The following is a 64,259-nucleotide window of genomic DNA, read 5'->3' as shown; positions in this document are numbered from 1 at the left end:
CTCTCTCTCTCTCTCTCTCTCTCTCTCTCTCTCTCTCTCTCTCTCTATCCAGGCCCCACACATACTCCTCATCTCTGGGCCCTGTTCACACTGCCGCCCACACACACACACTCCCAGGGCCCTGTCCAAGGCCTTTGGAGGTAGAGTGGCAGCAATGTGGTTAATGAGCATCTTCAATTCAAAAAATATTTAAGACTGGGCACTGCACAGAAAAATGTGAAACACCCTGATCCAGCTGCTCATATATGGAAAACGCTCAACAGAGATTTTCTCAAATCTGACAACACCCAAAACTCACAAGACTTTAGCAATAATAAATTATCAAACCGAAAGCAAGTTTTCTAAACTATCAGTAAAAATTATTTAAGGAGTGGGTCAATCACACACAAAGATTGAGTTATCCTACATTCTTTCTCATAGGAATTATTTTAATTTTACACATTCTGATTTAAATATTCTAAATCATTGTCATATGAAGCAAGGCTATGATTATGTAGTTAATTAACATTACCAGTGTGGAAGTAAAAACGTCCAAACCTATAGAGAATTTTTATAAGTTTCTTTGAGAAAAAACTGACGACATACACCAGGGAGCAAGATCTCAAATGCTCTTGAGAATAACAGTTTGGGGTTTCTTTTATGCATTTGGAATTAAGGAGGGAACTAAGATTACAGACAGGAAGGTGGGAGAAAGCAAGTCAAGGATCAGATTACAGGATAATTAAGATTCTGTACTCAGGAGGGTGGTCACCCTTTAGGAGGAGGAATCTGAAAAGTATTTCAAAGATATGTTAACCCAGATGCAGAAAAGGGGACAGGGCTGGCTTAAAACCTTTCAACAAAGAAGTTATGTGCCTGGGGCATGGTGAGGTCCATGACCTGCCCAGTTAGGAATTTACGATTTATTACAGCACTCTTTTTTTCTTCCTTAGCAGTAAAATTAATATTTTGACAGGAAATTAATTTTAAAAATTTTTTTAATTGTTATATTTATCAGCTTTTTAAAATTTGCGATTCTATGTCATTCTAAATAAATTTTGACACAATCATGTTATATTCATCATTTTGTGTTCTTTTCTTAGAGGGAACTTTCATCTTGGGCCAGCTTCAGCTCCCACTTCCAGGGTGCCTGAGCCCATCTTCTGCTGTGGGTGGTTCTGTGCTCTGAGGGATACATCTGGGGTATCGCTGCTGGGCACCATATTTGCACACTTCAGTTTTCTGAAGCCATGAGATTGTTTTCCAAGGCAGGTGAGCCAATTTAGAAATGGAATCGACACCAATGTACCCCATTACATCTACACCTAGGTAGAAGGTTTTAGTCTCCATTGTTGAAAGGTAGAATACTGCAAACTCTACCCATCCTAGTGGCAAAACTGGTTTTCCAAGTGCTGCGTGGTGGAAGGGATTGTTTCAGACCCTCACTGTGGAAAATCCCAATGTTGATGATAAGAAGTTAATATATTAACATTTTACTAGTAAATTAAGAACTTAAAGGCAAGTAATTGCTCTCAAGACTTTATACATCAAACTATAAGATGTTTTAATTTTACATTACAAGAAAAAGTTAAAACTGCTGTTAGGTAGCTAGTCAGACATGAGTGACAAGAGAACAAAAGAATAGAAGCCCAGCCTAGAGACTGCCCAAAGAACACCCCAATGGTAATAGAATTCTGGGTAAGCACATGCACACTAGGCAAAGAGTTATATAGCAGCCAGCCAAGTGTCAGTTAAATTACCTCACTTGCCAATCACCTAAGAACGCCTTTGGAACCACCTATCATGGCCCAAATATTATTCAGAGATTCCCACTTCTGGGTTATTGTTGTTACAGCTCTATTCGCTAAAACCAGGTGTCTCCTTCGGCATCCTTATCCTCCCCCTCTCCTCTGATGCAATACCAAAGTTCAAATTGCCCCCAAAGATAACACTGCTATTTTTTAATATAGTTTTTTCCCATTATTTACTAAACTTCAACTTCTTCAATAGCTTGCATTGCTTCAAGGTACTTGTTATTCTCTTTTGTAGTCTGATTGGAATAGAATGTAACACCAGCCCCTTTGTCTGTTGTTAAAACTGCCTAACAAATGACTGCAGGGGGTTTTAATTAGCTGCTGCAGTGGAGACAACAAAAACTTTGTGAAGCTCAATTGCACTTGAATCCAGATCTCAGGTGTAGCAAATTTGATGCATTCTTTAACAGACAAGCTTCTAGAAACTATTGACATTCATAGTCACATTTAATGCTAATGAAACACAGAACTAAGACTAGCTTAAATGTAGACCCTTTCCAATCATAGTGTCTTTCATCTCTTTAGCCAATGTTTTAGTCTTTCAACTTCAACATTCAATGCCAGGAAAAACATTCTTTTATTTTATTACTGCCAAATATGTAAGCAATTCTCCTTATCAGATACTTAATCTTATTATAACTTCCATAAAGATGTAGATAAACAAGTTCCATGGAGAGACATTTCTTCGGATGAGAACCACTGGTTCTAGATAAGAAAACCTTTCCATAAATTATGCTCTAATCTAAAATCTGGGTATGTATTTTACTTCATGGCTCAGTTTAACTGGAAAAAAATTGCAAAGAGAAATTTATGGCTGTGGCATACAAATCTCTTAAACCTATTTCTATCGCTGCCCACTCTGACCTCCCAATCTAAGAAAGCTATCTCTCTACCCCAGCACTCTACACCTCAGCCAAAGTTTCAGGTGTCTTCACTACACCGGTCAATCAATACTTGAAATTTTATACTATCTATTTCTTTTTCCTACTTGTCCTCACCATGATGTCAGCTATTCGAGGCAGGAGCTTTGCACTGACCTGTTTAGAACCTCTAGTTCCCGGAAAAGTGCCAGAACTGTAATGAGATTCAAAATATAGAATTAGTAGTAAATCAGTGCTGAATCAGTAAACAGATATAAATACATAAATAAAAATCAGTGCTGAATGAGTAAATAAACATCAAGTAATTATATTAGAATGAAAATACCGTCTATGTCAATGATACCCTGAACAAGCCTGATCTCGTCTGATCTTGAAAGCTAAGCAGGATCAGGCCTGATTAGTACTTGGATGGGAGATCACCTAGAGAAGCCCAGATGCTGTAGGTGTAAAAAATAAAAATAAATAAATAAAATGAAAATACTTTAGAAGTTGTAAAATCAAATTACTACCTATTAAATTTAAAAAGCATGGTACACATAGTACATGTATAGCAATACCAACTTTTCAACAATTGGTATGCTAGTGAAAATAAAATGTACACTTATTGACACAAAATACCTAAATATCATCTGCACAAAAATCACTCATACCAAGTATATATTTTTAAATGTGTATAAATTCTGTGCATATGTTAAAAACATTAATTTGTACAATTTAAATGAGATAATTGTATGGTAGGTGAATTCTATCTCAACGAAGCTGTTTTTAAATCACGTTAAAAATAAAACACGTGCACAGTTTAATGCACAGTGGTAGTTAACAGCCTGTTCTAGGGCCAGGCAGCCACTTCCAGCTGTGTGGCCAAACAGCTGCACTTAACCTCTCTTCACCTCATTTCCTCATCCTGAAATTGAGTGGAGTCCTCCCTTATGGGTTGTGAGGATGACATGAATTAACATGCGGAAGTCCTGGAAAACAGACCGCCAGGTAGCAAGCACTCAATAAGGCTGTTGTTGTAAATGAAGCAGATGTTCCCCAGAGTAAGGGGGCAGGGGAGGGATTATAGCTTGAGGGGAGACACATCAACAAATAATCTCCATGTGGCGTGCCTAGTGGTAGCCTTTAGGACCAGGTGGATAAAGGAGTGACCTGAGATGGGGGAACTCTGAAATAGAGAAAGGTTGGGGTAAGTGGGAAGGCAAAACAACAGAAAGGTTTATTTTAGAAGTTGTTGACTGTTAAGTGCCCATAGAAAAGGAAGAGGTGTGTACTTCCATTCTAAGGTCTAGGGCTAAGAAGTCTGGTTGATGAGAGACATGAGTAGTAAAAGGTGCTAAGGGGCCTGTGGAATAGAGGAAAGCATTACCGAGCTCTGAAAGAAGCAGAACGAAGACGAAGGAGGGTCAATGAAACGTGGCACAGCCTGTATTTCAGATCTCTGAACCCTTCCCGCTTCTCTGCTCTTGCATAGGTCTTCATTCTCACCCCTCGAAAGACGTTCTCAAATGTAGTTCTAATAATGTCTCTCCCCTGCCCGAAGCCCTCCCTGGGTCCCAGTTCCCCCACCAGCTTTCTTGCCTCACTCCACGCAGCCCGCTTCCACTGGCTTGTCTCATCCCCCTCCGCCCGGGCCTGCTCTCTGCTCACCAGCTGTGCTGACCCTTCACTTTAGCGATCCCTCCCAGCCTCTAAGGTGCCAGTTACTTAAGACAACGACCTCCAGAAGACCGTGACCATCATGGCGGAGCGAACGGACGGATGATGGATGGACAAAAACTCCAGCAATGAATTAACCAGAGACTTGACAGTTACAGGAGGATGCAGACGAGGAGCTGAGCATAGCGACGCAGAGAGGATGCTTGACAGGTACACTGATGAACCCGGACAGCCAATCCGCGCGAAGAGGGGCGGTACCGCTCCGCGAAAGGAAAGCCCCACCCACACTGGCTGGGCCCTTGCTTCACTGGCGGCTTCACCCACGGCCTCGCCTCAACGGCCGTCCCTTAAAGCTGATTGGCTAGAAGCCACCACGGTCCCGCTCCGATTGGCTGTCTCTCTACTCCTTGCTTGAGGGAGAAAGGGTGGATCGTGAATGATCTCTTGGAGGAAGCCTAGATGCGGAAGGATCCTCTACTAGAGGCTGCAGTCGAACAAAGGGACCCGGGCTATCACGCCAGACCCCTGAGTGGAATGGCTGTCACAGGGACCCTGTATTCCCCTTCTTGAGGCCCCTACTTCGTTTCTGTAGCCCCTCGTCCAGAAGGCTCTGAGATCCCACAGCGCAAAGGGTCCCTCCCGCCGGCTCCCCAATACGCAGGAGTCAGCCAAGGCCAAGTTCCGGAAAAGTGAGCCTTTCGTTCCACAGTCGCTAGCCTTCAGATAGATGGTCATCTTTCCACCCTATCTTACACCTGCTCACCTCCTGCTCATACAGGCAGGCAGGTGAGCAGAGAGGCTGCCTCCCTCCCCACACGGTTTTCAAAGGGACTGAGCCCCAGATCTGCCGCACCCTGAGTACACATCAGGAATATGCAGAGAGAGCGTCACCAGGCTATCATCTAGAAAACCCTACTGTTCCCGAATGTCTAAACTAGGCCAAGCTATGCTTGCTTACAGAAACTAAGGCGAACTGCTAACGGTTAACCACAGCACCTGCAGACCCAGAAGCTCAGGATAGCTGTTACAGTAGACCGCCCCCCCCACACACACACACACTTCCGGTGAATTTGTCTTCATTAACACAACTAAAAATCTATCCCAGTGGGGAGAAGTGTATGTTGCTAGGCACAATTAGTGCCACGTGCAATGGAGCCGTCAGGACTGCACATACCTTAACTCTTCCCCGGAAATCGCCACCCCTTTTCTAAAAATTCACTACCCCTTGATCCCACTTATCTACCTTAAACCCCTTAAAAGCTCCCGGACCTCCCACTTCAGGAAGAAGGTGCCTTTCAAGCACAAGTTCACTCCTCTCCATTCCTTGATCAGAGAATAAAGTTTCTACTCTGCTTTACTGAATTCAGTTTCGTTCTATTCACTCTGGGCAGAAAGACCTTGGTTTGGGTACCTGACCTCAAAAGGGTCAGTAATAAGACGGCAAGAAAAGCGATGAGACTCCTGATGGAGACGGATCCCAGGAAGTAGGACCAGGTGGGAGAGGCCTCAGAGAAGAGCTTTCCTCTGCTCTTCCTCTGGTTCTCTCAGGAATGGTGTATTTTTCCTGCATCAGAACTCTCAAAATAGACAATTTCGGTCTTCTGCCGATGCCTGTGACAGTCAGTCTACCACAGAAGGCAGGGGAAAAAAACTCATGTTATGTTCCCACTAGAAACTCATGTTATCTACCACACAGGATATGAGCCACTTCCTTTTTATTTTACCTCTGGTCAATCTTAGTTAAGTCCTGTTTCATTATTTTTCCTCAGGGAAATCAATTGGTTTTTAGGATGCATCTATGTTTTTCACAGAGCAATAGGTAGTGCTTGGAGAAGGAGAAACCACAGTATGGAAGTGTGGGAGCTGTGGCAGTGATTGACATGAACAGAGGAAGGAGTCCTCCGGCGTGAATGCTGATTTTCAGGTGGCTACTCTCCTTCCACACAAGATACTTTGAATCCTTTGCAGTGCTGAGTCCAGAAAGGGAAGAAAGAGTTCAAAGCTGGATCTAGCAGTTTTCTCTCACAACTTTTGATATCTCCAGACTCTCATCTGTACCCAGCCAACAGGCTGGCTCTCCATCACCCACTCCTCCCAGGCTTTCATCACCTGAGGTTTGATTTCCCTGTAGGTCTCAGTGCCTCTTACCCAGCTCTCCCATGCAGTAGATAAGAAATCAAAACCTAATGGATGGCTCCAGGGATGTGGATAAGGAATGCATGTCTAAGAAGCAGGGCCAGTGACCAGCCCTCTTTGAGTGTGACTTCCTGAAAACAGCCTTCACTGCCAGTCCAGCTCCTCGGGAATCACATCTTGACAGAGCAAGTGTTCATCCTAAATACTCCTAATGAATAAAATAACATTTTAGTATATTTTTCTTAATAATCAAAGCTTCTATAGCTTTCCATACCTCATTTCATGACCATTTATAAGTACTGGGTTTAATATCTAAGAAGATGAATTCATTAACCTGGGAACTGAATTTGTACCACTTCAGTGTGGTACATTGCTGCCTGCCACTGAGTGTGTGGAGAGAATTCGAGGCCTCTGAAAAGGGACAACGCAGCACTCAGCCATGGTGCTCCTACACGGCCAACTTTGGCAAAAGGAGGAGACGAGGTGGTAACCTACCATTGTGCTTGCAGAAGTTACTCACAGGTAGCTGGGCTCCCTCCCCTGGCTCTGCCCCAGGCTCAACCAGTCCCCTACCCTGGACCAGTGTCAATACCACCAGGCTCAGGCGAAGTTTTCTTTCTACCTTTTAAAAGTGACAAGACCTCCTGGTAATAGGAATGAGAGTGGTGGTCCCAGAAGAGGGCAGAAGCCGCAAGGCGGAGCAAAAGCTCTAGTCCTTCTGGAGAAGTGGATCTGAAGTCCCTTTCATATATAGTTCATGAAGACCTATAAAGCAAAGATGGCATTGGTGACTTAAAGGGTGCCCTTACTACAAATGCCTGCTTTCTTGCTGCTTATTTCCCACTGTAGCCTGACAGGGCAGAAGAATTCAGCTGAGGAGTCTAGAAAGTTTGGCTGAGTACCCACGGTGTGACCTTATTAAGCAAGACCTTTCTCTGCTCTGAAATGCAGTTTCCCCACGGAGATTTCTCTAATGATGACCCCTTTTCTCTCATGCTGCAGATCTCACCATGTATACACAGGGCCATTCCCAACTACAATAACAGCTCCTGGGAACTGAGCAGCATAATCAAATGTCCTACCACAAACATTCAAAGTAGTCTCGGTCATGGTTCCCACTTTATAGATAAGTAAACGGTAAGTCAGTTACTGAAATACACATAGCTAATAACTAACAGAGCCTGAATTTGACTATTAATGTGCTAATAATGTTTCTTCTGAATTGAGGTTAACGAACTTTCCCCACCCCAGGCATGGGAGGTGTTCATTCTATAAATACATACTAAGGGCTGACCATGGGGCAGACCTAAGCCCCTGCAGCACCTCCACCCCAAAACTTGAAGGTAAATCCTGTCATTATTGCATTTTACGGGAGAGGAAACTGAAGTTTTGAATGATGAAAGAGCTACTTGAGATCACCCAGTAAGTAAGTGGAGAAATAGGCTTCAAATTCTGATTTTTCTGGCCCCAGAGCCTCTGGTCAAACTGTGCAAACTGAAACTTGAAAACAGGGAGCACTATGGAAGATTTTCATAAGGATATGCACACATTCTCACTAGGAATGCCCTCCCCCTGCCTACTCACTGGAATCCTCCCCGCCCTGCATTTCATGGCCTTGGCCTGTCCCCTGCCACCCAGCACTGGGAGCCTCTGATGGCTTCTTGTCCTCACTGACTCAACAATTTTTGCTTTGCAAACTGATCCCCTACATGGAGGGTAAGGAGAAAGTGAAGAAAGAGGCAGAACATTCCAGATTGGTAGGTAGCAGGTTTAATAAGCATGGGAACTTACTTACGAAGTTTGACTTGGACAACCACAAGATGAGTAAATCTCTGCGCCTGGCTGTCAGAATCTTTAAAGCTTATATAGAGGCCTCATCTGGGTTCAGTCATGTACATAATCCAGGTGTTCTCAACACCACCTTATACTCTCAAAGCTTACTGTTATGTTAGCCCAGAGAGTTGTTTTATTTTTCGTAATGCAAGTGCCTGACTTAAGCTTTTGATTGAAGTATGAGGTATCCATTTCAAAGATAACTATCTCAAACATATTGCTAACCACTGTAGATAAAGAGCTAAACAAAGACTAGATAAAAAACAAGGCTACCTTCCCTCACTGAGAAGTTGAATTCAATAACTGACCATTTGAGCTACTTGTATTTTGTTTTTCTCTTCCCAGGATTTAAATTCCCACTCTTATGCTTTAAATTCACCCATAAATTGTGAGCCCATGAAACTCTAGGCCCTTACCCTCAACCCCAATAAATGCTGAGCCCCAAGCCCATTCCATTCTTCCTCTTCCTCTCCCCCTCTCCTACTATCTTATTGTTTGGCTCAGGTGTTCTGGTAATTTCTAGGTCCTGTGAGTTAATAAATCTTTATTTTTTTCAAAGTTTCTTGATGGTTATTGCTGAAGGGCATCTTGCAATCATAATAACCACAAGGGCTTATCCAGCCACAACATTGGTTTTTGATAGTCTGAGACTAGTAAAAAATACACAAAGCTATGTCCTTGGAACAGTTCCCACTGTTAGATCAACAGGCAGAGCATAAATTTCAAGAACAGGGGATGAGGTGAGGAGCCTTTTATTGCCTGGGTCCAGCTCAAGGGTCAACTGGTGATCACATCCTCTTGATTACCTCCTCCTACAACAATTCAATCAAAATCTATTTTTCGGTGCCCATGGCTGGCCATTGGGAATAAGGGAGGCAACATTCCTGCCTTCAGTCACCGTGCAGTGGGAAAAGCAGTGAACAGAGAAATTGGGAGAGGGGACTGCAGAATAGAGAGGCCTGGGGTCATCCAGGGCCAAGGGCACAGGTAAAAGGTATGTGGTGGGGTGAGGGACAAGAGAAGAGTAGGCCAGCAGTGTACAAGGCAGGTATGGGGGTCTGTAGAAGGAGGCAGCCCACTCCTTATCTTGGAGCTGGTGGTCCTCCTCTGCTTCCTCCGAGCCCCGCCCCAGAGGTAGGGGAGAAACCAGGGCCTGGACCTGGGTGCTTTCTGAATTCCAGTTGTCAGTTTCTTTGGGTAAAGTGGGTATCAGGGCCTGGTCAGAGAGTGGATGATCCTGAGGGGTGCCCGTCAGCCCCAGCAGTGCCCTCTCCCATGAACACCCAGTCCAGGGAAAAGCAATGGGACCGCTGAGGAAATGGAGCCTCAAGAACAGTTCCTGACTCCAGGTCAACTCCAGTGTTTCCAGGACACTGCCACACAGAAGTCCTGGAATCCTCACTGCTGGCACAAGAACCCAGAAACACCTCATCCCCCTCCAGCACACCTTAGGGCTCCTCTTTTATGATCTAGGTGAGCTGAAGAAGCTGAAAGTTGCTTTCTCCTCAAAAGAAGGGTCTAAGGCGCTGCCCATCCCTCTCTTTCAGCACCAGCTCAGAACTGAGATGGTCCTGGGGCTCCCAGGGGCTCTGTTTCGCATTAGGTGTGGCAGGGCGAGCTGTCTCCTTAAGAGCACAGGGTGGAGAGGGAGCTGCAGGAGTTTTAGAGTCTGACCAGTTCCCTCCTGTCTGAAGGTATTGTTGCCCTGGGCGAGGCTGCTGGGTTTAAAGAGCTGGAACCCACTGGGCTGAACACAGCGCCAGCAGCCTCCTCAGACCTGCTCTGTGCACACCTCTCTCAAGTGAGCTCAACAGAACTGGCTCTCAGGTGAGGAGGTGACTGCTAGGACTTCGGGTTGCAGGTGGAGGGGCAACCCAGAGTACCAGCCTGAGGAAGGGGTGGCAGCGCTTGGGCGTTCTCGGTAACTGGGTGTGTGTTTGGGGGTTTTGAGGATTGGAGACTGTCTGCTCTGTGACCACTGTCACATGGGTGGTGGGTTGGGGGCTAGAAGAACCAGGAGCCAGTCTTTGGCTAAAGAATATGTAAAATGGAGTTGCGACCCTCATGATCCAGGAATTCCAGGGTGGTAAAATGAGTAGAGGCAGAGCAGTCTAAAGGAGGGCCAGCTTTAGAGACTGCTCAAAATCTACACATCCTCACATATAGAAGCAGCATGTTAATAGACCATTCCTTCTACAGCAATAGGACCTAGTTATTTATGTATTTATTATTGTTACACATTTTTAGTACTTACTATGTGCTAGGCACTGTTCTTAGGCTTGACATATTAACTTATTTAATTCAGTCATAGTCTTATGAGTTGCTATTATTATAATTATCCTCATTTTATGGGACACAAGCACAGAGAGGTTAAGTAACCTGCTGAGTTACACAGCTGTTAAATGGCTAAGAGTAGATTAGAGTTCTGTCCTGCTTAGCCCAGCAAATAACAACGGCTTCTGTATGGAACACTGCCAATCCCTGTGCCTTCCTGCAGCTAACAATATGCAGAAAGTTGGGAAGGGCCTTATCTCCTGGGCTTAGCCACACCAGGAACTAGTTACCACCCTGAAGAGAAAGGAGAAAGGAGAAAGGAGCAATGTCCCACCCACCAAGCAGTTTCCTGCCAATAGCAGTCTGTACTCTGAGAGTGGAATTTGGGGCTGCCTGGAGCAGGGCCCCTGCCAGGGCTGGGGTAAGAGTCTGTCTGCCACTGGCAATCCTCCCACTCCCCACTTCCCCTGCTCTGCTGCTTGTTCCTCTGCCCAGCTCAGGCCTAGGTGCACCCTTTGTGGAAGTTATCTTGGAATTCAGCCTGATAGTGCCTCAGGCCCAGACCTTTGGGAACAATAGCCCAGAGACTTGGCGAGGGGGTGGGGGGGCAGGGGGCAGCGGTGTTAGGAAAGGAGACATCTGTGCCTGAGTTAGAACAGCAGCCCTGCTCACCATACCTTGGGTTAGGCATCTGACTGCAGATTTTAACAAAGCCATATAGGGCGCTTAACTACGTAAAGGGGCTGTTCTAAGCGCTTAACTAGTATTAATTCAATTCATATAACCCCACAAGACACTACTATTATCATCTCTAAATGGGGAAACAGAAGTTAGTAACTTTCCCAAGACAGCCCTATAAGCAATTGCACCCTTGCGATTGGTGCCCTTGCTCTCCCACTGGGCAGGTGGGAGCCACCTGACCCTAACCCGATCCCCTCCCTTACAGCCCTGCCCTGCAGCTGTGACATGGAGGGAGTGACCTGGGGCCTTCTCCTCATCCTGGCAGGTGAGTCCTTCAAGAGGTGACCCTGCTGCCACTCACATGCCCACTAAGGCAGTGAAGACCAGGGCAGCATCTCTCAAAGGGGGCCTAGTGTCAGATAAATGTGTTTTCATTTACACTGTCGAAATAACAAGAAATGATAGTACAGGAAGTAACAGTACAAGTAAAAAATAGATGTTTCAAAAGTTATCCTGGGTATTTAAACTCTGCTGGCATGAAAAGAAAGCATTCCCCATTTCTTCAGGAAGCAGAGGGTTAGGCAGGGTCTGTGTGGGAAGCTTCTCAGGAGAGGGTAAAAAGATACCAACACATCATCCCTTTTCCAGTACAGAAAGAACAGCAGGAAGCCTGAGAAACAGAAGGAAAGGCTGTGAATGGGAGGCCAAAGGCTGTGGGATGGGAGACAAAATACCAGTGCTGTTTGGGGCTTGGGAAGGTGTGAGGAAGGGAATGGATTCTAGGGTGCCTTCCAAGGACACTGGCTGTCTGTCCTTGACCTTTGGGCTGAGGTCCTGTCTGCTGATTCATGTTGAGACTAGTGTCATGAATTATCACCCAGTCTCTGCTTCTCCCACCCAGGCCTGCCTGCCTTGGAAGCCAATGACCTGGTTGGTGAGTGAGGGCCCAAAGAAACTGCCCTGCTCCTGCTCCCACATTTTCCCTCAAAGATTCCACATCCTGCCTTCTAGTTCTGGTTACTATTATTATTTTCTTTCCTGCAGATAAAGACAGTCCCTTCTACTATGGTAAGAGCTGATATCCCTCACCCTCCACCCCTACCCTTGCCTATCCTGGACCTCTTTGCTAGAGGTTGGTGAAGGGTGATGTGGAGGCCAATGAGATGGGGCTAGGACTGGGGATTAGAGTCAACGTGGTCAAACCAAAGAATAAAAAAAAAGGCCAACGTGCAACCCGGTCTTTGAAAGAACCTTATTCCAGTAAGGAGGGAAGACACCCCCGCAAATTTGGGAAGTTCTCTCTGGAGAGGGGGCTGGAGACACTGGGCTGCTGGGTCCCGAGGTATCTCACATCACCCTCCTTCCTTCCCCTCACTCTCTTGCCTTCCTTCGCACCCAGCTCCTTGCTGCCCTATAGTCCCCCAAACAGGTTTCCTCTTCCTGTGCCTGGCACTGTCCTCCAATGTCCCCACATGCCCCTTGAGCTCTTCCCCTGCTGCCTCACCCCTCTCCGCCTCAGCTCAAATGCCACCTTTCAGAAAAGCCCTCCTTGATCAACCTTTAAACTCCCTTCTTCTGTGCTCTTCTGCTTTTTACTTTCTAGCACTTGGTCCACCAGATATTATACTATGTATCTATTTACTGGCTTGTTTTCCTCCTTGCCTGGAATGTAAGGGCCACTGCACAAGCAGGTGCTCATAAATATTTTTTGAATGAGGGCGTGGGGTGGAGCCAGGGTGGAGCCAAGCTGGCGCCAGTTCACTCTCTGCTTTCCTAGACTGGGAAGGTCTGCAGCTGGGTGGGACTATCTGTGCAGGGCTGCTGTGCATCGTTGGACTCTTGTTTGCCCTGAGTGAGCAGAGGGGCTGGTGGGGTGGGGAATGGGGGACAGCATGTGGGAATAGGGGTGGCCCAGGGACCTCAGGCCCAAGGATCTGATGTCTCTTCTTCTCACAGGTGGCAAATGCAAATGCAAGCACAATCAGAAGCAGAGGTGAGACACAGCCTTCCTACTATGTGCACCTCAAGCTGAGATTTATTTTGGGGTAAAGTCCTACAACTTGGAGAAAGAGGACAGTTTCTTGGCTGCTCCCTGGGTTTGCAGTGGAATTATTCACAGATAATTAACTCTGAAGGGCCCCAAATCAGGGAAAGCTCTGATCCCTGGTATTGTTTAAAATGACACTGTTAGAATAGCAAGGAGGCAGTTGGGGGTCCCCTAGGGAGAGGGCACCAGGAGACATGGTAAGGGAGAAGAACAGAAACTCCAAGGATGCTAATCTGATGTGTTCTTTCTTAGCCCCTTACCTGAGAAAGCTGTTCCACTCATCACTCCAGGTGAGATGGGCTTCTTTGAGAGGCTTCCAGGCACTCAGGCAAGGTGGCCATATAATTTGAAAGTGAAAGAATGACATGCTGTATATGAGACGGGACCTCAGCCCAGCCTTGGGGTTGCTCAAGGCTGAGGGGGATGGGATGTCTATGTATTGACTGACTGTGAGGACCTGGACCCCATTCTCTCCACAGGCTCTGCCAGTACCTGTTGAGCACAGGACCAGCTTCATGGCACTCCCAGCACCAGCTCCCATACTGTTCCCTCCCCACTTGGGGGCCTTTCTCTCCAATGGTGAACCCTTAGGCTCCCTTCTGATCAGGAGGCTGTCCAAAGTTTATTTCCAAATTAAACTGGTCTCACTCCTCCTGTGGTTTTGTGACCTTCTGTGGGGCTGGGTGGACTGGGCAGGGACTCTGACTTCTTGCTCAGGAAAGCCCAGGCCCCTCAGCAGCTGGGGTAGTCGGGGTGGGGCATGCACTGCTGATGCTTCCTGTGGCCACACATCTGTCCTGAGGCCCACTCCCAGAAAGCCCTCACTTTGAGAACCTCCTAATAATTGATCTCCTGCTCCCCTGCCTCATCCATGCACTGTTCAAGACACCTCAATGTTATATCAAAGGACCTTAAAATTTCCACAGCTTGCCTAGGGACCCTAGAAGTCCCAGTGAGCCAGGTACCCATGATATTCTGCAACCTGGAATGATCTACAGTGGCTCTCCCTCCACTAAGACCCAGTGAATGCTCTCTATTGCTCACACAGCCCAGGAAATGCAGCAATTCCTTCAATGATCCACTTCAGTAAAACCCTATGTAATGCTCAAACCAATCCACGTAATATCCTGTGAGACACCACTACATCCCAAGAAGCCCACATAGTGCATTTTAGAACCAAAAACCATCCATGCAAATGTAGGTCTGTGTGTCCAAAGTCCACTTCTGGAACACTTCACTTGAAAGGTTCTTGCATGCGTCCTGCAGCCTCATCGCTGTTGTCAACCTCTTCAGCCCAGGGCGTATATAGCTGGAATACATTCGTCCCAGTCCCTGCTCCTGGCACAGACCCTGGGGCAGGAGCAGTAGAGGTTGGCCCTGTCTCTGCCAGGCAGCGGCTAACAGTTTGGGTCTAGGTCTGGGTTGATGATGCAGCTCTCTAATGGTGGACTGCTCCAGACTCCACTTTCTCAGAGTGGTGCCAGATTCTCTGGAAAATATGATGTATCTTGGACTTTAGGTCCCCTGACTTGTAGGCCGGGGTCAGGAGGCCAGTGCAAGGGTATCTGAAGGCTGGGTACCCTGCTTCTTGTTCTGCAGCCCATCCTGGGCCTTGAGGTCTAAAAATGAAGTTCTTAGATGTGCTGAAGGCCCTTGAAGCAGGACATATGAGGGAGGTGAGGGGAGGGTGTTCTAAGGCTGGCCCAGAACTGCAGCAGGAACTTCGAAGAACCCAAGTGGGACTCAGGACACCTGGCTGAAAGTACAGCCACTGTTCAAGTTGGTTATGCAGTGCGGCAGGGAGCCATGGGGCAGGTGTGCCAAGACCATTATTCACCAGATGATCCTTTAAGGCCCCAGCTTTGAGCCTGATGTCCTGTGAGGAGTGTGCTACAGTGGCGGGTGCATGGGCAACAGAGGGTAATGTGATCAGGCCAATAAGTGACATCTGAGCTAAATCCTCAACCATGAGGTAGGAGGTGGGAGTGGGAATGAAAGGAGGGTAGGGGCACAGTTGCAGAGCCCCAGGGGAGGGCGTAGCCAGGACTTGAGGTCCTGGAGCTGCCCCCATGGAGTGGGTGCATGTCCCTTACCCCCTTGGAAACAATGGTGTGAATAGATTGCATATGAGAAAGTAAAAATGAACTCCGCCTAGGAAAGTAAACTCTGCGGCTGTTCCGAGTGGCAGCACAAATCGATCTTGGCACAATGCTCCTTTTGAGTGCTGGACAGCCGGTTCTTTGAGAGAAACTTGGGTCCCCATCGTCACACATGGTGACAAGCTCTGCTGTTTGAAATCCTCAGTAACAAGGACACCCTATCCTGGCCTGGGGACCTAAATCACTTTGACATGAGCTGCAGCCACGCTTCCGGCCGGAACAGCCAGATGTGGGAATGCATTGCACATCCATCATGTGTCCGTCCCCTCTCCACTTAGCAGGGAGACAGGAACACAAGGTCTTGCTTTGCTTTCAACCTGCCGAGAATAGCGTCATTCGTTTCTCCTGAACAAATGCCACAGTCCCCTCAAGTCCTTATAAGCAACCACTCTGGGATGAGGACCTCACGACTCCCAACCCCCAGCGTGTGCAGCCCACTCATTGCCCAGCTTCAGTGAGCCTTTGTCCAAATAACAGGCTGGTACCTGGTGTTTTAAGCTGCTTCTACCTGTCCCAGGCCTGGGCGAAGGGCTCATGGAGGGCACCTAACCAATCCTGGGTGGGAGAAGTCAGGGACTGATGGGGGGCAGAAGGACAATGAAGGATGGAGTGTTAGCCTGTGAAGTTGGCTGAGCTCTGGAGTTGAGTTGCTGATTCCTACGGGAATCAAGCTCTTTTTCCCTCCCTGGAGGAGGGATCTGGAAAGGTCACCATAGGATGAGAGTCTCTGCCCAGGCTTCTTACGTACTAATTACTCACTGTGCCTCAGAGACCCCTTCCCTGGGCCTATTTCTCCTGGTGGCTTTAGTCACAATTCCCTCTTGTTACCTTTTCCCACATGAGGGGTTGCCCAGGAGAGAACCAGAGAAAGCAAAGGGTAATTTCCACTTAATTTGACATTTCATATGTGAAGGGCACTATTATAAACATTTCACATGTTAACTCAATTTTCCCAACATCTGAGATGGGGACTTGGCATTATCCTGATCTCTGTATGAAACCAATCCTCTCAGAGGATCTCACAGGCCATCTTGCTCTTGAGCCATGTTTCTGAAGGACAGGGCTCCACTGACTTTCTTGTACTTATTATCATTATCTGAGATCCCCGTGACTGTGCCTGCTTGAGGACTATATATCCCTCCCCCACTTTTTATTTAAGCAATCTTATTTTTTTCTGATTGCAAACATATTTCATGTTTATTATAGAAACTAGAACATTACAGACATCTCATTTGGAAGGTAAATCAATCTCTAACCCAGCACATAATTTATATATAACTTTTTTTTCTATAATTCTCTGGAGATTCAGCCAGATTGTTACATGAATTAATAGTTCATTATTTTGTATTGCTTAGTAGTAGTCCCAGAAAGTGCTTTTAAAATAAAGGCCTACTAACCTATGAAAAAGTAGTAAGGTTTATTCTAAGACTAATGGCTTGAAAACACTGTATTATTTGTTTCCCAGAAGGTACCAGTATCTTACCCTCAATTTTTGTCAAATACTTTAAAACCCAAGTCCTATGCCATCAGAGGAATACTCTTAAGTCAAGGTCAGATCAACTCTGCTCAAAATACACCAAAGATTCCTACTTACCTTAGAGAAAAATGGCCCACCATCTGACTCCAGGCCTTGTCTGACCATCAAGCGTACTAACTTCACCCCTGTGCTCTCACACACTCACCTTGCCTCCCTGGTGTTGTTCAAACACACCACAGGCTACATTGTTTTCAGGGCACTGCATTTCCCTCCCTGTTAGACATTGTCCCAATTCTCCAGCACCCCTGCATCACCAATTCTCTTCCTCTTTAGGCCCTTTCAGGCCTCCAGGGCCACTCAACAACTGCACCACGAACACCAATACTCAAACTTCTCATGTTTGCTACTTCTACTTTTTGTACTCTGCCCTAATTTGTGCAGTATTTATATTTTACAGATTTGTTATGGCCTCCCACCCCTACCAGAATATAATTCAAATTGGTGCCTGCAGAATTTTCTGAGTTTTGGCTCAAAGATTTGGCTGTTCTCAGATTACCATTTTATAATTTCCTTTGAGTATATATTGGCCATTTTGAGCTTCTCTTGTTCTAAAAGTAATTTTAAAAAATCTGGTTGCATGCTTTCTACCAATCCTGACAGATGATAAAATAGCACATGGGTCCTGTAATTTTTCTATACCTACAATTTATGTACACAGTATCTGGTACTCTTATCAAAAATATCCAGGCATAAAAGAAACTTATACCAGACAACATAAAGAAGATGCAGATATTAGAGTTAGGCCTAGAATTCAGCTGTGATTAATATGTTCAAGGAATGAGATGACATGTGGAGATTTTTGGAAGAAAATTGAACCTATGTGTGGTGGGTTAAATTGTGTCCTCCAGAAAGGTATGTTCAAGTCCTAACTCCCAGGACCTGAGACTGTGAGCTTATTTGGAAATAGGGTCTTTGCAGATATAATCAATTTAAGAGGTGATACTGGATTAGGGTGGGCCCTAATCCAATGACTGGTGTCCTTATAAAATTTGGACACAAGGAGGCTATGTGACAACAGCGATAGAGATTGGAATGATGCAGCTGCAGCCAAGAAATACCAAGAGCTGTCAATAACCATGGAAAGGCAAGGAAAAATTCTTCAAGACTTCGGAAAGAGAATGTCCTTGCCAACACCTTAATTTTGACTTCTTGGCTCCAGAACTGAGATTTTACATTACATAGAAAAATGGGAATTTTAGAACTAAAAGTTATTAACTGAAGTTAAGAACATAACTGATGTTTAACAAAATTAGACTTAGCTTAAGAGAATGAGTGAACTGGGAGATAGATAATAAGGAATATCAAAACACTATTAGAAGGAAAATGCATTAAGTAAAATTCAAAATTAATGATTTAAAAAACCTTATACTAAACCAAAAATTGACTCTCTCCTAATTTAATTAAGGGTATGCAACCAAAAAACAATCAGTGTTTTAATGGAGAAATATTGAAAGCTCTCTCTCAGAGATTGGAATAAGATACCCTCTGACCCCAATTTTGTTCAGCACGTTTTTTTCTTTAGCATCACATTTTCTAATAAAAAAATAAAAAGCAGCAACAAGAAAAGAATGAAGTACCTAAGGATTAGATATAAATGTCACTATTTGCAAATGGCATGATTTTGTAGGTAAAAAACCCAAAGAATTCACATTTAAATTAGTTATAGATAAGTGAATTCAGCAGGGCCACAAAGTTCAATATGAAAATCCATACTATATATTTTTTAATCCTGGTATTTCTAATCCCAGCAACAAACTCTCAGCAAATAAAAGACACCATTTAAAATATAACAAAATACTTAGAAATAAATCTGATGAAATACGTGCATGAATTTTTACATGAAACCTGAAGTGAGATGCCTTAAAAGAAATTTTGACTTGATGCATCTGCTAACATATAGAGCATGAGTATGGTCTCAGTGCAGAGGGGGCTCAGGAACTACTTTTTGAACAATAAATAGTTCTCTGCTTCAGAAAACATGCACTGATTCATAACATTCGAGGTCTGTGACTGTTAACTGAGACTTGTCAGAGACACCACACAAAACCTTGAGGGTGCTGCTGTTCTTTGGAGCAGATGGCAGGGCAGCTTGCAGAACCTCTGGTCACCTGATAATTTGAGTAGGAGCAGTATTTTTAAGTGTAAAATAAGCTTTCTCCAAAATTCAAAATGTCTTACCAAAAATTATGCCTTTCTTGGTGATGCATTATCTTGACCCTGACAGTGAGGGAAATGTCCCAATTGTGTCCAAGGCCAGAAGCTGGCAAACATTTCCTGTAAAGGTTCAGATAGTAAATGTCAGGATAATTTAGGTTTTGTGTGCCACGTGGTCTGATGAAATTATTCATCTGCTAACAGATTGGCCATAGACAAGACATAAATGAATGGGCATGGTTGTATGCCAACAAAACTTTACAAAAACAGGCAGATTTGACCCATGAATCCTAGTTTGCCGATCCCTGCCCAACTATTAGACCTTAAAAATTTCTCTGATGTGGCAGAGCCTTGAATTTTTCCACTCTCTATCACACACATCTTCCTGGGGCATCCAGAATACTTGCTGCTTTCTCATTTTCCAAGTCCCATGCACATGTCATTAATATAGTGGATTATGATGAGGTGATCAGTGAATGCCTCTTCAGACACTATAACAGAAAGCAGGAGTTACTACAGCCCTGGAGAAAGACAGGAAATGTGTCCTGATGGCCACGTTATGAGATGGTAAAATGTTTAATTTCCTGCTTGATGCTGACTGAAGAGAATATAGTCAATAGGTCAGGGGCTTCCCAAGTGCCAGGGGCTTGTGGATCTATACTGGAGAAGACACCACATTAAACACTAGGCTGTGATTGTGGCAACTACTTAATTAAATTCTTGGTCATCAGTCGTCATCTGCCAGAATCTGTTTCCTAGGACCAGACAGACTAAAAGGGCCTATGCTTGCCTTTTTCAAGTCTTCGAGCATGGCCCTAACCTTAGACATTGCACACACTTTACAGCACCTCTTATTCAGTTTTGGATGGGGAAAGCCATTTATGAGGTTCCTTTTGGCCTTTCCTACTGTATGGCTATCCATGATGCAGAGACCCAGTGTGGGGGCTTTTCAACTGCCTCGGGTAAGCCTTCCCACTGTTAGGGAGATAATCTGAGGGGTCTGCAAACTGGTTTGATCCATGGTGAGGTGAGCGTACCCAGGAATCCATTTGTCATCTGGCCCATGTTCCTACTCTTAACAGAAGAGCCGTGATGGCATTTTGGATCCCTTGATATCATTATCAACTCAGAACCCGTATCTAACAGCAGTCAAGAGACTTGGGTCATTTCCTTCCTGTCCTCAGAGATTTACGGACTCTTATATACAATTTGCTGCAATACTGCCAGGCCCTTCCCTCCTTTTAATTGGTCTCTGGATCTGAGACCTGTCTGTTCTGGAAATAACTAGAATTAAGACCTTGATTTTCAATCAGCTTTCTGGTCATGTGATCCCTGGACCAGAGGTCTAATAGCCTTTGTCAAAGATCAAGACCAGGTAGGTCATGGCCCCTCACTGCCTTTTGAGCTTTGCTGCCTATTTTGTCAGTCATGCTAACCTCACATTTGATCATTGCCCTTACCTGGTCTCTGATCTTCTGGAATCCTGTTATCCTTATTTTCTCACTGCCAAACTCAAGAGCCTCCATTAAGCTTCTGAAAATGCTGGTGCACCTCACTAGCACATTCCTTGTCAATTTAGCTAAAGTGTCCTTAGGCTCCGCCTTTTCCAGGCAACAATTTTCTTCCTTCTGTAGTGGGGACTCTCTCCTGTGCTATGCTCAGTCCTGATAGTAGTTTTCTGCAACAGGAGAAAGGTCAGCAAACTTCTCTTACAGGATTAAGTATTTAGATTTTGCAGGCAGGCTGAGGCAAATTTGAAATCTTCACATTGACAAAACTCAAAATAAGTACAATATTCTGTACTACAGAATATTTTGGGGGAGACATTTTTCTTAATTGGAGTTTCCTGCCATCAGTGACTCAGTGGGTCATGGAAAAACAGGTAGCAAGCTGATTTTCAATCTAACCTGGAAATGGACTTGGAGCCAGCTTAAAGGGGGTAAAAACCAGCTTACAAATCACCTTAGGTGAGACCTCTGGATAGTCTTTTTTTCTAGTAAGAGGGGGCCACAAATGCTGGCCCAGATTTCAGGGCCACCTAGCACATTCCCCCGATTTTCCATCCCAGTTTGAGACTTGTTCCGTATCTAGACCCTAAACTTAGCAAAGATTTACAGAGAGCATATGTACTTCTTCAAACTTTACTGCCCTATCAAATCTTGATCTTTCATGGCATCCTAGCCTGTCATAAAAGGTTTCTTCAAATGCCCAGGTTCAACACCTGGGTTTCTCTGCGTCTTCCTTATAGCTTAGACCTTTGCTTCTGTATGGCAGATGCTTGAAACAAGTGGGCAAGCCCGTGGAATGAGCAGACCATGTAAACATGGCCTTTAACACATATATGGTCTCTGTCTCCCTAGAATTCTCATTCTACCCAATCTTCGGATATTCCTAGTTCCACCTATGTCCTGGTATTTACGGCATTCCTGGGTGATGCTGCCCGAGTCTGCAGTCCACTCAGTGGGAATGATTAGCAGATAAGGTGGGCCTGGAAGGCTCAACTAGGTCAAAAAAGGATGGAGCAAGAGTACCTAAAGACTTTTAAAACAAAACCCTTGGGGGACCTAACCAATTGAAGATACCAGATTATGATTCTTAAATGGGTCAAATTAGGGTATGGGAGCTACATTCTATGGCTATTAAAAACAAACACAATTGGGAACATCACCAATAGGAGCTTAGCTATCAAGCAAAGTTTGCTTTCCTTTTGAAATAAACTCCGTTCACATTTTAGTCTTAATGGTTTTATTTAGTGCATGTCATAAAGTAAAAAGTGATGGTAATGAGCCACTTGCAGAAGTGCCTGGAATTCGGACACTACTTTCCACTGCTAGGCAGATGACAATTTTCTAACAATTTGGAAACAAGTCTCTAAACTTGAGATTATGTGTATCCTGCAATAACCTGTAATTGCTAACCCAGGGGTGTAACCTATATAAATAACCATTAGGTACGAAAAAAAGAACGTTAAATCAGCACATTTTGTATTTAAAAATCTGAAACATAACTCACAAAATATGTGGCACTCAAAACTAAGGATTTCTAGCTATGAAAAATGGATGTGGCACCAGCAATAAAGGGACCAGGACATTATAAACAGCTGAAGAACAGATGTTTCTTGTTACCATTTCCACCACTCATATACTTAATACTTTTAATGCTGGACTTTCAATTTATCCTCTTTGTAAAAATATAAGAAAAACCAGACTTCATGTGCTAAATTATTTTGAAATTTATGCTGAAATAGTATTAAAATGAATTCTCTTCAACCATCCAGTCATTTTGCTACGTTTTGGTGAGTATATAGTCTATGCCAGTCATTGTGAAAAAGTCTTTATTTTAAGAAAAAAATTTAGTTAACAAAAAATTTTAACAAATTTCACTTAGCAAAATACACCCAAAAGGAAATCACAGTACAAAGAAAGTATTAAGTCAAGGCCTCACCAATTCCTACAGTATTAGTAATGTGTCTCAATTTTCAAAACTAACTTTTAAAAAGCTTAAACTTAGCCTAAAAGATTTTAAATGAAAAAATAGAATGAACAAACATGAGAAATGTTCCTCTTTGAATTAGGGATCTAGCACCTTGAGTTTTCCAAAAAGCACATCTCCCCAATGTGTTCATGGTGATATGGTGTCAAAGATCCACATTTGATGTACTTAAAACTACTTTAACTCAAATAACATCACTCTTAAGTACACTACCAAAATATTGCGAAAAGCTGAAAATAGTTTTAGATTACTCAACATCACATGCTAGAAGAAAAGTTTGCATGAGAAAACACTGAAGAGGTAATTTTTTAATCCAGATTTCACAAACTCATGGTGCAAAATGGGTCCCACAGCTTCTTCTAGAGTAATAACTGCTTTTCATTGCTTGTTGGCTGCCTGTGAAAATTTGAAACTCGAATGCTTCTACAAAAAAACTAGTCATATCCAGCCATGCTGTTCTGGCCACTGTAGCTAGCCCCATAACAACCACTCACAGACTGGCTCTCTAGGCCACTGTAAGTGGACTGTGCTGACACCCCCATGCCTTGCATCATCTGGCTGCTATACGCCCCGTTGCTAGCCCCTGTTGTGGAATTCAAGAAAAGTTCTATGTATCTGTGTTGCATGTTGGCCCTGTCTTTGGACATAGCTGCCACAGCTTCTTCGTGAGTGGCAAACTCAACATCAGCTTCACCCGTCACTCTTCCATCCGGGCCAATCTCAATATGGACTCTCACAGGGTTAAGTGGAGAGAAGAAGTTGTAAATGTCGTTCTCTGTGGCTTTGTATGGCAGCCCCCTCATGTGGACACAATGTCCAGTGGTGCTCTGGACAGTGAACTCGCCATCTCCATATCTGTGATCATACATCCCTGAGAGACAGTAGCTGAGGTCTCTCCCAAACAGGTCGGTGGTAAAGCCGTAGCCATCACTGAGGCCGCTGTACTCCTCATAGCCCCCATAGCCTGCACTGTAAGCACCAGACCTCATCCTCTCCAGGCCCGCCTGCTTGACAATGCCAATATACCTCCTGGCTGTGCCGGGGCGGTCATAAGGCCCTGGCCGCTGTACAGACATGAATTTCAGAGGGGGATCCGAGTATGACCTAACTTCTTCCTGACTGCTCTTGAACACTTCAATATACCTGTGCCCTATCCTCTCCTTGTGCTTCCCTAGAGCCTTCTCAGCTAACTCCTGTGAGGCGAACTGCACAAAGGCTTCCCCTGTAATCTTGCCCTCAGGGTCCACAGGTAATGTGATCCCGTTTGGCACAATTTCCAACCCTGAGAAGAACTGAACGATTTCTTCCTTGGTGCATCCAAATGGGAGTCCTCGAAGCCGCACGAAGCCATCATTGGCAGTGTCAGCACTGTTTGGACCGCTGTGCTTCAACACCCAATCCATTTCGGTTCTATGGGACTTGAACACCTCAATATACCGGTGTCCCATGCTTTCCCTGTCTTTTTTAAGGGCCATTTTTACATCATCTTCTGATTCAAGTTCAACAAAAGCCTCACCACTCTGCCTGCCTTCTCTAGTGTAGATGAAATGAATGCCTGTGGCCCCATCATGAATTATGCAGCCGGAGAGGAAATTCTGCACATCCTCAACAGAGCAGGACCAGGGCAGGCCACGGAGCTTGACCACAAAGCCTTCACCTCCCTCGGGGCCCAGCATCATGGACACTTGACAGGGCAGACTTCAAACGAGCTGAGGTGCCGCTTTTTGCGCTGAAAAGAAAGCAAAAACTACGTAACTTCCCCTTTAATGTGTGTAACAAGAATATGCATTAAATAGTTTTCTTCATTTCATAGATGAGAAGGGTAAGTGAAGCTGAAATACACCTAAAACATTTGAGCTGAGATTCAATCCCAAGTGTCTCCAAAAATGTAGATATCATCCATAGACTAAAACAAACAACAAAAACACAAAACAAATGGGGTGGGGTGTCTTAAATAAATAGAATGGAGGATAAAATTTGAAGACCAAAATAGTGATCTGGAAGTTTCAACTAATGTCAAAATCTATAAATTTTAATGGTCAATTTTAAGTTCTAGAAGGAAGAAAATGAATTGAGGCAACATTCATAAATAGTAAGAGAACTCAGAACTGGAGAAAAAAAGATGAGATGTATTACTGCATTGTTAAAGGCAAGAGGACAGGTATAATTTGGTGCCTTGAATATAGAGGAATCTAAAAATCAGGTTAGAGTCAGAGCATTTTCTTATTATCTATTTACTCCAGAATGTGTCATGATGAAATCTGGTAGTTCATTTCGAAACAATTTGTATGCACCTCCTTCTTCATTGTTATGTGCCCAGTAAAAAGAACCTTGAAAGATTCCAAGTATCTGACTGTTCCCAGGCTGTACTGAGTGGCTCAGCGAAACACAGTAGGGCAAAATGGTTCCTATTTTGGACCAGGCAGTTCTTTGTTGTGGGGGCAAGCCCATGCATTGCAGGATATTGGGTAGCACTACCCACTAGATGCCAGTAGAACTCCCCTCCACTCTGGTGACAAGTGAAAATGTCTCCAGACATTCCATGGGGGGGGGGGGGGCCCGCGGGGAGGGAGCCGGCGGGTAAAACTGCCCACCCCCAAGCAGTTTGGGAATGACTAGTGAGGAAAATCAGGGTTCCCAGTCTTAAAGTGGGCCTTCAATACTGCCCAAAGTTTCACAACCCTCACTCTCCTGAAGCCTTTAGATGCCTGTGCTAATTTCGCATGTTCTAAGCTCCCCTCACTTCTGTTCATCTACTTAAAACGGAAATAGAGATTGCATGAGGAAATGCCAAAGTCTACAAATTTCATAAACAAGGAGTTGCTTCTTTTTATACCTGAGATCGTTATCTACGACTGTGGTCTGGTCTCAACTCTATCCAACCTCAAGAAATTACTTATCACAAACACCATGATCTCCTTGCCAATTATTTCTAACTTTGCCTCCAGCTCCTTGCCAATTTGCTTTCCCTTTTAGTAAAGTCTCAAAAGGCCTCTTATCACCCACCATTAAAAGTGCATGATCTCACTCTGCTGAAGACCTCCACAGCAGAAAAGAGAACAAGTATTTTCTTACCTTCATCTTATTTGTTCCCACAGAATTTAACCACTCCCTTTGGAAATCCCTTCTCGCCCCTTGGCTCCTATGATAGAAATGTCTCCTGTTTTCCCATTAATTCCTAGATACTCCTCTCGGCCTCTTCCTGTAAGTCTTTTCTCTACATTCATAACTGTAGAGCATCACCGGGCTTGAGCCCAGTCCTTTTAGAAAAGGCGGCCTCACCTGATCACCACGACCAGCACTGGGCTGAGGACATCCTAGCCTCCAGCCTTAGGCTCCCTGAGGCCCAGACTGGTATACAGAACTCTACTCCATAGCTTCTAAGTACCATAAATGAATGCAGCATTTTTCTCTGAAACTTCTTTTAGTATCCAGGTTGCAGCATAAATGACTTTATGTATTATCAAGAGGCTCCAGAAGGAAACTGAAGTAATCATTGAACAACTTCTCTCAGATTCAATAAATTAACCTCAGGTGATATCATGCTCCACTTTCACTCAGTAACTAAACCCTATTCTATAACTCTTGACTTCGACAAGTAATAAAAGCTTCTTACAGCTCTATACTCACTCCCAGCACATTGTTGCATGGCACAGTATGAGCTCAACAATTTCTTCCTTTGCAATATGAATGATCAAATTGTCATTTTATTTTTCCTGCTTAACTTTCAGATTTCCATTTCCCATACCAACAGCCCATTCCAAGATGCTTGGATCTGGTTCTTAAATTTCTCCAAGCATAATGGTTAGCCTTTACTGCAACCCAATCTGAAGCTCTGCCTGAAATGTACCAGGCTTTCTGCTCCCTTGGATTTGACATGCATGTTAATTCTCTCTCCAAATATATTAACCAAACCTTCTGTCTAGCTAAATCCTACTAATCCTTAAGGTCTCAGCTTGAATGTGCCTCCATTCCAAAAGAACTTCTTCAACAAACTCTTATGGATTCTTTGCTCTCATAGCATTCTTGCTGTGGTTTGTTTAAAAGTGTCATCAAAACTGCATCGAAAGCCTACAAGGACAGACAGTCCTTTCCTTTGGGTCAATGTTGCCCCACCCCCAGCACAGCAGGCCAAAGATTAGCAAAGGATTAACTGATCACCAAGGGGGAAGGGGGGCAGTCAACACTTCCCTCTAGAATATGGTAGTGTAGTTAGGCTGAAAAACACATGCAGAAAGCATAAAGACATTTTAAGAATTACGTAATTAAACACAAAAAAACCCACAAAAAATTTAAAATGTCTCCTACAGTACAGATAATATATTGTTTCAGAAAATGTTTCAAAAACATTGATTTCTTTGAAGGTGAAGAGCATTCTTTCCAAAAATGTCTATATTTAAACATTTATTGTTTACTTTTACTGTAAAAGTCTACTCTGATTTCTAATGAAAACTGTGACTTTTATTATTCTTCTAAACTTTTGATGAAATTCAAACTTAATTTTTGATGGTAACATAATGCAATATCCTCACTTTTGTTCTCAGAATTCTCTACATTCACATTCTTTGCAGACTTACACTACTTTGAACATTAACTGAAACTCAGAAGAGTGCTGTGCAGTTCTGCTAAATGCTAAAGCTAGCAACAAAAAAAATTTTTTACTTCACATTCCTAAAAGTTTCTGCCTGAATATAATTCAAATACAAACTAAGAAATTATTTTTCTTAAAAATAATAGCTCACCTTAAAGAACAAGGGGAGATGCCAACAGTCGGAGACACTCCTAGCAGACACGAATTATCCTAAAAAAGAGCGACAATGGCCGTCTTGTCTTAGTGCCCAAGCACTCACCAGAGTGACCCCGAGGTGGCAGTCCCCAGACTGGGCTGAACTGATGGGCTCCCGGAAAGAAGGCAGAGTTGGGGACACCTGGCCCACCCCCAAGCATTTAAAAGGTTTACTTTATAGGGTAATACAGAATATAACGGCAGGAAAGCTCCCACTTCCCCTGATGAGACTTTCCTGAGTCTCTACAAAGAAAACCTCGGTAAGAAAATTTAAATATCGAAGGCAGATGAGATTTCGTCCGGGTGGGGCAAGACCAGAGCTGTCCCAGGAATGGGAGGCCCGGGGCACCCGCAGCCAACTAGTGTGAGACCCGTTCTGTACTGGGAGGGAGCCAGGCGAAAGGTTTGCTAAAAATCGTTCAACAAGATTTACAATTTACAATAATCCCTGAGCGGCAGAGAGGAGATAAAGCTGCCCTCAAAGACCTAGACTATGTACTGAAATCTAAGGAATACGTCTGAAAACTAAGCTGTTTCCTCAGTTTTGGAAACTATAAAGACCTGGGAAAGTCAAATTAATTTCGCTGAGAGTATTGCCTTAAAGATAGTATTTGCCTTGTATTACTAGAGTCTCGTAATTATGAGAGACACCATGGGGCGGGGGCGAGAATCCTGTATAAATGTGAAGTATTAAGTATAAAATGGCAATTTGAGCTGGGGCCGAGATTCTGCATTTCTAATAGGCTGTCTGGACTCCTAAGAGGCTCTCGCGAATGTACTCCTCATCACTCTACTGGTTAGACAGGATTTAGTTCGGTTTCAGGTAGATCCAATCACGATAAACTGGGTGCGCCTCGGCGGGCCAGAGCTGATTAGGTTCATCTAAGCAGTAAACAGGGCGGATTAAACCGCACCTCCCATCTTCTAGAAGGTTCGGGGACCAAAAAAAACCGGTGGGCTTTCCCCTCCTTCATAGCCGTGTTCCAGTGAGAGTCGAAGGGCATTTTCGCCAGCAGTAAATGAATTTTAACCTACAGTTGGCAGCACGCACAATCCAGATTGCCCCGGACGTCTTAATTGCTCAAAAAGTTCTACTCCTAAATCTCAGCCCGTGGGAGACGCCGCCTCGGGGTCACGCAGTTGACTTTTTTGCTGAGACTTACCGCTAAAGGGAGCAAGGCCGATTTAGATTTTCATCAAACGAGCGCGGTTTACAGCAAAAGGGCTCCAATTCCACCCGACGCTTAAAAACGCAGAGGGCTCCGTGGGAAGTCCAGGTGCATCTCCTGTTAACCTGAAATTGAAACTGCCTGGCTGTATGTAGGCACACGTTCCGCGAGGCTGAAGCGCAGCCAGCCACCAGGGGCGCGTCGGAGCGATTACGGAAGGAAAGGAAGCCACGGTCTCGAACACCGAGCTCCTGGGACTAACGGGGTGCCGGGAAAAGAGGCATGAGTTCGCCTAACCTCCAGCTGGCGCCCCGACAGTCTCCGTCGGCCCAGAGGGCAGTAAGGCCAGGCCCTTGAGCGCCCCATCCAGAACCTGGGCTGAGTCAGCCGGCGCTTCCGGGGCGGGGCGAACTACGAGGGGGAGGGAAGGCGGGAGAGCCTCCCTAGCCGCGAGCAGGGGGGAGGGGAGAATGGGCGTAAGGGAAGAGGACAGAGTTAAGGGTTCCCCTCCTGGCGGTAGGAGGGGAGCCCCGGTATCTGGGGGCGTAAGGGAGAGACTGGAAGAACTGTTCTCGGGCCAGAGACGAAGTGGGGAAGAGTTCTTAGGCCGGGCTTCCCGGAGCCACGGGGGAAGGGGCGGAGCTCTCGATCAAGGGGGGGATTCCAAGGGAGGCCGGGAATAGTTCCTGGGACGTGTGGGGGGTCCTGCAGGCCGGAGAGACTTCCTGGGGCGGGGAGGAAGGAGATTTCCGGGACAGCGAAGGGGAAGAGTGCGGAGGGGCGGTTGTGGGGAAAAGCTTCCCTACCAACAGGCGTAGGGGGTAGCGGGTGGGGGTCGTCCGCCTGCGGCAGCTCACCACGACAGGTCCGGAGTCCTTAAGGCCGGCGCACGGGGCTGCGTTCCGGAGGCAGAGGCCGCGTGACTGAGAGGGCGGCGAGCCGGACGTAGGTCACGGGGTGTAAAGGAGGAAGTGCCACTGACGGGCCCGCCAAGATGTCACCAATGGAAACGCGTCCTGCAGGTGCGGCCCGCGGCGTCGACCAAGGCAGGAAGTGGGGGGAGGAGAGAAGAAAAGCAACGGGGAAGACCGTTCTGAGAGAGTTCTCATGAAAGGTGCTAGGCTGGGGAAAAGTCCAATGTGCCAGCGGGAGAGGGGGGAGGATGGGAGGACTGGCAAGGATTACGTGGAAGGAGAAAACGTTAAAAGAAAACAAAACAAAACTAAACAAAACAAAAAGAACAAGTAAACAAAAAACCAAACATCTATGCAGGCAGGAAGAATTTAGAATAGCAACTGGTGGATATACAATACCTTGGTTTTCTAGATCTGACCACAGACTCGTTAGTTTGCATAATTAGTAAAAGATTAATTTTAAAACATGCAGTTCTTAAACCTAACAAGCAATTACATTTTATGAACCTTTAAATCCTAATTCAAATGAACAAACGAAAACAACTACAAGGCAATTGCAGTAATGTGAACAGAATGAATTTTAGTTGTAATTATGCTGCTGGGGTTTGATAACTGAAAAGTTAAATTTTTAAAAAATCTTTGAAAGTCATTTAGAGAGAGACGGAGTACAGGTGAAACAGCATGTGTCACAATTTAGTAACTGAAGCTACCCGGAGTTTCACTATACTTTTATCTCTATTTTTTACGTTTAAAATTATTTTTAAAAGAAAAACAACTTTAAGAATCTACTTAGTAGAAATAACTACTAAATTATAGGAATAACAGGGAAGGAGGAAGGTACCTAGAATATGGTGATGCAGTCTGTAAAGTAAGACGGTAGGAAACTACGAAGACATGGGCCAGCCCTTCAATAAATTAACCGCAACGGAAAAAACCAAGGGGGGCATTTATTAAATAAAAGAAATTTAAGAGTTTTATCAAGGATTCACAATGCATGGGATATACTGGATCTTGATTCAAACAAACTGATAAACATGAGAGTTCTGCATTACTAACTAGAAACTTGTTATTAAAGTATTATATTTACTTATTTTAGATGACAGAATTGTAGTTATGTTTAAAAATAAAGGAATTTTTAGAAATGCATTTTGAAGTATTTGTAGATGAAACAGTGTGATGGCTAGGATTTGCTTCAAAAGTAGATGAGAAATGTAGAGAAAAACTGCTCATAATTGGTAATTGTTGAAGCTGGGAGATAGGATTCAAAATCTGATCATCCCTCGGAAAGTGAGAAACAGAAACTTACACATTCAAGAATAGTAAAACAATACCCTGAGAAAAAAAATCCACAAAATTGGCTTGTTTCTAGAAATAATCTCAACAGAAATGGGCACCCTGATTGCTTCATAAGCATTTATTTAGCTTCTTAAAATCCTCTTTATAATACATTCTTGGTAATATGACTGGCATATATTTTCTCACTTATTTTATTTGAATGTATTTGTTGCATTTAAGTAGTTTTACATGAGCCTTCCTGGCTTAACTGCTTGGTGACACTAGCAAGGTGAATGTTAATAATTGATCAGTCATGATAATGGTTTCTACCAGTGAAGGAACAACATGTACAGAAGACACAGGGCAGCATGCTGTGTTGAGATAGAAGGCGCCTGAAAATACCTGCAGCCAGGACTGAGTGCAACAAAGGAGGGAAGAGGATGATCCTCCACAGCCTTGAAGGCCTGCGTTGTATTTTGGACATTATTCGAAGACCAATGGGAAGTCATATAATTTTTTTCAAAATGTATTCTGAGTTCTGCTTTTCAACAGAACAGTGTTAACTGCTGTCTGGAAAATGAATGGTGAGAACAGGCATGGAGATGAGATGGAAAGGAATTAGATAAGTTTAGGAAGAATTGATGGTACTCTGCAACAGAAGCAGTGGTGTAAACTGAAGTGCATGAAAGGATTTGAGTGCAGTAGGTAACATTAACCAAACTTTGAGCCATTCATTAACCAAGATACATTGTGCACTTAAAAGATGCAGGCATTGTGCTAGGTCCATAGAACAATGAACTAAGAAACCAATAAATAAATGTCCGATGACAAATTCTTAAATGACCAAAAACTAGAAAATGGTGATTAATTTACATCAGGGTTCTGAGGAAGTTACATTTAAAACAACTTAGAAGCAATGAAGAGGTATGAATGTGAAACACTCCCCCCACCACAACAGCTAAGTTTCAAAGATCATATTTTTTTCCCATTGTATATTTCCCTCCTTATTCTCCTGGATACTTGTTCAAATTCTTTATGTTTTTAAAATAAAACCCTTTACCAGGACATGTTTTGGTGTTGGTTGCTTTGTATAAATACTTTTACTTTGTGGTAAGTCCTTTTAATCTTTATATTCAGTTCTTATTAAATCTACAAGAGAATTTTAGATATCATTTCTGCTGCTTATGTCTGTTTTCCACTTGAGCAGATAATCCTGGGGAAGAAGCAAGTCCCTGTCGTGGACAGTATGTGTGCAGAACCCACATCCCTATTTGTAATGTTTTCCTGCTCCACTAGAAATTATATTGAAAACCTCAAGTCTGTTACAATCCAGCAATTTTATAAAGCTCCGATTTAGTAGCTTTTAAACGTTTCTTGCTGTTAGGGACTCACTTGAAAATATAGTGTGGGCCTAGACCAATTAAAAAGCAAAACAAAAAAACACCCACACATGCTGTTGCACCTAAATTTCAGGGGGCTCATGCATGTGAAGTGTGATCTAATTTGCACAACATGCCAAGTTCAATGCTCAAAACCACCTGAGAAGTGGTAGATGGATCATTAAATACATTAACATTTTAACTGTTTATTGCTATTACTACACTTTTATCCATCATAGGAAATATTGTCATGATCTGTAAGCAAGAGGAAAGCTGTTTTAACTATTAGGCCCTTTATTTACTGTAGCTACGTCTAGGGTAGCAATATACTGGTTTTCCTCAGTGTTTCTCAAAAGCATTAAGAAGCAAAACTAGTACAATGTGATGTTAGGTAAAATTATATCTGTAATGCTTGTACTGAAATTAACATAAGAGAAAAATTTTTACCCAACAGACAAGCAACCATTGCTCTCTGTTTTAACTTTAATAATTTTTAATTTTATGTAACGAAAAAAAATATTAAACATACAATATTTAAGTCATATTTTATATGTATTTTTTATACTAAATCTTATATATAGCCCATATCAATTTGGCCTAGCCACATTTCAAGTGCCTGGCTAGTAGCTGCCGTATTGGACAGTCATTGCTCTATTTTACTGATCACATTTTGCAGGTGACTCAAGAACCTAAAGTTACAATAGAGAAAATTTACAAGTATCAGGTGAAGTCTTTAGAACCACTGCTAAATATAACACTTCTCCATTGAGGGAAAAATGTAATCATCTGTATTAATTGGTAGTGCTCTCCCCATAGTAGGAAACATGATTCTAGTCTATCTAAGAAATGGGTGTGTATAGGTGGGGTGAGATTCCAGTAAAGAAACTACAGTTGCTAAGAGGACAAGTCTCCCTACCAAGTTTGTTGTAGCTCTCTCCTCTGAAGCAAGCAGCTCCTGAGTGGGCAAGCAGTCAGATTCTGGAGTTTATGGTCTCCAGGGAGATCTTTGCAGTACATGCCCAAGGACCCCTCAAGAAGGTGTCCCTCAGGGGGCCTAGAGCATCCTCCTGGGGCTCTGTGGAGAGCTGATGATACTTTGTCAGGTCCCATGCAGCTGCTGCAAGAGTAGAGAATGTTGTAGCACCTTGTGCTCAGTGTTTGCTGCTCAGGGACCACACCACCACAGCACATAGTCCTGGGGGACTGGAGTCATAAGGAGGAAAGGAATATGACAATGTACTTAAGAAGGGCTCCAGCACCCAGAGAGAATACCACACATCAGACAATAGCTTAGAACAGCAGTTTTCAGAGAAAAAGTAGTGCTGGACAAAAATTGTAACTTTTAACAAAAAAACAAAACAAAAAAAAAGCACTTTCAGATTCTCAATTAGAAACTTAAACTTTCTCATACTAAAAATTGAGTTTCAAATTTATAAAGTTAGTAATGAATTGAAAGGATAATGGCCTGAAAAACCAAGTTGAAAAAATATCTCAAAGATTAAAAAAAAAAAAATGAAATGGGAAAAAGATATGAAATTTGGAGTACATAAGATATAACACCAGACAGGAGAAATAACATGTGAATAACAAATGGAGGCAAGAAAACATAAAGAATGGAAGGAAATTTTCCTAGCTTGATATAATCATGTAGTTCCCAACAGATATTTTAAAGGGACAACCCAAGGCATATGTTGGTAAAACACTTAGATTTTTTAAGTATAGAGAAAATCTGCTTTGGAAAAAGAACAAGTTAGGTACAAAGAATAAAAATATGGTAGCCACTAGCCACATGTTGCTACCGAGCACTTGAAATGTGCTGTAAGTATAAAATGTACTCGGAATTGCAATGATTAAAACAAGAATGTAAAATCTCTCATTTAAATAATATTGATTACATGTTAAATGCTATTTTGGATGTACTGAGTTAGTAAAAATGTATTAACATATACTAAATTAAAATATTAAAAGTCTCCTAACTCATTTTACAAGGCCAGTATTACCCTGTGTTATGGGCTGAATTTTGCCCCCAAAATTCATATGCTGAAACCCTAGTAGCTCAGAATGTGCCTGAGTCTTTACAGAGGCAATTAAGTTAAAATGAGGTCATATTCCAATATGACCGGTGTTCTTACATAAGATGTCTAGAACATCTATCCTTTCCTCATGGCCCTCAAGGAACCAGCCCTGCTGACACCTTGATCTAGGGATTCTGGACTCCAGAACTGCGAGAGAATACATTTCTATTGTTTAAGCCATCCAGCCTGTAGTATTTTGTTTATGGCAGCCCTAGTGAACTAATATACTGATACTAAAACCAAACAGATCACAAGAAAAGGTTAACTACAAATACCCCTTACAATTATAGATGCAAGATTCCTCCACAAAATACTAACCAAATCCAGCGACATATAATAAAAAGGATCATACACCACGACAAAGTGGAATTTATCCCAGAAATGCTTAACAGTTTTTCAAAATGATCCAGAATTAGATAGTGGTAATTGTTTTTACATTTTTGTGACTGTACTAAAAACCTCTGAATTGAACTCTTTAAAATGAAAAAAACAATATTTGTCATTCATATTATAGTTATATTGGACAGTGCTATTCTACCAAATATTATGTCAAGCAGAACAGAGACCTCAATTAGGGAAGATGAAGAATGGAAATGGCAATGATGGTCTTCTCTGCAATGTAAATACAGACTTATAAGGAAAAAGATAGGAATTTGTAATATTCAAACTAGGTGACAATTTTTGAAAAAGAGGCACATTATCAGGAGAAACCTAAAAGGAGTTTAAAATTTTTCACTCTAATCTGTCATCCTCCCCTCAATTATCACTTTTTATTTCCTGTTTAAGAGAAATTTTCCTAGCACAAGGTCACGTGGATTTTTAACTTATAAAGCTCTGTCGTTTGCATCTGCATTTTTACTTTTGATCTACAATCAACCTGAAAATGATTTTCCATTTCCAAGAGTTTTAGAATTAGTTTATCAAGTTTCACAGGCTAATTTCACTCATGAACTCGGAGGAAAAAAAATCCTAAATAAATATTAGCCAACGATTATTAGCCAAATTAGCCAAGTCTAGCAATACACAAAGTAATAATATATCATGACCAAGTTGGGTTTATTCCAGGAATGCAATCGTAATTCATCATTTCAAAGTTAATTATCACTGCAATTTGTTCACAATGACAAAGGCAAAATATAAGTTAACTAAGAATTTTTCATGTTTTATGAGAAATACTAAGAAAAATCCTAAATAATAGAATAGAAAATAGATGAATTCCTCTATAAACTGAGAGCAGGGAACTTCTTGACCATGACCCAAACACAAGAACATAGGAAAATACTGGAAATTTTGATTACATTAAAAACTAAGCCTCTTATACATGGCTAAAAACACTGTAAGCTAAGCAAAAATACGAATGATAAAATGGGAAAGATATCTGTAATTTATTTCCTGTGTTATTAATAAAAAGCTTGTAAAGAGAAAATGTCCAACAATCCAAACAAACAATAAGGGCTAGTGGTATGGACAGCTGACAGAAAAAAAAAAGCCTTTAAACATGAAAAGATGCTCAACCTCACTTACGTAAAATAAACGAAAATTTAAAAATTTTAAATGAAATAACACTTCAAAATGCCTATCATTGTCAAAAATACAGAAGTTTGCTAACACAATGCCGTGGCAAAGCTATAGATAAAAAGCAGGAACTCTCAAATACTGTTTGTGGAAATAATAAACTATATGGTTCTAATCCTATAATGAAAAAAGAGAAAAGACATCTGCAAACAATATTCTCTGCACTATTTCCAATAGGAAAAGACCAGCAACAACCCAATTGCCCATTGCTATAGGTCCTGTCGAATAAACTTTGGTGGATCCACTTAATGAAATATTAATATCTTAAACCAATGAAGCCAGGAACCAATATGAAGGGCTCCCACTGGCCAAAAAGTGTATCATTTGGGAACTAAAGGGAATAAAACCTACATTAAAACACATCCTATATGTTAAAATCCATGACTGCGTAATGATACCAGTAAACTGTCTTTGGCACATGGTAGAGATTCAATTTATTATGCTGGGTATTGATAAACCTAAGGAAGGAATCAAAACCTGCCTTTTATAAAGTACATCTTAGAGCAATGAAATAACAAAAAAGTTTCCTAGGTATTCCTGCTAATAAATGAGAAGGAATATTTAAAATACATAAACTATTTTGGAAACCATTAGCAAAACAATGGGTCTAGGGAATGATCAAAGGCTGCTAACATCACAAAGGGGTAATCTAACCAATCAATATGTGCCCTCTGGCAGTACACAGTACCTCAAATAATAATTTCCTTAAAAAATCTCTGGAAGCAGAACAGCCTCTAGCAGTAACTACCATTTTATAGGAGATGCAGAGTACAGATTCAAACACCACTGGAGGAATGCAATCAAAAAAACCCAGAGAGGAAGCAACTCTACATGACACAATCTGATTTGTTCAACAAAGAATCTTTTAAGAATGGAGAACCTCTAGATCATCACTAATAAGGTAACCACTTGTCACACTCGAAATGTGGCTGGTACAAATTGAGATGTGCTGTAAATATAAAGTACACACTGGGTTTTGAAACCTTAGTTTGGAAAAAAAGCAAAATATAATTTAAAAATTTACATGATGAATATTTGGGATATATTAGGTTAAACTAAATTATTAAAGTGAATTACATCTGGTATTTACTATTAGAAATGTAAAATTACGTATGTGGCTTCCATTTTATTTCTATTGAACAGCACTGATCTGGATTAAAACATAATTTAAGAAATACAATCTACCAAATATAAGGTGGCACCAGCTGTATGAACATTTATTAAACGATCGGATATACTGGAACACTGGGTATTTGTTGATATCAAAGAATTATTTCTTTAGAAGTGCGATGGTATTATGGTTACATGTTAAAAGGTCCTTAGAAATACAAGCTGCAATATTTATGGACAAAAATCTTATTATGTCTGGGATGTGCTGCAAGATAAGTCAGGCTGGTCTTAGCTGAATCTGGTTCTCCCTCTGCCCTGCCTTTTCTCTTCCACAAGAACTCTGGTTCAGGGCAACCATGTTGGGGAGGGCTGTCCTAGTCCCAGCTGTGTCACTGGGCAAGTGACTTATGTCCTGGCTACCATTATCTCATCTGTTAAATGGGGATAACAGCAATATAGCCTGATCATGAGCATGTGATTAATAAAATGTTGTAAAACACCTTGCGCTGTGCCTGGACCCAGTAAGGGTCAATTAATGTGGTTCTACAAAGAGCCTCGAGTGCCAGAGCTGAGATTAGGGGAGGGGAAAATGTCAAAGTGGAAGGACGCCCCGCTTCCCGTTACTGCAGCGGTTCAAGGACCTATCCTGATGGGAACCATATGTCTCCACTTTCTCCTTCAGTTTTGGCTTTATACAAGAACTAACCCACCTGTTTAATCGATCTTTTCCTTTAAGTCAACTCATATTTTTACTTGATTATTTTGTTTACTATTAGCTTTGTTACAATAGTCTTTTAAGGGGAAACCAATCACATGTCAATTTAAAAAGGTAACAAAAGCAAATACTATAAAAAGAATGTTATTAAAAATTTTTTAAAAAACTAAGACCAATAACATGGCAATAACAAACCTAATCGATTTACACTAACGCATATAGGAACATGAGATCCCCAAGGCAAAGGATGGATTCGCTTGACATGTGACAAAGCACTCTGCCAATATTCATTAAAAGTAAAATTTTGCTCACTTATTTTAAAATGAAGAAAACTTGTCTAGAAATTAGCACCGAAAACATCACTTTTCACTAATAGATCCTACGGTATTTTTGTCTTACCTAAAAATTTTCATTGCTAAAAATTCAGAAAACTCTCCCTGCTCCACCGGGTTCGGGGCACCTAAGGGCCGCCCCTAACCTTCAGGCGCTTCGGCCCTCCTCCTCCCAACCCGGGTGGACCCGCGTGGTTCCAGGAAGCAGCCGCTGCCGCACCGTCTCCCCTCGGCGCGAAGCCGATCGCGAGCTCCTCTCCCGCCATCCACCCGGCCCTCAGTGGCAGACATGAGCCCTCGGCGCCCCGCAAACAGTTGTGAAAAACAGGTAAGGAAGCACGTTCGTTCTTCCTCGGGCTCCCAGGGCAAGAAAACTATCGCAATGGACGTCCCGCGGGGACCGGCCGGACGGCAGTCTCACAGGTTCCCAGAAAAGGGAGGGGGGCTCTTCCGGGCTTGTGGATTCCCAACCGTTTCTGTAAGATTAAGGTCGGTGGGGTACCCGCGACTGGCGCGGCGTTACCCAGGCCACCTTCTGTGAACCACACGGAACCCGGGAAGCAGAGGGAACAGTGCGAGAGTCAACAGCGTCCAGAAGTTTCTTAGGCGAAGTCAAGAAACAGCAAATATATCCAAAGATACAAAGAAGAAAAAGAAAACGAAAAAGAAAGGGCCGCTAATCAAGCTCGCTCAGAAGTATGATCACCAGGCAAATACATACAACGGGAAACAAGTTTCAGCCAAAATACAGACACAGTACCTCTCTAAGCAGGAGATGAACGCAGACAGGCGCTCACAGCACACACGCCGCACCAAGAGGAAGAAAGGCCGCAAAGGCCGAAAGTGAAGGCCAGGCGAGCGGGAACGTGGGAGGGGGAGGAGTCAGCTCCCAACCAGTCCAGTGCAACTCCCGGGCGTTTCCAGCCACGTGGAGGTACTGCTTTCATTTTTAAATGAACTCCCTCTCCGATCAAAGCCCGGTGCCCTCACCCTATTCCCGGCAGGGGCTCTCCGGCTCTGCTCCCCCTGGAGCCCACATGAGGCCCTCCCTTCCTCCCTCGCCGCGGACCTTGCCTCTCCTGACCCCAATCTCGGCCCCGAGATCGGGGCTCCGACCTGAGGCTCACCTCCCACACACCCAAATCTCAGCTGAGCCGCCCAACCTCTAGTGGGCTCAGCCCCCCGTCAGTATCCGGATGTGTGGCCCTTGACCTCAGACCCTTTCTCCCCTGACCTCAAATCACAGCCCCGCCGCCCAAACCCCTTAGGGGCCCAGTCCCGGGTTGATCCCGGGTAAGCTGCTCTCGGCCTCGGAGCTTCCACCCGTCCTGCCCCTCACCTCACCTCGGGCTCCGAGTCTCCACGCTCCCGCTCTTCACATCCGGCACCTCGGACGTCCCTGTGAGCACCTAGAGGAGGGTGGAACGTGGGAGACTTGGCAGTTGTAGCTGAGGCAGTTGAAACTTGTTTACCATCACCATGGAAACCCCTGGCAGCGCGCCCTGGGCGTGGCTTTGGGGGGGAAGTCAGGCGCGCGGCCGGCCTAAGTCCACAACTCCCGCCCGTCGTGCGCACGCGGCGCTTCTGGAAGCGCCGCTACTCTGAGCGTGCCGGGCCCACACTCAGCCCTGCGCCCCAGCACCCAGGAGCCCAAGCCCCACCCTGCTTCTGGCTTCCCGCGCGATCGCAGGTCAGTTTCCCCACAGAACCCCACCTTCTCCAGGAGGACGCGACGCAGTCCTACTCTCACTACGGAACCGGAAAGACGCAAAGACCGTGGCGGGGCGGGGTCTCCATGTCAGGCGTCCGGGGGCGGGGCCGCGAGGGCGCCATTGTGACGCATCTGGAGCGGAGCTGGGGATTGGTCAGCGGGACGGGGGTGGGGTGGGGCCGGAACGCAAGGAGAGGGCCATGCGTGGAGGGGAGCGGCTCTGGAGGTGAAAGGTCAGTCGACCCCTCCGGAAGGCACTGACTAGGAGAACCCCCTCAGTGAGCCCAGAGGACGCAGAATTGAAGACCAGCGTGAGAGAAGCAAATGAGAGTTGTTTTCTGCCGAGGAAGAAAGGGAACTGAGGATACCGGAGATGGATAAAGGAGGCTCTGAGGGCAGGATTTAGGGAGGAATTAACAGGTTGAAGTTGCTCACGTATTTATCACTTGGGCTAAGAAGACTCAAAGCCTCTGAAGGTGACCCAGAAGACCCAGGGGTAATGCAGCGTTTTTAGTTGAAGAGTGCCTGAGCCGATCGGCTGGCTAGCTGGAAATGGCTACCCCGCCTGAGGCGGTGGAGCAGATGTTCTTGATATGTTATAGAGCAAATTATTACCATTTTATTTTGGAAAATGCCTCATAAAGAGGAAAAAAAATCAAGGCATGCATCACAGGTTAAGCAGATTACTTTAAAAACCACCAGTTTAAATTAAGAGAGTGCTTGGAATAATGTCATTATGATTGGCGATGAGAAAGGAGCACAGTTTGTCAAAAGAAGCTGTTTCCAAGAAAAAAAAAATGGAGAGAGGAGCTGTTTGAGGAGGTGAAAATGTACAAAGTGAAAATCAGGCAAAATTACAGAAAATGGGTCCTACAAAAATCGTAGGTATTAAGAAACCCCACAATAACTCCACAGTTCATGCTGTAGAAAAGTCTGTTTCTGGACAGAAATTTTGTGTACCCAATCTGAGGCAAATATTAAAATTATACCAAAAAATTGCGATGCTTCCAAATTTAAGGACTGTGAAACCAGGTCCAAGAGATATATTCATGTAGTCCATTAAGAGGGCCTCTGAGCCAAGGGGGCTCTTTGATCTCAAGTCTGACAGTTCATCATTCATCAATGATGCAATAATCTTTTTTAGTCTCTGAATGAAAGGCTAGGGCCTTGGCCTGATCGTGAGCCTGCCCCTAGTCTAAAAAGTCATTCCAGGAGTCCACTATGATAAAATTCCAGCATAGTCACATATAGTCCCTCTTCCACAGTGAGGGCTGGAATTGTTCATTGGTGCCAGAGATCCCAGGCCTTTTTCACAAATGTCTGGCCTATCTCACCAATTGGAGAATGCTTGCAACACCTGGTCTACTTGGACCACCTCAGCTGTGGGGCCATAGGGGCCTCTACCCTTTCTTTTCATCTCTGTGTCCAAAAAGTGTCTCACCTAAACTCTGAAATCTAAAGAGACTTTTTTTTTTTTTTTTGATTCTTGAGAGTACCTGTACAGAGATGCACCTCTAGGGTCCATGGTTTAAAAATTCAATTCACGACAAATGAAGATCACCCCAAGATGTATCCTCTTACAGATTGACCTGCCTGTTTATTGCCTGTTGTTTATATATACAGATTATCACAAGTCTAATAACTTTCAATATTTTAAGTTTTAAACTCCTCTCTGAAAATCACTAGTCCATAACAAATGATACAGAGGTATTGTCTAGAGTCTATTAAAATTTTCCAGTTGATAACCCCTGAAAAAATACTTTTTGAATTAAGCTTTGACCACACCCCTTCTCCAGGAGAGTGCTAGTAGGCAAACAGGATCATCACAGCTCAGTGAAGGCTCTTACTCAAAATCACAGTATCTGTCAATAATAGCTAACATGTATTGCACTTCACTGCGCTTTGCACTATTCTGAATACTTAATCTCATTTAAGCATTGTAACACAGCAGTAGATGTTATTACTATCATTGCACTTAGAGGAAGGAAACTGAGGTACAGAGTTGTTAAGGTAACTTTCCTAAGGTCACTCAGCTTGTAGGTGGCAAGTTTGGGTATGGTGCTGAGACATTCTGGTTCTAGAGTCTGCACTCTTAACTGCTGAACTCGAGCCCAGTGAGAGGTCTTTCAGGCTGGCTCACAAGTTCCTTCTCTGCCTCCCTTTCCCATATGAGAGAAGGACAGAATGAACTGAGAAAGCAAATTGAACTTTCCAACAACAGTATAGGTCCTGTCCGAATGTAATGTTTCACTCTGAGGCCAGGTGCTCTAGTAGGCAGAGATGAGGAATAAGATAATCCAGGCGGGATGCAGGAAAGTCAGCAGTCACAGCTTTGTCTGATTAATTTTCTTGATCAATATAGAAAATGCATCTTTGAAGTGGCACCAATGCTTATTAAGAAGTAAGTCACCACCACAGAAGGCTGGATCTCTGGGTATGAAGTTCTTTCAGGGTATTTTACAGTACTTTCAAACAGCACTTTGTGTTAGGGGTTATGGCATCCCCTGAGCCTGATGGTTACTTGCTTGAAATGGTATCTTTGCCTAGCAAAAGACTGCAGGTAGAGACTGGGGAGTGTTCAGTGGCTGCCTTACTTTGACCATTTCCTCAGCATGCTGGGCCTGCAGCAAGCCCTGGCTTGGACGTTGGTGAGCTAAGGTCTAGCTCTCCATTCCAAGTTGTCAGCTTTTAGCCTGCTGATGAGTTTTCCCACCCCAAAATGTGTACAGTTAGACATCTTCATTTCTATGAGGACTCAGGAGAGTCAGAAAACATTTGGATCAGTGTACTGTTATGTCAATTATAAAACTGGAAAAAAACAAAGGATGTGCTAGGTGCAAGGCAGCTTGCAGCTTCTCTCTGCCTTTCACGGCAACTTCATTTAAAAAATTGTGCATATTTAAAACAAAATTATAGCTATTGTACAAACATGAGATATTGATATTTTGAATTATTTCTTTGTTTTTGGACAAAAATTACAGATAAACAGAGGTGCTTTTCAATTCTTTAAAAAGCAATTATACAATTTTTGAATGATGAAACATTTCAAAATTTGAGAAAAATTTTGAAGATAAAATATAGTCAGTGGGGAGTATCGAAGTTTTGAGATCAGAGGAGTAACAAAATGTGTAGTCCATTTACATAAATTTCTTTAAAAATATTGCTTCCTGTAATATAGTTTATGTGGGTAGGTGTGTGCTATCTTGATCCAGTTTTGAGGCCTGGGCTAGAGGCTGGTCGGTTCCTCTTCTTGAATAGCTGATTAAGTCCATACCACTAAACAACTCCCTTATCAGGCTCTCACACACTCTGTGCCACAATATACCTACCCCAATTGCCCCAGGGCCAGGTATCGGACAACGAAGGATAGCTCCTGTGCCCCAGAGCTCACTGAAATTATTCAAATTAGCCAATTCTAAACCTGTTTGCCCTAATACTTTCCTTCCAGCAAAAGCCACAATGAAGGTGCTTGCCCTCAGTTTGCCCTCACTCTGCCTTGTGACTGACCTGGTGCTTCCCTTGGGTGGCATGCTGTGTTCCCCCAAGAGCTGTGAGTATTAAAAAAATGGAAAATTCTTTCTAGTTTCTCTCTTGATTTGCATCTGACTTCACCATACCTCACCCAAGATAATATGGTTAAAACAGTTCCTTTCCACTGCAGCTACTATTTCAAAATCATCATGATTGGATTGGTGAAAGGGAGCTTGACACTGAGGTGCCTGCATTAGCCCCACATTCCTCCTGAGTACTAGCCCCTCAGCCTCTCTTGCCTCTGGTTCTTCTTTGTGCTCCCCAAAGGCAAATGAGCAGAGGCCAAGGTTGGCCAATGATTCCTGATCTTCACTTGGGAAAGAGGTAATAATAGGTCAGAAGTGTAAGCCCAGGTTATGTGGGTTCCAGTCCTCCCTCTGAAATCTGACTATATGTAAACATTTTTACTACTTATGCTTTTGCTAGAAGTTCTCTTTTTTATCACTTGGGATTTTTTTAAGCAGCAGTATGTCCTGCTAATATTACATTTTGAACACTTTATTTATTAAAAAATAAACCCCAAGTTTTATCCTGGAAAAATGGAACAAATCTGAGATTTTTATCTTCCTAAAAGGAGTTCTTAATGTTGACTTTGAAAGTTTCTGACCTAGAACAGAAAAAAAAAGTTTATAAATTAAAGATCAGTTAAGTAAAGTGGTTTGGTGTGTGTGAGTGGTAGTGAGAGAGAGAGAGAGGAAAAAAAAGATGGGATAGGGTTTACTCCTGTTCTGTACAAGGAAGAAGAAATCCAAACTTTTCTGCATCACAGCCTCAAATCAGGAGCCACTAAAACTTCCTGGACTCTTGCTCTTGTCAGGGCACCCCAAGGGGTAGGCCATATGGGATGCTATAAAGAAACCAGGGGCTGTGGCTTCATGCTGTATCAGCCTACCTAAGCTAAAGGACATTGCCCAGAGTTTCCTTCCCTATGTATTTCTGGTTGGGGAGGGAACTATGAGAGAGATTTTTGCGTGAGATTTTGGGCATGGAACCTGCCGTCCCTTATCCTCCTTGGTGGACGGCAGTAGCCAGCCTTTCAACTGCTTCACCTCGTGCTGGATCCTGTTTTAACTTCTCTGACTCTTTGGCCAAGTGTGTGTTGAGCTCGGCAAGGAAGGGTCTTCTACTAGACGCCCCCACTACCAAGGTCAGAAGCAAGGAGAACAAGGAGAACTGAGTGAATTCAGCTCCAGCTGACTTGTGAGTTCCAGCTTGTTCTTGTTGTCCTCCACTTTACATTCATCTTCCCTTCTGTTTAACTAGCTCCCACAGTGGCATAACTATCAAATCCCTGTAACAAATTATACATACACATCTCTTGGCGGTTCTGTTCCTCTCTTTGAACCTTGATAGATGCAGAAGGCCACTCAAAGTTTTAGTTGTACCTATACAATAAATGGGTACTTAGTGACATGGCTGAGTTCTTAGTGCTCTCCTACTTAACACATCTGGGAGAGAGAAATCACCTGATCTGACAAGCAGTTAACTCTGCTGCCTTTTTGACCTATGGCAGCAGAGCTTTTTTCTTTTAAGTAGTCCAGTGTACATTTTCCTAAAATGATGTATTCTGGTATTGTGATTAAATGTGCAATATATATCTATATACATTAAGAAGTTGTAGAAGGTTGTACCTGAAAATGTTAACAGTGATTTCCGCCATGATTCCCCTCTTCTGAATATTGGGAGAACCACCTGTTTCCATTATTCTAGCCCTTTGTCCTTCACAGTTTCTCCAAACTTTGGGGCCTCATTGCAGCAAACTCATTTGCAGGTTGTCCGGGAGCCTTCTGAAACAAGCTGTCTCTCTTTGTTTTTACAGGACTCAACTGCCTATTATTAACGTTAATTTTTCTGGATACCACCAAAATCTGAGGAGCATTCTCCGCATCAGAGAAAAAGTTCTTACACTCTCTTGAATGACCATTTTATAGGAGTGGAAAAAGTGCTAATAAAGACTGAGTCATCTACCTTGTTAACCTTAATGCCTGTGACTCACCAATTTAGCTGTACTTTTATGTATATACTCTTGGAAAAGAGCAGTGACATAGAAAACTAATAGAAATATTATCAGAAAGATAATATTACTTTTATGTATTACTGGAATATGTTTATTCTTGCACTCGTAAATAGACTGGCAAATCTAGACATTACTGCAAACCAATTAACGAAGCTCCCATGTAGATATGACTCAGAAAAACAGAACATTGGGCAGAACCTCATCCCTTTCCTTACCGTATACCTCAACTCCACCTCCTTTCTCCCTGGAAATAAGGCAACTGTCCTCTTAGGTGGTTATAAGTTTTCTTGCTTTAGACATTCTCACTTCCTTCACCGCCCCTCAAAACTAGATATCTTAAGTCAGGGATCCCCAACCCTCGGGCCATGGAACCGGTTCAATGGCTTGTTAGGAACCAGGCCACACAGCAGGAGATGAGCACTAGGCAAGCAAGTGAAGCTTCATCTGTATTTGCAGCCACTCCTCAGCACTAATATCACCGCCTCAGCTCCGTCTCACATCATCAAGCATTAGATTCTCACAGGAGCACTGGTCCTTAGTGCCAAAAAGGTTGGAGACCACTGCCTTCAATAGTTAAGAGGTTTCAGGCTACAAGAAGGTGAATAAATATGCTTCCATAAAGTATTTTATTTCCCTCTGTTTAATTACATTAATAAGAATCTGAAAGCAATTTTGGAATTGTCTATGGAAAATTTAGACTATTCTACTTGTCCTCGCATGCTTGGTAGGCATCCGCTGAATGTCGTGTGGAACACGTGTTCACAACTCATAGTAACCTTGAGAGATGGATAGTTTTATATCAATTTTATAGGTGAGGGACTTGTCTAAGGACATCCTGATAGGAAGTAACAGATCTTAGATCTAAACCAGCCTGTTGAACCCTCAAGTCTATATTTTTCTTAAACTCTCTACTAGATTGTACCTGGACACAGCCAGGCCTGGCTTTGTAGGATTCCTATAAGAATAAATTTCACTTACTTGGTTTTGTTACATAACACCAGTCCCCTAACAAGCATGGTTTAAATTTCAATTACTACAGTATGATAACTGTAATTGCATAAAATATACACTTGGCTGCTACCTCTGCAGATCACAAATCATTATGTAAATAACAGGTGTGCATCATGATCAGCGAACAGTTGGGTAAATTCTCTTAAGTCTGTCGGTGACCACTGCATTATTTAGTTTATGCATGTGGTTATGTTGCTTGTCTCCCAAAATAAACCATATGAAATTTTACAAAAATGGATGATTGAAAGAGGGAATTGACCAACAAAGATGAAAGTTCAGCAAGTAAATGAAAAGTAGTAATTCTGGGAGTGAAATTGGGATTGAGTGTAAATGGAGTTTTAGAAGAAATTGCTGACCAGGGAAATGTTGACACTGCTGCTGTTCAAGAGACTGTAGTTCTGGAGCTTGTTGAAGGGGAGCTTATCAACATAAAAGTGGAAAGTGTGGTAAAAAGGATAGAGGTGTCCTAGGGGGAAGTGATGCTGGCAAAAAACTTCTCATTAGAGGAGGCTTGGAGATATTTCATGACATTAAAAATGCAAAGGAGAAAATGTTGGAAGGTGATTCAGATTTATAAAGTATGACAATTTGCCAATGCATAGAAAAATGCTCGCTCTATATGGTGAAAAGAAGAGGCAAGCATTGTTCAAATTATAACACTCTAGGCAAGTTTTTACAAATAAAGACTTTAATTCTCAATGTTTGTAATATACTAAATTATAGAACACTAATATTAGTATTGTTTTCATTTCCAAATACACTTATAACTGTCAGAGTCTTTAATGTTTTGGCAAACAATTTTAAACGAGCATTAAGACTGCTTTGCATGGTTTCAGCTTGCATGGTCACTTTTACAGTCCCACACTACTGTGCAAAGTGAGGAACACACAATGCACATGTATATGAACAGTGAATAATCAGTCTGGCTTAAGAGGAAGACCATTAGACTGGGTTCTTGGGCTGAGTCTTCTCAACAGTGAAATAAAGGGTCCTAGCCATGACTCGCTTCTGTCCTGGCCAGTCTGACTTCTGCTAATTGACAACCTATAAGTTATTATTGGTTAGGCTTTCCTTTTGTCCTCTAAGTGAAAGGGCCACCTGACTCAATCTACAATGCAGTCATGAATATCGAATCTATAAAAAATCTACTGAAATGTGAAAATGCAATGAAAAGCAATTAGGCATTTCTTGAAAATATGAACTGTAAACATTTAGTTTCCTATTGGGGACATTGGCTGATTTGGAGTCACAAAGTTGGTTTTTGTTCATACTGACTGCACCTGAGGAAGGCACCATTTCTGTGGCTAAGCTCCTGTGAGCATAGCTTTTCCCAGTGCTGAATATGCCCTTGGGCAATTGTGCCCCTTAAATGTGCCTTTATGTATATAAAATCTGAGATGTCAAAAACCTCATTTGCTCTATTTTAAAACACTTAAAACATTTATGAGAGTTCTTCCTAAGGATTAATAAATGCACTTATCTATTCGTTTTAAAGCATTTTACTTTAAAAAAGTTGTTAGCTTTCACTTATTTATCTATTAATTCAACAATACGCATGAACACCTACAGAAAAGACATTTCTAGCAATCACAAATACTTATTGAGAACTTATTTGAGTTCGTGCTTAATGGTATAGAAGATAAAGAGAATTAAATTGTTCTGTCCTTGTGTTTAGAGAGCTTACCACCATGCCAGGGATTTTAAATTATTTTAAAAACTTTACTGAGGTAACAGTTAATAAATTATATAAATCTCAGCTGTCCAGTGTTATAATTTGATATCTGTATACTCTATTGTGTACTCACCACCCAAAGTCTAGTTTCTTTCCATTACCATATATTTGACCCATTTTACCCAATTCATTCTCCCAAGCCCCTTTCACCTCTGGTAACCACCGTTCTGTTGTCTGTGTCTGTTTTTTTTCATTTGTTGCTTTGTTTTATATTCCACATGAGTAAAATCATACGGTTTTTGTCCTTTTCTATCTTATTTCACTTAGCATAATACCCTTAAAATCCATTCCTTGTTGTTGCAAATGGCAATATTTCATCTTTTTTATGACTGAGTAGTATTCCATTGTACATGTATGCCACATCTTCTTATTCATGTCAATGGACACTTAGGTTGTTATTGTAAATAACGGTGCAGTAGAGGGGTGCATATATATTTTTGATTTAGTGTTTTGAATTTCTATAGGTAAATTACCCAGAAGTGGGATTGCTGGGGTCATATGGTAGTTCTATTTTTAATTTTTTGAGGAACCTCCATACTTTTTTCCACAGTGGCTGCACTAATTTACAGTCCCACCAACAGTGCACAGCATTCCCTTTTCTCCACATCCTGCCAACACTTGTTTTAAGGCTGAATAAATTCCACTGCATGTATATACCATGTTTTGTTTATCCATTTATCTGTCAATGAACTCTTGGGTTGCTTCCACCTTTTGACTAGTGCAGATAATGCTGCTATGAACATTGGTGTACAAATATCTCTTTGATACCTTGCATTCAATTCTTTTGAGTATATATCTAGAAATGAATTGTTGGATCATATGGTAATTCTTTTTAACTTTTTGAAGAATTGCCATACCTTTTCCACAGTGGCTGCACCATTTTAAATTCCTATCAGTAACACATAAGAGTTCCAATTTCTCCATACCCTTGCCTCAATTTAAATTTAAAAACTGATGCTCAATTTAGTTATTGGAAAACTTTTAATTGTGTGTGGAACAACATGAATATGTGAATCTACTTTTTCAATTGTAAATTTTATGAGATCTAAATATACAGTCAGTAATCCCAATAAAAATTTAGTGTACGTATTGAGATTGCTGTAAGTGGAAAATATACATCATCGAAATTTAATACAGAGAAAAATAATACGATGTCTCATTGATAATTTTATATGTTGATTACATATGAAATATTTTGGATATCTTGACTCAAATAAAAATATTAAAATTAATTTTACTTTTTTACTTTTGTAAATATAGCTACTAGAAAAACTTTAACTTACATATGTGGCTAGCATTATATTTCTATTGGATAGCAGGTACTACTCTTCCACTATATAATGAAAGACAACAGATTCCAGAGGACAAACTCCTCCTGAAGTCTCAATTGTTACAAGTCAAATAAACCCTCTCCATCCTCTCTTCTGCTATAAGTATTTACATCCATCATTTTTACTATGGGAGGACTCGCTGAATGAAAACTATGAATCGTTACTGCAAAAGCTGGGCTGTTATATCTAGTACCCCGGTGACTATCTGGTGCCCAGACTTGGGTATCCTATTTCCTATGTTTTGTTAGTGTATCATAGCCCGATCCCTTCTATTATAGTCAATTAACTCCTGCACTTGGGGTGAAGGCTGGGGCCTTCAGGACAATGCCACACTAAGGAACACTCAGGAGATGTGTTAATATGTTTGCAGAGTTTCCTTCCTTCTCCTTTGGTTTGACAATGCTACCTTGAATCAACTTCTGTGCCTTTGTGGTTCTTACCTACTTACAGCTTATTTAATTATACTCTGAAAGCAGTCAGGAATCCTGGAATTATTTTCACCTCTGTGACAACAAAATAGTAGGGCAGGACCTAGACCAGGTGTGGTCAATTTCAGTGACTGAAGGCCACATGTCCAGAGGGGTTGAGGGTGTGTGTGTGGGGATCCAGAAAATAACCCTGGAATGCTGGGAAGAGCCAGAAGTTGGAATTGAGGCAAAAGAGCTGTTGTGACTATATTTATCACTTATGCCAGGGTACTCAAGATGAAATAACCATAATCATCACACGAGGTAAGGGCAAAAATTAGCCTTGTCTCTGGAGGATAATTTGTGCATAAGTTTAAAATAAAATTATTTCAGAATAACTTAAAATCTACAGAAAAGTTGTAAAAATAGTACAGGGAGGTCTTGTATATGCTTCACCATTTCTCCTACATTTAATATCTGATACAACTATGGCAAGTTTGTCAAACTAAGAAATTCACATTGGTATAATACTCAAGCTACAGACTTTAATCTGATTTTTACCATCAATGTCCTACTGTTTAAAATCCAACCCACAGTCCCAATTGCATTTAGCATATAAGCTTTGTATATACCAAGGTCATGCCCTATTTCACCATTCACGTTGTTTTTCTCATTCATGTATAGGCTTTAAGGTTTTATTTTTGTTACCATCATATGTAGTTCAAATAAATAAATTTATAATGGTAATGCCTACCCAAAGACATAGTTATGATCAATGAAGACTTATTAGCTGCTATAGTGAGGAAGATCTCTCACCATGGGGAACCACAGGTTATCTCATGGAGGGGGTGTTAAAGAGGGCTTGTGTTAGATGATTTTTGGGGAGGGTCCAAGGCAACAAGGGTTTGTTCTGGTGCTGTCAGAAAGTTGGGGCAACTCAGTGATTAGCTTAATTTTTATCTATAAAGCCGGAGAAATGGAGCAGAGCTAGAGTTGTCATTGGAGAAGGGGGAGGGATGTTTGGTTATCTTTTTGTTATATCTGTTCAGGCATGATTAGTCTTGTTTTTTCCTCCTTCCATCCCATTAGAGAGAGACCTCATCTAATGTCAATATTCCATGACATTGCTTATGTTCATCAGGGCATTCAAACCAGTCACCAACCCATGGCTCTCAGAGCTTTTCTTTTTAGTGCTGCACCTGATCATTAAGATGGAAAGCAAAAGGAGATTGCTTATCAGCTTTTGCTACATCAATTCTTGGTCCTGCTAATTCCAACTGTATACATGTGCTTAACAAAAATTCCTCACCAAGGGCTGGCAACTTCAGTTTGTCTATAGAGCAAAAACACAGGTGGCCTGGATGTAGCAGGAACTCATAATATTGAATTGGCCCGTTTCTCCAGCAGTGACGGTCTTAGTAGTGACACTCTCTGCCCTAGCACTTTGTCCCTGAAATCAGATCTCAGGCCAAAGCCCTGCCCTCCAGAGGCACCGGGAGCTAGGTGGGGCGACTTGACGGTGCGGAGTAGCGACCCAAGAGCAGTGTGCTCACTTCTCAAGCCGTCGGAACCGCAATTATTCGTCCCCAGTTCTCTTTCTTCTTTGGAAGGAAACGATTCTCATTTTCTTCTCTCACGCTGGTCTTCAACCCAGGCGTCCCTGTGCTCACAGTTTGGGGGAGGGCTCTGCCAGCCAGCAACTTCAAGGACTCAGGAATACTCTGCAGAGAATTCTATCCCGAGTTCTGCTCACCTGCGTCCCGCCGCTTCCCTCCAAAGGACTTGAACCTGCCCGTCCGGGTGACGGATCCCCGGCTCCGCTCGGGGAGCCTCGCAACGTCGCCCTCGCGGTCCTGGACGCCAGTCGAGGAGGCCTTGTCCCGCCGCGGTCTTTGCGTCCTTCTGTTTCGTCTGGAAGAGAGACTGCGTCGCGTTCTCTCGGAAAGGGTGGGGTTCCGTGGGGAAACCAACCTGCTGTCACGCCGACAACCGGAAGCAGGTGGGGGCGCGGGCTCCCGAGTGCTGGAGCGCAGGGCCCAACCTGGGCCAGGCACGCCCAGAGCAGCGGCGCTTCCGGAAGTCCCTCGTCCGTTCTACGGACGGGAGTTGTGGACACGGTGAAGGTAAATAAGCGTCAACAGCCTTGGCTACAACTGCCAAGTCCCCTGCATTCCACTCTGTAGGTGCTCAGAAGGACGACTGAGGTGCGAAATGTAAAGAAGAGGTGGAGCGTGGAGACCGGGAGTCCGAGGTGAGGGGAGGGACCTGGGGGTGGGGACAGCAGGAATGAGATTTGACACGCGTCCTTGCAGAAGGAGCCAAGTGAGGAGTCGCCAGCCCACATGAGTGTGCGGAGACAAGGAGAGCCAGAAGCCACTGACTTTCAGCAACCCCTTCCTTAGGGCAGAAATGTCAGGGGAGTCCTGGATGGGTGGGCATTCCAGGGTCTGAAGGTATGAGGCGTCTATGCCCGCTTGCAGGAATACCTTCAAGGGTTTTGAAACTTGGTGGAAAAGAGGCTCTTTTTTACTTTAGTTTGCTTTATTACTCAAAAACTGTTTTCTTCTCACCTTTTTCTTGCTCCCTGAGGAAATATTTTCGAACCTTTGAACTTCTCTTCAGCAGTTTTATTTCTTCCTCTTGTATCTGCATTTCTTTGTGCTCTTCATCAGCTTCACTAAATTTGAATACTTCGGTCTGAATTTTTTCCTCATTGTGACTGCGGAGCAGAGGAAATCATTGCTGAGATATTAATAGGTAATGTGTCAAATCTACACAGTATATCATTTTGGGAAGAATTAACATCTTTATTATGTTGGGTCTTTCAATCTGTGAACACAGTATGTTCATTTACTTAGATTGGATCCCTTTTATAATCTTTTTGTAGTTTTTAGCATATGAGCCTTGCATGTTTTGTTAGATACCTAAGTAATTTTAATTTTTTTTTTTAGCTATCATAGTGGTATTATATTTTAATTTAGATTTCCACATATTTTATTGCTATTGTGTAGAAATGTAATTGAATTTTGTATGTTGATCTAGTAGTTTGATTATGCTTTATCAATTATAGGAATTTTGGGGATACATTTCTTGGTATTTTCTATGTAGCACATCATGCCATCTGCAAAAGGGGTAGTTGTACTTCTTCTCCAATTTGTATGCTTTTAATTTCCTTTTCTTGCCATATTTTGCTTACTAGGACCTAAAATATAATGTTGAATTAGAGTGGTGAAGTGCACATCCTTGACTTGTTCCTTACCTTGGGGAGACGCATGTCATTTTTTACCATTAAGTGAGGTTTGTAGATGTTCTTTATTAAGTTGAGGTGGTTCTCCATTTCTAACTTGCTTAGAGTTTTCTGAAGGTGGTGCTGCATTTCGTCAAATGCTTTTTCTGTGTCAATTCATATAATTATGTAATATTTCCTTAATTCATATAATTATGTAAATTTCCTCTTTAGCCTGTTGATATGCTGTATTATTACATAGATTTTTCAAATGTTGAACCACCCTGGCATATTCCAGACTCTACTTGGTCATGGTGTATAAATATTTTTTTTGTATTACTGAGTTCTGTTTGCTAGTATTTTGGGAAGGATTTTACATCTGTGTTTATGAAGGATATTGGTCTAGTTTTCTTTTTTTGCACTGCCTTTGGGTTTGGTATCGTATAACTTACTTCATTTCATAAGTTGGGGAAGTGTTTTCTCCTCTTTCATTTTCTGGAAGAGATTATATAAACTTGGTTTTAATCCTTCTGAAATATTTGACATAATTTTCCAATGAAACCATTTGGATCTGGAGATTTTGGGAGGAGTTTTTAAATTACAAGTTCAACTTCTTTAGTAATTATAGCACTATTCCAATGATCTGTTTTATGTTGGGTGAGCTGTGGTAGTAGGCTTTTGTAGAATTGGTACATTTTAACTCAGTTTTCAAACTTATGTGAGTAGAGTTCTTTATAGGTTTTTTCACCAATGAACTTTGAAGTCATTTTGCCGAAATTGGAATCTTTTCAGTCCTTATTTCTTTGGATACTTTCCAGCCCCACACACTTTCTCCTTCTCTTCTGAGAGACTCTCATGACATGAAAGATCTTTTGTTACAGTCCCACAGGTCCTGAGGCTCTGTTCATTTTTTGCTGCTGTGTTATCTCTGTCATTCACCCTGGGTAATTTCTATTATTCTGTATGCAATTTCGCAGTCTCCGCCCCTCCCCCCCTTTTTGGCTCCATTCTGATTTTGAGGCCATCTAGTAAGTTTTTTATTTTGATAATTATATTTTTCAGTTCTCAACTTTCTGCTTAGTTCTTTTTAAAAATTTTTTAAAATTTTAATTAGTTTCAGGTATACAGTACGTTGGTTAGACATCTGTATAGTTAGTAAAATGATCCCCCCAATTGCTCCCTCCCTCCCCTGGCCCTCCACCTAGCCAATGTATTAATGCTAATTGCATTCCCTATGCCATGCTCCCCATCCCTGTGACTATCCATCAGCTACTAATTTGTACTTCTTTAACCGTTCACCCCATTCTCCCAGCCCCTCACATCCCCCTCCCCTCTGTCCGTCACCAAATTGTCCATGATATTTGTGAGTCTGTTTTTGATTAGTTTCTTCTTTTTACTCTTTAAATTCCGCATATAAGTAAAATCATATAGTGTTTATCTTTGACTTAAATACCTTCTAGGTCCATCAAAGCAATATCTTTTCCCATCCCCTTCCTTTTCATATGTAGGCGTCTTGTTTTCTTATCCTTTCAGCCACTCTGTTGTTTGGTTGGAACACTTAATTCTTTTCTATTTAAGGTACTTATTGATAGGACTGTAGTTGTTACCATTTTTTATTCCTGTTTTTGATACATGTTTTTTCTTCTTAAAGAAGTCCCTCCAACATTTCCTGTAATTCTGGCTTGGTGGTGATAAATTCCTTTAGTTTATTTTTGTCTGGGAAGCTGTTTTTCTGTCCTTCAACTCTAAAAGAAAGCTTTGCTGGATAAATTATTTTTGGTTGTATATCCTGGGTCTTCATCCTGTCGAATATTTCTTGCCAAGCCCTTCTGTCCTGCGTAGTTTCTTTTGAGAAATCAGCTTCCAGTTGTGTAGATGTTCCCTTATATGTAATTATTTGTTTTTCTCTTGCTGCTTTTAATATTCTTTCTTTGTATTTAACCTTTGGTATTTTAATTATGATATGTCCTGGTGTGGGCCTCTTTGGATCCCTGATTTTTGGAATTCTCTGAGCTTCCTGGGGTTTTATGTCCATTTTCTTCACCAGGTTAGGGAAGTTTTCCATCATTATTTCTTCAAATAGCTGCCCAACATCTAGATTTTCTTCAGTTTACACCGATTAGACGAATATTTGGAGACTTAATCCTCCTTAAATTATTTTTATAGTCTCGGCATTTTTTTTGGTGCCATTCTGATTGAGTGTTCTGATTGGCTTTCCTGTCCTGTAGATAGGGCAAGTGATCCTCCTCTTTATTCACTTTGTTTATTCCTTTGTTTATTCCATTTACTATACTTCTCATCTCAGATAATGTGTTCTTCATTTCAGACTGGTTCTCTTTTATAATTTCCATTTCCATTTTTATGTTTTATATCTCTTTGTTGAAGTTCTCACTGAATTTATGTACATGTCCCAAAAGTTCATTGAGCATCTTTATGACTGGTGTTTTGAACTCTGCATCTGTTAGATTGCTTGACTCCATTGTATCTGGATCTCTGTTCTGTTCTCTCATATGGTTTCTGCTTCTTTGTCTTCCCATTTTGGCTGCCTCTCCATGTCTGTTTCTATGTACTAAGCAAAGCTCCTAAGTCTCCCGGTCTTAGTGAGTGTGGATTTGTGAAGTAGGTGTCCAGTGGCCCAGTCCTGAGAGAGGTTCAGCTGCGGGCCAAATTTAACCTAAGCCTCTACCCCTCCAGGGCGACCTGTTGAGATTTAGCAAGCAATCCACAGTTGCTGTGCTTATAGTTGCCTCAAAAGGCCACACCAGAAACTGAGGCCAGCTGCCTCCACCATTGTGAGTCTCAGCAAGAAGCACCTGACTCGCTGAGGATATACCTGGATGTGGCTTGGGTGGGGCTCTAGTTGAGGTAGGTGGGGTTTCAGAGAATCCTCTGGGCAGAGCGACCTTTGTTATTCAGGCTGATGACGTCACAGCTGTGGTGGTGCTGTGCACGGTGCACTGGTAGAGGGTAGGGCTCAACAGGGAACAATGGATACTGCCGGCACTTCTGTACCGAGTGTCTCATTTGGGTCCTCACTCCAACAACGTCTCCCTGTAAGTTCCTGGTGCCCCCTGTGCACAGCCGAATTGGCACTGGTGTTCCGAGTGAGCAGGTCCGTCACCGCGGAAGTCTGCTCATGGACGTGGCCCCTTTAAGAGGTCTCTGCTGCTGCTGCTGTTGCTGCAGCCACAGCCTCACTCAGCCACTTGGACCGGGCAGCCCTGTGTCCTCGCCTCGTCCTACCTTCTACCATTGTAGGGTGCTTTCTTGGATTTCTCCATAGTTGTATGGCTTGTTCATCTATATCCCAGGCAATTTTTTCTTGCTGCTGCTCCTTGGTTCTGTCACATCTTTGACTTGGTCACCAGAGGGATGAACAGAGCCTCTACTATCTACGCCATTACTCCCACCCACCCCCTCCTGTCCCCCTAACCTGCTTGATTCTTTAAATCTTCTTTCTTTGCCAAGTTGTACTTTTTCAGTTATTTGAAACATGCGTGGTTGTTCACTGATGCATTTTTGTCGTAGCTGCTTTAGGATCCTTGTCAGATATTCTAGCATCATGGTGTTGATGTTGTAGGAGTGGAATCTTTCTAGGTTTTTTGGCTGGCCTAATCATTAAATAGACATAAGACTGATAATAAGAGAAAAACAAATTTAATTTTGTATATAAGGGAGCCCCATAAAAATATCAGACCCAAAGGCAGTCAGGCAGTTGAAGCTTATATGCCATCCTGAGCTAAGGAATGGGGAAGGGGCCTAGTGCTTCAAAAGGGGAGAAGGGCAGTTCACAAGAAGATAAGAGTTGATGTTCAGTAATCAGTTGTTTGCCTTGCCGTGCAGGTTAAGTCTTTCAGATAAAAAAGTTATCTCTGGTAATAGTTCTCTTTTTGGGCCAGGCCCCCTGTCTAAATTCTTTTAGGTAAGTTTTCCTGATTCTGCTGGGTCTTGATTTCCTTCAGCTCAAAATAATCCACGTGCCAAAGTAGCACATTTTTGGGGTGGCATTCTGTTCCCTTTCAATGTCTTTTAAATGTTCTTTTCTCATTTAAATGGGTATTTTCCTGGTTCTTGATATGATGATGATTTTTTCTTATCGAATCCTGAACATTTTGAGCATTTTTATTAGACTCTGGCTTGTATTTAAATCTCCTGTTTTTTTAGCGGGTCTTCTCTGACACCACACTGGCAAAGGGAGATGTCATCTCATTACTGCCAGGTAGGGCAGAAGTTCAGATTCTATACTCAGCTTCTGTTAACAGTCTGGGGATGAGGAATGGGAGGGCTGCCTCATTCTAGTGGACAGGGGTGGGGCTCCACTGGACCTTAAATGGCAGCACCTTACCTGAGATGTGTTATGTTGAAGGCTGGAGAGGGTGGAAGTCTAGGATTCCTATTAGTCCTTTGTTGATATTGGTGGGAGTGGCGTCACACCTTTTTTTTTTTTTTCCTGTGGAGTTAGGCTGCAGTAGAATGGTTATTGCCTAAAAGTTTTCTATCTTGCAAAGGTGCCTCTTTGTCCATTGGCTAGAAAGAGCAGGCTTTTCTTAGGCTTTTTAAAATCTGTACCTATTGACATTTTCAGTTTGCTGGCTTCTCCAACACCCAGTCTGGAATATATGTGGCAAAAAGAAAACCCAGGGAAGCCAATGTCATGACATTCCTTGGGTCCTAATATCCCTTCTTTAAACCTAAATTTGTTATAAGGATAAAGCAGGTGGTTGCTTATAACCACAGGCATTAAGAACAATTCTTTTACTAGTTCTGTTAATTTTAACAATTGTTAAAGCCATGGGTAATGGGTTAAAAACTGGAAGGTTTGCTCATCAAGTAGAAATTCAGCTTTCATTAGTCATACTCTGTGTATTTTTTTTAATTATTTTTATTTTTTAATTAAGTTTATTGGGGTAATATTGGTTAGTACAATTTATAACTTTCAAATGTACATTATAATTTGACATCTGTATATTCTATTGTGTGTTTACCACCCAAAGTCCAGTTTCCTTCAGCTACCGAATATTTGATCCTCTTTACCCACTTCACCCTCCCCCTACCCTCTATATTTGACCCCCTATACCCCATCTACCTCCCCACTCCTCCCCGTTTATTTAATGTTCAGGATGTTTAGCTGTACTTAGTGGGAGAATATAAAGTAGTATCTGCTGTGTCTTGGCCTTGAACTGGAATCTTTGCCTTAATTTTTGAAAGATATTTTTACTATCTCTAGATTTAGAGCTTGAAAGTTTTTTCTTTCGGTGCTTTAAAAATGTCACTCCGCTGTCTTCTCATTTTCATTATTTCCAGTGCCCTGATGTCATCTATATATATATGTTTTTTATTTAACATGTCTTTTTCTGGCTGATTTAAGATTTTTATCTATTTTTTATTAATTAATTAATTAATTAATTTTTTAATGGTGACATTGGTTAACGAAATCCAATAAGTTTCAGCTGTACATTTTAACAGTAAGGTATATATATGTTTACACTGTGTGTTCACCTCCCATAGTTAGATTTCTTTCTGTTACCACATATTTGACTCCCCTACCGCGTCTACATCCCGACACCCTCCTACCCTCTGGTAACCACTAGTCTATTGTCCATGTCCATGAGTCTCTGTTTAGTTGTCCTGTTCATTTGTTGCTTTTAGGTCTATATCCCACATATAAGTGATATCATGTGGTTTTCAATTTTTTCGTCTGGCTTATTTCGCTTAGCATGATTATCTCGAAGTCCATCCATGTTGTTGCCAAATGGCAGTATTTCATCTCTTCTTATAGCTGAGTAATATTCCATTGTATATATGTACCACAGCTTCTTTAGCCAGTCATCTATCATAGGATACTTTGATTGCTTCCATATCTTGGCCATCATGAATAATGCTGCTATGAACATCGGTGTGCAAATATCTTCTTTTCAGATATGGGTTTTCAAGTCTTTGGGGTAAATACCCAGTAGAGGGATTGCTGGGTCATATGAAATCAATTCTTAGTTTTTTGAGAAATCTCCGTACTGTTTTCCATGGTGGCTGTAGCAATTTGCAGTCCCACCAGCAGTGTATGGGGGTTCCTTTTTCTCCACATCCTCTCCAACATTTGTTATTACTTGTCCTGTTGATTATAGCTATTTTAACAGGTATGAGATGGTATCTCATTGTGGTTTTGATTTGCATTTCCCTAATAGCTAGCGATGTTGAGCATCTTTTCATATATTTGTCGGCCATTTGTATGTCCTCTAGGGAGAAGTGTTTGTTCAGGTCCTCTGCCCATTTTTTGATTGGATCATTTGTTTTTTTTTTGTTACTGAGTTGTATGAGTTCTATTTTGAATATTAGGCCTTTATTGGAGGTGTTGCTTGCAAATATATTTTCCCATTCAGATGGTTGTCTGTTTACCTTGTTGATGATTTCTTTTGCAGTGCAGAAGCTTTCAGTTTGATGTAGTCCCATTCATTTATTTTTGCTTTTACTTCCATTGCCTTTGAGGTCAAATTCATAAAATCCTCTTTAAGTCCAAGGTACATGAGTTTAGTTCCTTTGTTTTCTTCTGTGCATTTTATTGTTTCAGGTCTTATATTCAGGTCCTTAATCCACTCTGAGTTAATTTTGATGCGTGGTGATAGACAACAGTCTAGTTTCATTCTTTTGCAAGTGGCTTTCCAGTTTTCCCAGCAGCATTTATTGAAGAGGCTTTCCTTTCGCCACTGTATGGTTTTGGCTTTTTCGTCGAAAATTATTTGTCCATATAAATATGAGTTTATATCCGGACCGTCGATTCTTTTCCACTGGTCCGTGTGTCTGTTTTGCTATCCATACCATGCCATTTTGATTACTGTCGCTTTGTAGTATAATTTGAAGTCATGCAGAGTGATGCCTCTAACCTCGTTCTTTTGTCTCAGGATGGCTTTGGTATTTCGGGGTCTTTTGTGTTTCCATACAAATCTGATATTTTTTGTTCTATTTCTTTAAAAAATGCCGATCGCATTTTGATGGGGATTGCATTTAATCTGTATAATGCTTTAGGTAATATGGTAATTTTAACTATGTTGATTCTTCCAATCCAAGAACAAGGAATATCTTTCTATTTCTTTGTATCTTCTTCGATTTCTTTTAATAGGGTCTTAGAGTTTCATTATATAGGTCCTTCACTTATTTCATTAGATTTATTCCTAGGTTTTTTATTTTTTTTTTGGTGTAATTGCAAAAGAATTATTTTTTCCACTGCTTTTTCTAATATTTCATTATTAGAGTATAGGAATGCTATGGATTTTTGAACATTGATTTTATATCCATTTGCTTATTGCTTCTGTAGTGTTCTCGTGGAGTTTTTAGGGTTTTCTATATAGAGAATCATGTTATACACAAATAGTAAGTTTGACTTCTTCCTTTCCTATTCGGATGCCTTTTATATCTTTCCCTTGCCTGATTGTACTCTCTAGGACCTCCAAAGATATTGAATAACAGTGGTGATAGTGGACAGCCTTGCCTGGTTCCTGATCTTAGAGGGAAGGTTTTTAGTTTTTCACCATTAAGTATAATGTTGGCTGAGGGCTTGTCATAGTTAAGGTACTTTCCTTCTATACTGATTTTGTTAAGTGTTTTGATCATAAATAGGTGCTGTATCTAGTCGAAGGCTTTTTCTGCATCTATTGATGTGATCATATAATTCTTATTTTTTAATTTGTTTATATGGTGTATCACATTAATCGATTCGCGTATGTTGAACCATCCCTGTGCCTCTGGGATGAAGTCCACTTGATTGTGGCGTATAATGTTTTAATATGTTGCTGTATTTGGTTGCTAATATCTTATTTAGGATTTTTGCATCTGTGTTCATGAGAGATATTGGTCTGTAGGTTTCTTTTTTGTGTCATCTTTACCAGATTTTGGTATCAGGGTAATATTGGCCTCATAAAATGAGTTGGGAAGTATTGCCTCCTCTTTGACTTTTTGGAAGAGTTTGGAGGAATAGGTATTAAATCTTCTTTGAATGTTTGGTAGAATTCATGGGTGAAGCCATCTGGTCCTGGACTTTTACATTTTGGTAGGTTTTTGAAGATCATTTCAATTTCCATACTGCTGATCGGTCTATTTAGATTTTCCAGTCTTCTTGATTCAGTCTAGGAAGGTTGTATTTTTCTAAGTACTGGTCCATTTCTTCTAGGTTATTAAATTTGGTGTTATATGCTTTTTCATAGCATTCTTGTATGATCTTTTGTATTTCTGAGGTGTCATTTGTAATTTTCCCTCTTTCATCTCTGATTTTGTTTATTTGTGTCCTTTCTCTTTTTTCTTTTGTGAGTCTAACCAGGCGTTTATCAATTTTGTTAACCTCTCAAAGAACCAGCTTTTTGTTGCATTTATTTTTTCTATTGTTTTTTGATTTCAATTTCATTTATTTCTGCTCTAATTTTGATTATTTCTTTCCTTCTCCTGACTTTAGGCTTCATTTGTTCTTCCTTTTCTAGTTTTTTAAGATGAAATGTTAGATTGTTTATTTGGGCTTGTTCTTGTTTTTGGAGATAGACCTATAATGATATGAACTTTCCTCTTATGACTGCTTCTGTCATGTCCCAAAAGTTTTGATATGTTGTACTATTGTTATCATTCATTTCTCTGAATCTCTTGATCTCTCTTTTTATTTCTTCTCTGATTCCATTATTCTTCAGTGGCATATTGTTTAATCTCCATGTATTTGCAGTTTTTCCTGATTTCTTTCTGTAGTTGATCTCTACTTTCAGAGAATATGATCAGAGAATATAGTTGGTATGATTTCAACTCTCTTATATTTGTTGAGGCTATCTCTGTGTCCCAGTATGTGGTTGATTCTTGAGAATGTTCCATGTGCACTAGAGAAGAATGTATAAGCAGCTGTTTTGAGATGGAAGGCTCTGTAAATGTCAATTATGTCCAGTTGGTCTAATGTGTCATTTAAGGATGTTATTTTCTTATAGATTTTCTGTTTAGATGATCTGTTCATATCTGACAGTGGGGTATTTAGGTACCACCTAGTACAATAGTGTTTTGGTCTGTTTTTCCCTTTATTTCTGTTAGTAATTGTTTTACATATTTTGGGGCTCTCTGATGGGAACATAGATATCAATAAGTGTTATGTCTTCTTGGTGCATGATTCCCTTTATCATTATGAAGTGTCCCTCAGGATTTTTCTTTACCTTTTTTTATTTCGAAGTCCATTTCATCTGATATTAGTACTGCTACTCCCACTTTTCTGTGAATGCCATTTGCTTGAAATATCATTTTTCACCCTTTCACTCTGAGTCTATATTTGTCTTTGGAGCTGAAATGTGTCCCTTGGAGGAAGCATATGGTTTTTTTTGTTTTTGTTTTTTTGATCCATTCTGCAACTCTGTGCCTTTTTATTGGTGAGTTCAGTCCATTTACATTTATGGTGATTATTGAAATATGAGGTCTTCTTATAGCCATTTTATCTTTTGTATTCTGGTAGCTTGGTATTTCCATCGCTTCCTTGTCCTTGTGTCTGTTTTCTTTATTTTGATTGGTTTGTGGTTATTCCCTCTGGTCCTTCTTGTTTTATGTTATATACTTCTGTTTTGAATCTTTGACGTGTAGTTATCATTTCAGATATGTAGAGCATATTATACACACACGCACATGCGCGCGCGCGCACACACACACACACACACACACACACACAGAGCCGTCCATTTTCCTCTGCGTTTGCCTTATCTCTATTCCCCTTTGCGAGTTTGGATCTTTGAATCCTCTTCTTTTCAGTCATTGTTGTCTCAATTTTTTCTAGGTATGCTGAACATTCATTACTATCTTGCTATAGCAATTCTCTTTTTATTGTTAAAGCTTATAATGCCCTGTTCTTAGTAAGGGTTGCAACTCCTCTGCTTCTATCAGCCTGCTGGTCACCTTACTTGTAATTATGTATTTTTTTGTCATTTTGTTTTAGGCGAACTGACCCCTTTCAGTATTTTCTGTAATGAAGGCCTCATAGTGGAGAATTCCCTCAATTTTTATATTTCTGGAAAGGTCTTTATTTCTCCTTCATATCTAAAAGAGAGCTTAGCTGGATACATTATTCTTGGCTGGTAGTTCCTTTCATTTAAGAGTTCGAATATTTGATTCCACTCCCTTCTTGCTTATAAGGTTTGTGTTGAGAAGTCCAATGATAATCTAATGGGTTTTCTTTTATAGGTTACCGTCGTCTTTTCCCTGGCTGTCCTGAGAATTCTCTCTTTGTCTTGGGTTTTAATGCAGTGTGGTTTGGTGAAGGCCTATTTGGGTTGAGATAATTGGGTCTTCTGTTGACTTCTTGAATTCCAAGTCCAGCTCATTCTTTAGATTTGGGAAATTCTTGTCAACTATTTGTCTGAAAATGCTTTCTAATCCCTCCTCCTTTCCCTCCCCTTTGAGAATGCCCATTATTCTTATGTTTCCTCTCCTGATGGTATCAACTAGTTCTTGTATTTCTCCATTATTTTTCATTCTTCAGTTTCTCTCTTCTTCTGATTTATTTCTAGATTTCTGTCTTCAATATTACTGATAATTTGGTCGACTCTATTTCCTAAGCTTGCTATTTCATTTTTCAATTCTTGCAGTGTGTTCTTTATCTCCAGAAGTTCTGTTTCTGTTCTTTTTGAGGGTTTCAGTGTCCTTGCTAAAGAACTCATTCTGCTCATCTAGTTGTTTTTTCAATTAATGAAATTGTTGATAGGAATTATTTTGGATCTCACTGAGTTTTTTCAGAAGTACCATCCTGAATTCTCTGTCATTTAAGTTGCATATTTCTGGAAATTTTTCTCTCTTTTTTCTGAGCTGCTTTGTTACCTTAGTTGTTCATGGTGTTTAATGGACTGTTTCTCCGCCTGGGTATTAATAGAAGTGTATTCAGCTTTTTTTCCAGAAGGAAGATTTATTATAATAATGTTCTCTCTAGCCTGTTGCAACGAAGGCATTTTTCTTTTGGTTTCCAGTAGGTGCCATTTAAGCCTCTTGGATCCCTGCTTTATATAAAGTTTTAATAATGCCTTTTCTTTTTTTATAGATATTTGATCACACTTGCTACCTTCAGTCTCAGTTCCTATTAGTGTTCGTGACAGTTTCGGTAGCGTTTGCTCAGATTTCCCTGAGACTCCACGGTGTTCGGTTTTGGAGGGTATGGTGAGAGGGCCCCTCTGGGTTAAGGGATATGGGCTGTGGCTCAGCCTTTGTTTTGCAACATCAGCTAGTAAAAATCAACTGTTGCTTTTCTGTGGTCCCGTCCCGCTTCTCTGCTTTCTGTCCTGATCACTGGGCACTGTTGTTGGCTGTGTGGGGCTCACAGCTGTCCCAA

The 64,259-nt window shown here is 41.9% G+C and overlaps 2 protein-coding genes and 1 long non-coding RNA gene across 15 annotated transcripts; 2 read left to right on the top strand and 1 right to left on the bottom strand.

The window, feature by feature from the left end:
• The first annotated feature begins 11,182 nt into the window (after positions 1-11,182).
• Positions 11,183-15,216, top strand: FXYD4 (FXYD domain containing ion transport regulator 4). 2 transcript variants are annotated; one of them, XM_011385308.2, is made up of 7 exons: positions 11,183-11,579; positions 12,156-12,188; positions 12,299-12,322; positions 13,032-13,106; positions 13,211-13,247; positions 13,554-13,591; positions 13,781-15,216. In XM_011385308.2, exons 1-7 carry the CDS (start codon positions 11,540-11,542, stop codon positions 13,798-13,800), a joined length of 267 nt encoding a protein of 88 aa, XP_011383610.1. In that variant the 5' UTR covers positions 11,183-11,539; the 3' UTR covers positions 13,801-15,216. The 2 variants fall into 2 exon arrangements, with proteins under 2 accessions (XP_011383610.1, XP_023381835.1); XM_023526067.1 differs by lacking the exon at positions 13,032-13,106.
• A 6,663-nt stretch (positions 15,217-21,879) lies between these two features.
• On the bottom strand, positions 21,880-39,750 carry HNRNPF (heterogeneous nuclear ribonucleoprotein F). 11 transcript variants are annotated; one of them, XM_011385303.2, is made up of 6 exons: positions 39,688-39,750; positions 39,318-39,382; positions 29,405-29,614; positions 28,593-28,735; positions 27,386-27,444; positions 21,880-24,372 (listed from the first exon to the last, which is right to left on the bottom strand). In XM_011385303.2, the coding sequence occupies exon 6, from the start codon at positions 24,320-24,322 to the stop codon at positions 23,078-23,080; it is 1,245 nt and encodes a 414-aa protein (XP_011383605.1). In that variant the 5' UTR covers positions 24,323-24,372; positions 27,386-27,444; positions 28,593-28,735; positions 29,405-29,614; positions 39,318-39,382; positions 39,688-39,750; the 3' UTR covers positions 21,880-23,077. The 11 variants fall into 11 exon arrangements, with proteins under 11 accessions (XP_011383605.1, XP_011383602.1, XP_011383607.1 ...); XM_011385300.2 differs by having other exon boundaries at positions 28,593-28,723; XM_011385305.2 differs by having other exon boundaries at positions 29,456-29,614.
• Positions 38,166-45,197, top strand: LOC105309188. Of its 2 annotated transcripts, none has more exons than XR_897370.2 (4): positions 38,166-38,301; positions 43,133-43,234; positions 44,309-44,415; positions 45,035-45,197. It is a non-coding gene; the product is annotated as an uncharacterized LOC105309188 (long non-coding RNA). The 2 variants fall into 2 exon arrangements; XR_002778238.1 differs by lacking the exon at positions 38,166-38,301 and adding an exon at positions 39,529-39,663.
• Positions 45,198-64,259: the final 19,062 nt, after the last annotated feature.

This window comes from Pteropus vampyrus, unplaced genomic scaffold, assembly GCF_000151845.1.
Source record: "Pteropus vampyrus isolate Shadow unplaced genomic scaffold, Pvam_2.0 Scaffold681, whole genome shotgun sequence".
In the NCBI taxonomy this organism is placed as follows: Eukaryota; Metazoa; Chordata; class Mammalia; order Chiroptera; family Pteropodidae; genus Pteropus; species Pteropus vampyrus.
The sequence above is the reverse complement of the archived record's forward strand: the minus strand, read 5'-3'. Positions and strand labels throughout refer to the sequence as shown.

Coding starts and splice junctions, on each gene's coding strand:
- FXYD4 (XM_023526067.1), top strand. Junction 12,323..13,210: donor AGACAGTCCCTTCTACTATG/GTAAGAGCTGAT, acceptor TTCTTCTCACAG/GTGGCAAATGCAAATGCAAG. Junction 13,592..13,780: donor TGTTCCACTCATCACTCCAG/GTGAGATGGGCT, acceptor TTCTCTCCACAG/GCTCTGCCAGTACCTGTTGA.
- HNRNPF (XM_011385303.2), bottom strand. CDS start 24,322: ATGATGCTGGGCCCCGAGGGAGGTGAAGGCTTTGTGGTCAAGCTCCGT.